We start from the raw sequence: 51119 nt of genomic DNA on the forward strand, positions 1-51119 counted from the left end.
AACCACTAGAGAACAGAACAGAAGCAGGGACTTAAATACAGAAACCAAAACTGGGTAATAAGACTAACACAGGACAGGTGAGACTAATTAACAGACCAGGACAACAGGGCACAGGTGAAACTAATAAACTCAAAGGAACAAAACAGGGAAACTAAGAACTAACCAAGGAAACAGGGAAACAGAAACCAATACTAGGGACTTTAAACAGGTAAAGACACAAGCAGGGGCACAAGGAACAAAACCAAAAACCATATACAAAATCACCAAATACAAATAACTAGACAAACTCAACTGAAACACTAGGGAGCAAAATAAAACAGGAGGTGGGATTCAAACACAGGACAGAAGGTACAAAGACAACCGGATGCTCAAGACATTGAGCCACATGACCAGACAGGTAACAGGGGAGAACAAAGACTAACATAAAGAACGGGATGACCAGCGATGCCTGCTGGCCAAACGGGGAAGGGACACGGTAGGACCACAGCAGGGGCTGACCCCGACAAGAAGTGGAGGGTCGTGTGTCTGGCAGCTCTTTCCGTGGAGGACATCGAAGATAGAAAACGGTGACAGCCGCTCATAGCCCCACTAGGCTGGCCGGGATGATTGACGGACTTGGCAGAGCTGTCGGCACTCAGACTTTGGCTCTAGATCGCAAATTGGATACCATCATTGTGACTATGGACCGCAGACTTGATAACATCACGGAGAAGCTTTCGGCTCTGCAAAGGATGAATGGCGGAGACCAGTGTGGACATTAGAGGAGCTACAAAATTTCAGCTTCTCACCCGAAAACCCAAACAACCTAACCTAGATAGCATCAACAAGGCATTTTCGCCCACAGGACTGCCGCATACTGGATGTTTTTCCCTTTGCACACCATTCTTTGTAAACCCTAGAAATGGTTGTGCGTGAAAATCCCAGTAACTGAGCAGATTGTGAAATACTCAGACCAGCCCGTCTGGCACCAACAACCATGCCACGCTCAAAATTGCTTAAAAATGCCTTGTTGATGCTAGAGGTCAGAGGAGAATGGGCCGACTGATTCAAGCTGATAGAAGAGCAACTTTGACTGAAATAACCACTCATTACAACCGAGGTATGCAGCAAAGCATTTGTGAAGCCACAACACGCACAACCTTGAGGCGGATGGGCTACAACAGCAGAAGACCCCACTGGGTACCACTCATCTCCACTACAAATAGGAAAAAGAGGCTACAATTTGCACGAGCTCACCAAAATTGGACAGTTGAAGACTGGAAAAATGTTGCCTGGTCTGATGAGTCTCTATTTCTGTTGAGACATTCAAATGGTAGAGTCAGAATTTGGCGTAAACAGAATGAGAACATGGATCCATCATGCCTTGTTACCACTGTGCAGGCTGGTGGTGGTGGTGTAATGGTGTGGGGGATGTTTTCTTGGCACACTTTTGGCCCCTTAGTGCCAATTGGGCATCGTTTAAATGCCACGGCCTACCTGAGCATTGTTTCTGACCATGTCCATCCCTTTATGACCACCATGTACAAATCCTCTGATGGCTACTTCCAGCAGGATAATGCACCATGTCACAAAGCTCGAATAATTTCAAATTGGTTTCTTGAACATGACAATGAGTTCACTGTACTAAAATGGCCCCCACAGTCACCAGATCTCAACCCAATAGAGCATCTTTGGGATGTGGTGGAACGGGAGCCTCGTGCCCTGGATGTGCATCCCATAAATCTCCATCAACAGCAAGATGCTATCCTATCAATATGGGCCAACATTTCTAAAGAATGCTTTCAGCACCTTGTTGAATCAATGCCACGTAGAATTAAGGCAGTTCTGAAGGCGAAAGGGGGTCAAACACCGTATTAGTATGGTGTTCCTAATAATCCTTTAGGTGAGTGTATATACAGTAAATCTGGTCTAAGTCACCGTCTTGTAACTCGTCAATGTGCACAAGTCGACGCTCAAGCAAAAGTCCCGATTTTTCCTAATGATGTTTCCTTTAAAATTCCTTGTGTAAGTCGCCGCTTGTAAGTCGTCAAATTCACTTAGTCGTCACCTAAATCCCGGTCCCGAACAACACAAATGAATGGATTTTCCTACCTGTAAGTCGACACCCCAATCGCTGCATTCCCGCCGCCTGCTTGTCACCATGGCAATGTAGAAACAATCCCCACCTATCGCACTAGTCGCTCCCTGGATGCCAAGGCCGTGATGTAGAGACCTGCACTCCCGAGTGTGGCGCGGGACAAGATTTGATCGGTGAATGCGGGTGCGAGTGGTAAGGTCCTCATGTATGTGCAGGTTGCGGGAGAATAGAATTAATTGCGGGACTCCCGCAAAATGTAATTATCTTAAAATTAATTTATTAAAAACAAATACTCATTTATCTACTGCACAAAAGCAACAAGAACGACTAAATTAAAATAATTTACAGGCGAATCGTGTACAGAAACTACAATTGCCGCGCTCTGTGTGCCGGGGGACATAACCGGACATCCCAAGAAGTAATCAGCATGGGGCTTGGACGGGATGGCATGTTCTGAAAAGCTCCTCGTTCGTGTCTGTTGGGTTGAAATTGTATATATATTATCACTCACGTGTATTCTGAAGAATGCATAACTTGTTTTATGAAACCACTGTGTAAGTGTTTACCAGTAATTTTCCATCACGTGCAGCAGATGAGCCCACCTCTGCTGTACGTTCTGTTGTTCCTGTTCCCACTCCCACTTTCCCATTGCATCCTATCCCATTCCAAATGTTGTTCACACCCACAATGTAATCTGATCAGTATGCTAACCTTATAGTATAAATAAACTCTGTCAGGGGCCACACCTTGGAAGCCATCACTGTAACTCACTGTAGAAGGTGTGGCTCCCCTTGTACAAGTAAAACAGCGCGTGTCTCATACTCTGTGGGCCAGCAGCCGGGGGGGGCTGATCACTCTCTCCGACATAAAAACTTGGTCCTTCGAGCCGGATCACAAACCAGTGATCCGTGCGGATCGGGGAATCCTGAGGACATCACCGGAGCGCCGAAAGGAGCGACACCGAAGTCTGTCGACAGCCGCTCGTCTAAGACGGGTCGAGAAAGTCCTGGAACGTGAGAATTCGTGACCAGGCTGGTGGTTAGGACTGCGCTCGACGCCTGGTGATGCCTGACGGACCCCGACCGTCGTGACTGACCCCAGAGGTGAGACGTTTGGTTATATTTCGCCGAAAGGAAATAGTTTGGTTATATTTCGCCGAAAGGAAATAGTCTAAATTTGGTTATATTTCGCCGAAAGGAAATAATCTAAATTGGTTATATTTCACTGAAAGGAAATAGTTGAATTAGAATTTAATTGACCTGTTAATTGACAAAGGCTAGAGTTGGCCGTAATCAACTGGGTATGAATGTTTGTGTGAATGTGGAGGACTAAGTGATTTATAGAATCCTAGGCTGATTCTACCAGTCCTGTTGTTTCTTTGCCTGAGAAGAAAGATGTACTGGTGATTGGGAGATCAAGGACGGGTTCCATCCCTGAAAACTGACACCGCTGCACAGATAGTGTGCAGTAGAAGGCCGTGTTAGTGTCCTCTCCCTAATCTCGTGCCAGAGAATTTCTGCTCAGGACCCTTGTAGTAATAACAATAGACAAGTAAAAGGATGGGAAAGGGGCAAAGTAAACAGCCATCCTTAGAGGGAGATGAAAAGTTTATGGAAGGATATGTAGAAGGAGCAGGGACTATAAGTAATCAAAGGTGGAGAAGAAAGCATGGGTTTGGAGGAAGCCTCCATACGACAGACCTTCTCAAGTTACAGAGCGATTTAAAACTAGAAATGTTGCGCACTAAAAATAGCGGAAAGTTGGACAGACGGAAGAAGGAGTACAAGCTGTCAGAAAAATGGTTGGAACAAAGTAAATTAAGAGAAGCAACTAGACAGGAAAAGAAAGGTAAAAGGAAAGAAAAACTTGCAGCCGTAGCACTAGTCACTCCTGATGAGGAAAGTGCAGCAAAGACCCCACGTAGATAGAAAACACCTACCGCTCCTCCGCTGTCGCAGCTGACATCGGAAGCAGCACTAAAAGACAAGCCGACAGCAGCGCCTAGAACGCTGACACCACATTCTGCTCCATTAGCGTCATTGGCACCAGAATCTCCTTTCCATCCAATGGTGACCCGAAGCAGGGATCCTTCACTGTATCCAGTGAAAGATTTAGAGTCATGCAAAACTAAATTCCACCCCAGTAGCGGAGATGGGGCATCAACCCCAGAGTTCCAATGCCCCATGGTGGAAGTCGCGAATCCTGATAGGGGGCAGGACGGAACAGGTCCCGAAACAATGTTAGTGTACAGACCCTGGACAGCAGAGGATAGGTCAGCAGCTTTAAAAGGGATACCCCCTGTTGAGGAAGGTGTAGGAGAATTTTGGGAAGCGGTGTTAGAACTTCAAAGCAGCTTCCACCTAAACGGGAGAGAAATGTTCCAATGCCTGAGGCAACTGTTTACTCACAAATGGGTCAGAGTTGCAGGAGATTTCACAGGGCATGCGTACGACGGAACACCCCTCCCGCATGATTCATCCGCCCTGAGACACAGCCTAAGGCAGCTAGAAGAAAGAGTCAGATAAAGATTTTCAAAGAGAGCAGATTACGGTAAAATCTCACTATGCAGACAGAAAGAAGGGGAAGAGCCAGAAGACTTCCTAGACAGATTGAGACCAGTTTTCAGAAGTAATTCAGGCATTCCCCCAGATAGTGATGAGGCCGGAGTATACCAACAACAATTAAAAAGGGCATTCCTTGCCGGCCTAAACCCTGAACTTAAACGGTATATAGATAAACATTGGGTCCATCAGAATACAGGCTCAGTGCAGCAAGCTATAGAGTACGCCCAGCACGCACAAGAACAAAAGGGAGAAGCGACCTTCGCAGCCTCTGGCGATACAATCGCAGTAGTCTATTCAGGCCCCCAGAGCAGGGGAAGTTACAGAGGCCGAGGAGGTAGAGGTCGAGGAAGAGGTGGTAGGCCAGAAAACTCGCCTCAGTATGATAACTGTGATGGCCAAACACCAGGCCACACTTAAGTAAAGTGGGTAAACACACACACACATCTTCATTCATCCTTTCATTTTAACACTTTGCAATAACTTTATTCATTGGTTTAAATACATTCGTTCTATTTGTAAGCGCGCACATTTAGTTTACTGATGTATTTGTATCAATTCATTTTTATCTTTTGTTGTGATTAGTGTGACTAACTCTTGTTTCTTTTACCGGTTTATTTACCTGCTGTGATCCCAGGGAGTGGCCTGGCAAAAGATGGTGGCCAGGGCTCAGAGCACTTAAATGCCTGAAGTTAATTGGACTGTACCACCAGTTCCTGTTGGAGAGGGGGAAATTTGTGTTTAGTTTAAACTAGTGTTTATTTCGCTAGATATTTGTAATTAAAGTTTCGTTATTTTGATTTCTTCTTTAATGTTTAGTTTATCAACAAACTGGACTGCGATGTTGTGTCTTATAGTTAGTGTTGTGTTGTGTTTAGGTACCCCTATTGTTTCTATTGGTCTGATCAGCCATTATATATATATATATATATACCTTTGTGTCATGTCCAGAGAGGTTAGTTATGTTTGTTGTGCAGCCAGGTGGTTTATTCACATTCCTGAGTTTAGTTTTGTTACTTTGATTTTTTTCCCGGGCTCAACATGTAATATTTGTTAAATTAAGTTTGGGTCAGAATAAAAAAAAACATATTTTTTCTAATTATTCCTGTGACTCCTCCTGCTTTTAGCGCTTGGTCCCTCACAATAACAAATGCTGGAATTGTGGAAAACCAGGTCATATAGCTAAACAGTGTAGAACTAAACGCGTAAATAACCCAAACTCGACAGAAAATGATCAGTGACGCCAAGCTGAGAAGTTGCAGGCACCACTTTCCCCACCCCCGCTAGGGCCCCCACTAGATAGGGAGGAGGAGGAGGTTGACCTTCAAGCGGTGTGCCAACTGATAGCGCTTAAACAGCCTGCAGAACTGCCTAGGCGGCGGTTTATTATAAATGGACAGACATATGATTGTTTATGTGACACGGGAGCCTGTAGAACAGTATTAACTACAACTCCGCCAAAAGCAACGTTCTCTACCTAAACAGTATATGTGAGAACGGCCGGAGGGCAATCTGAGACCCATCAATTAACTAATCCCATAACGGTAAAAGATGAAGAGACAGGGACAGAGTGTGAGGTCCAAGTTCTGCTGAGCCCGTCATGCCCAGTAAACTTACTAGGAAGAGACCTTATGGTCCGGATGGGCATAAGCATTGTTGCCACGACCACAGGCATGAAAGCAATAATAGACAGGCAAGCTCTAGTGGTCCATGGATCGTCAGTTCCGCAGTATTACTGGTCTCTGGACCTAGGCCAAACACCACAAGCTCGGGAGTTGCTAAGGAAAACTAGAGTAAAGCAGGGAGTAGATAAGGTCCAATTTATGCCCGACGATGGCCTTCATGTGCCCATGTGGTACAAACCCACACCTGGCCCCGACTACCGATATGATCGGCAGTTTCACGCTATGGGACCACCCCAGGTCACATTGCAGTATCTGTATGTTAATCCCACATAAGAACATAAGAACATAAGAAATTTACAAACGAGAGGAGGCCATTCGGCCCATCAAGCTCGTTTGGGGAGAACTTAGCTAATAGCTCAGAGTTGTTAAAATCTTATCTAGCTCTGATTTAAAGGAACCCATGGTTTTAGCTTCCACTACAATAGCAGGAAGACTATTCCATACTCTGACTACACGCTGTGTAAAGAAGTGCTTCCTCAAATTTGTTTTAAAATGTTCTCCCGCTAATTTCCACTTATGGCCACGAGTTCTAGTATTTAGACTAATATTGAAATAGTAATTTGGCTGAACAGCATCCAGACCCGGATGAATCTTATAGACCTGAATCATATCCCCCCTTAGTCTCCTTTGCTCAAGGCTGAACAGATTCAGTTCCACTAACCTCTCCTCGTAAGACATTCCTCTAAGACCAGGAATCATTCTCGTAGCTCTTCGTTGCACCTTTTCTAAGGCAGCAATGTCCTTCTTGAGGTATGGTGACCAAACCTGCACACAGTATTCTAGGTGGGGTCTTACCAAGGAATTATATAAGTGTAACATCACCTCCCTTGACTTAAACTCCACACATCTAGAGATATAACCCAACATTCTGTTCGCCTTTTTTATTGCTTCCCCACATTGGCGAGAGTGGGACATGGAAGCATCAACATACATACCGAGATCTTTCTCGTAATCAGCTACCTTTATTTCAGTGGAACCCATAAAATATCTGTACTGTATATTTCTGCTCCCTGCATGGATTACCTTACATTTATCTGTGTTAAATTTCATCTGCCAAGTATCAGCCCATTCGCTAATTAAATCCAGATCCCGTTGAAGTCTCTCTGCTGCTAGATTAGTATCTGCTACCCCGCCCACCTTGGTGTCGTCTGCAAATTTAACCAGTTTACTGTATGTATTCGTGTCAATATCATTAATGTAAATTAGGAACAATAGTGGTCCTAAAATTGAACCCTGCGGTACCCCACTATAAACGGAGGCCCACTGTGACATAGTGCCTCTAATAACTACTCGCTGCTTCCTATCAGTTAGCCAGTTTTTGATCCAAGCTGCCACAGTTCCTAAAATTCCTGCAGCTTTAAGCTTTAACAAGAGCCGTTTGTGGGGGACAACATCAAAGGCTTTCTGGAAATCTAAGTAAATCACATCATAGGCCTTTTTGTGATCAATTTCACTTGTAGCTTCCTCAAAGAACTCAAGCAGATTCGTTAAGCAGGATCTACCTCTCCTAAATCCATGTTGGCTATCCTTTATAATGTTATTTGCATCTAGGTAATCTACCATTTTCACTTGAATTATAGCTTCCATTATTTTTCCAGTAATGCTAGTTAAACTGATTGGCCTATAGTTTGCTGAATTACTTCTATCCCCTTTTTTGAATATGGGTGTTATATTAGCATGCTTCCAATCTGATGGTACCACACCCGCAGATAATGATTTCTGGAATATTAAAGTTAAAGGTTGGCTAATAATATCCCTCATCTCTTTAAGACTAAAGGTAAGATGCCATCAGGCCCCTGCAATTTATTTATTTTGAGTTTAGCTAGGCTTAGTATCACATCAACCTCAGTTATACATATATTGGTCATAGACGATGCTGTATTCGTATTAATTGGTGGTAAGTTACTTGTGTTCTCTATTGTGAATACCCTTGAAAAATAATCATTAAACTCGTTTACCATATCAATTTCGTTATCAATTATAAGGCCCTTACTATCCTGCAAATTAGTGATTTCAGCTTTTAGTGCTCTCTTGGAGTTAAAATATTGGAAGAAACCTTTACTGTCATGCTTAGCCTCCAATGCAATTTTTCTTTCTACATCCCTCTTTGATCGCCTAATGTCATTTTTTAACTTTGCCTGTAGACTCAGATACTCCTGCTTGATTTTGAAATCATTAGTTATTTTCCAGTTGTGGAACAGAGCCCTTTTCCTCCTGACTTTATTCTTAATTTCCTTAGTAAACCACCTTGGTTGTCGTTTCCTAGATTTAGTTTTGCTGGAAACAGGTATGAAGTCCTCTTGCACTTGCAACAATGTGCTTTTGAAAAATTCCCATGCCTCTTCAACTGTTTTGCTATTTAACTCTGTCCAGTTTACAGTTTCTAATTTCCGTCTCATACCATTAAAGTTAGCCTTCCTAACATTGTATACTTTTAATTTAGACTTTGCTCTTCGGACACTAAAATTAACCTCGAATTTAACCATGTTATGATCACTACCGTGTGTAGTGTATTAAAAAGGGTTTAACGGAGCGCTACAGCGCCCCCACGGAGGAATGGTTAGCGCGGTGAGCTAAAAAGAAACGGGAGACAAGAAGTGTTTCGTGTGCTGTTCAGTATGTTAATAAATATCGTATTCTTTGTATTACGAGTTTCTGCGAGTCCTTAAATTTCTCTCTTCCTCAATCCCGGATGATGATGCAGCCGCTCGAACACTACAATTTGGCGACGAGGATGGGATTTGAGAGAGGAAGTAGCTCAAAGTGAGTCGGACTAGAAGCTGGTATAATACAAGAAGATGGCGGTGTTTAGCTCAGATTCGGGCCTGTGTTTCATAGAGGCTAACGAGAGCTTCACAGACTATGAGGAGCGTTTTGCACAATTTGTGGAAGCCAACGGAATTGAAGAACGCAAGCAACGTGCTGTTTTTCTGTCTGTGGTAGGTGCAAAAACCTTTTCATTGCTTACGGATTTACTGGCACCGAAAAGACCGTCGGAGACACCACTAACCGATATTTTGAAAGCGCTCAGAGACTTCTATGTGCCCAAGAAAAACGTCTTGAGTGAAAGATACAGTTTCCGAGCACGGAAGCAGCTGAATGGGGAATCCCTAGCAGAATACGTGGCCGCGTTAAAGGGATTAGCCTCTACCTGTGAGTTCGGTCCTTCGTTGGAGGAACAGTTACGGGATCAGCTCGTGTACGGAATATGCAGTAAGGATTTACGAGCCCGGCTGCTGAGTGCAGCTTATGGTGAGCCTTTGACCTGGTCTAAAGTATTGGACATTGTGAACAATTTTGAATGTACTGTTTCAAGTTTGAAGGCTTTTCAGCATGCACCGATGAGGACCGACAGTGTGAATTACGCTAAGCCACAGAGAGCGCCCCCGAGAGCGGAGGAGAGAACGCCAGGGAAGGGCAGAAGTGATAAGAGCGAATTAATCCCCTGTTACCGTTGTCTGGGAAAGGGACATGCTGCGTCGAACTGCAAGTATAAGGATTTTCAATGTAGAGCCTGTGACAAAAAGGGACATTTAGAACGTGCCTGCCGAAATGCCACGTATAAAAAAACAACAGAAAAAAAATACGGCTTCACTAAATCACAAGCCGCAAATAAGCCAGTTTGGGAACGCGAGACGAAATACATCTCGTCGGAAGGGGGCGGCGAGGGAGAGATCGCGCCGCGGACAACAAACAGAGTGCTGGGCTGCCAACCAAAGGCAAATTGGAGTGCTGATCAGCTATTTCGATCAACCGACGCAGATGCAAGCGAGGATTTGAACCAGCCCGCTGTGGAAGATGAACTGCAGCCGGCAGAGACTAATAAGGACTATGGACTATTTGCGTTAAAGGGGGGCAGTGAGTATGTAAAACCCTATATGGTAATGATTAGATGTAATGGTGTCAAGGTAAAGATGGAGGTGGACACAGGTGCAGCCATGTCCATCATTTCAGAGACATTGTACAGAAAGAGGTTCAAAAGGTGTAAACTTCAGCCATGTGAAGTAACGTTGAGGACATACTCTTCAGAGCAAATTCCACTATTGGGTCAGTTTCCGGTTACGGTGAAATGCAGAGAACAGACAAAAACCCTGTTTTTGCTGGTGTCTAAGGGTAAGGGGCCTAGCCTCATGGGCAGAAACTGGATTCAGCACTTACATCTAGACTGGTCTAGAGTGAACTATGTATCTAACCCAGTAAGTGAGCTTACAGAGAAATACTCCAACGTGTTTAATTCAGAAAAAGGGATAATTTCAGGTGTACGGGCCAAATTGCAAGTCGCGAAAAATGCCGTTCCAAAGTTTTGCAAGAGTAGAACGGTACCATATGCCATGAGAGAAGCTGTTGATAAACAGTTACAACGGTTGGAGAGGCAGGGGGTAATTACACCTGTTGAGTACAGTGAATGGGCGGCACCAATCGTGTGTATACCAAAAACAAATGGAGAGGTCCGCATTTGTGGCGATTACAAGGTCACGATTAATCCCTGGTTAGCTGTTGACAAATATCCCTTGCCAAAACCTCAAGATCTGTTTGCCTCGTTGGCTGGCGGAAAACACTTTACCAAGCTAGATTTAACTCAGGCTTACCAGCAGGTAGAGTTAGACTCAGAATCTAAGCCTTATCTGACTATTAACACTCAAAAAGGATTATATCACATGAATAGGTTGCCCTATGGTGTGTCTAGCGCACCTGCAATCTTTCAACGTATAATGGATCAGACCTTACAAGGCCTGCCAAATGTAGTCTGTTATTTGGATGACATTCTGATCACTGGTAAAAACGAAGGGGAACATTGGAAAAATGTCGGACAGGTGTTTCGAAGGTTACAAGAAAGAGGGATTAGAGTGAATAGGGACAAATGTGCGTTCTGTCAACCTCAGGTAACCTATTTGGGGCACCGAATTGATCAGGAAGGTGTACACCCAGTACCAGAAAAAGTAGAGGCTGTTGAAAATGCTCCCGCACCAAAAAACGTGACTGAGCTTAGAGCTTTTTTAGCTTTACTCTCATACTATGGAAAATTCTTGGAAAACTTGTCGACTGTAATTAAACCGATGACGGAACTATTACACAAGGACCGGTCTTGGCAGTGGTCAGAGGCCTGTCAAGCATCGTTTGAAGAAGCTAAAAAGCTTTTGTCTTCTTCAAGGGTACTGACGCATTTTGACCCCCAGTTACCCATATTGCTAGCGTGCGACGCGTCTGCATATGGAGTAGGGGCAGTGATTTCTCATCAAATGTCTGATGGTTCAGAAAAACCCATTGCTTATGCTTCTCGCACTTTGAGCAAGTCGGAATTGAACTATTCCCAAATTGAAAAAGAAGCCTTGGGCATCATTTTTGGCGTGCAAAAGTTTAGAGACTATTTGTACGGCCGAAAATTCTTGCTCATAACGGATCATCAGCCTTTGGTTAAGATATTGGGACCAAAAACGGGAGTGCCAGCTTTAGCAGCTGCACGGTTACAAAGATGGGCATTGCTTTTGGCAGCATACCAATATGACATTAGATATAAATCTTCTGCAGAGCATGCAAATGCCGACGGGCTTTCGCGATTACCCGTACGAGGGACCAGACAAACGTGTAATACAGAATTTAAAGTCTCATTTATTGAGGCAATTCCAGTAGCTGAAAAAGACATTAAAATTGAAACTGAAAAAGATGAAGTTCTGAGGAGAGTGAAACTGTTCACATTGCAAGGTTGGCCAAAATTTATGGCGGATGAGAAATTGAAACCGTATTGGTATAGGCGTCAAGAGCTCACACTTGAGAATGGTTGTCTGTTATGGGGTTTACGGGTAATTCTACCAGACTCACTACGACCCCAACTCTTAAAAGAACTACATGAGTCACATCTAGGGATGGTCAAGAGTAAGGCAGTAGCTCGTAGTCATTTTTGGTGGCCTAAATTAGACGAAGACATCGAGAACATGATTAGCCAATGCAGAGTATGTGCATTAAACCAAAAGCAGCCTAATCTTGTGTCTGTGCATCCCTGGAAATGGCCGGAACATCCATGGGAGAGAGTTCATGTTGATTTTTGTGAAAAGGGAAAGCACCAATTTTTCTTAGCTATGGATGCCTATTCTCGTTGGCCGGAAATCAGACTGATGACTACTACCACTGCTAAAGCAACTGTTGAGGTTATGCGCAGTATGTTTGCTAGTTATGGATTGCCTAAAGTAATCGTTTCAGATAATGGACCTCAATTTGTGTCCAGGGACTTTGAAACCTTTTTGGGAAATAATGGAGTAAAACACGTCAAATCGGCAGCTTACCATCCAGCCTCGAATGGGTTGGTGGAAAGATTGGTTCAAACTTTTAAACAGTCCTTGGAAAAACAGAAGGATTTGGACATTACAATACAGTGTTGCATTGATAGATTTTTGTTCAGTTACAGAAATGCTCCTTTGACAGTGACGGACAAACCTCCGTCTGAATTGTTTCTAAAACGAAGGATTAGAACAAGGCTGTCTCAGATACAGCCTCGGTTCTCTTCTCAAATGCAGGAAAAGCAGCAAGTGCAGACAACAAGTTCTGCTCGTGTGCGGGCATTTTACCCACAGCAGATGGTGCTGGTGAAGCAATTCAGGGGAGGGGAAGAAAAGTGGAAGCTAGGAAAAATTGAGAGACCGTTAGGTCCGGTTACATACCTGGTCTGGGTTGAAGGACAAGCCTACAAAAAGCATGTAGATCAGTTGAGAGCAACACAATTGAAGGTGGCTGAGCAGGAGGTGGAAACACTGTCGGCTCAAAACTTGTGTGGTATTTCGGAAAAAGGGTTAAGTGTGACTGGAAATTCAGCAGGGATACCAGAAATATCTCAAGGTTCTGGTTATAATAGGCCTTTCCGGGTAAAAAGGGCTCCACAGAGATTGAACCTGTAAAACACTGTTCGATATGGTGTAAAGGTTGTTGATTTTGATTTCTTGTTTTTGGGTTTGAGAAGGGAACAGTGTCGTTTCCAAAATTGTAGGATCTTCTGTGATTTGGAGGAAGCGTTAATTTTCAGGGGAGGAAAGTGTAGTGTATTAAAAAGGGTTTAACGGAGCGCTACAGCGCCCCCACGGAGGAATGGTTAGCGCGGTGAGCTAAAAAGAAACGGGAGACAAGAAGTGTTTCGTGTGCTGTTCAGTATGTTAATAAATATCGTATTCTTTGTATTACGAGTTTCTGCGAGTCCTTAAATTTCTCTCTTCCTCAATCCCGGATGATGATGCAGCCGCTCGAACACTACACCGTACAATGGGTCTAAAACCTCTAATTTTCCAATCCTATCCTGGTTATTACAAAAAATGAGATCAAGAAGGGCTTCTCCCCTGGTAGGAGTATTAACAACCTGAGTAAAAAAACAATCCTGTACTAATTCCAGCATCTCAAGTTCATTTACAGAAGAGCCAGAGACTGTGTCCCACTGTATCCCAGGTAAATTAAAATCACCCATAACCACCACATCATTTTTATTACTCATAATCCTGATATCATCATATAATATTCTGCTTTCCTCTACAGCTACATTAGGTGCTCTATAACAAACCCCGACAATTAGGCCATTTGAATCTTTAGCATCAAGTTTTATCCATACAGCTTCTGAATTTTTATTTTTATCAGTGAGATCCCTTGCCTGCAAGTTTTCTTTTACGTATACTGCAACACCACCTCCCTTCTTGCCTATCCGGTCTCTACGGAACAACGTATAACCATCCATATTATATTTATCACCATCATTGTCACTCATCCATGTTTCAGTTATTCCTATAATGTCGTAATTGTCTGAAGAAATTAAAGCCTCTAAGTCATTAATTTTGTTTTTAATACTCCTAGCATTCAAATACAGACCACTAATGGTAGGCCTTTTACAGTGTCTACTTTTAATATTTATTTGGGCTTTCCGTCTCTCCCCACATAAATTCTTAACTGACCTCCCTGCCCCCCCAGTCCCTAGTTTAAACATTCCTCAACTATTCTGCACATACGCCTCCCCAATACACTGGTTCCCCTATGGTTCAGATGCAACCCGTCCGGCTTGAACAGGTCCCACCTGTTCCAGAAGGTCTTCCAGTGCCCCATACACCTGAACCCCTCTTTCCTACACCACCATTTTAGCCACGCATTTAATCCCCTTATCTCAGCTAATTTTGCCTGACTTGCACATGGCACGGGAAGTATTCCAGAGAATACCACCGTGGATGTTCTGCTTCTAAGCTTATCCGCGACTTCTATAAATTTATCTTGCAGAACAGCCCTTCTGCCCTTTCCTATGTCATTGGTGCCAACATGCACCACGACCACTGGATCCACCCCGGCTGGGGCCAAAAGCCTGTCCACTCGATCTGGAAGGTCCCCTACCTGGGCACCAGGCAGGCAAGACACCGTACGGGACCCTCTATCACGGGTGCACACATAACTATCTACACCTCTTATAATTGAATCCCCTACTACCACAACCTCCCTCCTACTGGGGTTAGGTGCTCCTTGGACTCACTATGTCCCCGTCCTTTACTCCCAGCCCAGTATATTAATAGAGAATATTTAAACTTTTAGTTGATCTAATTAACGTATAGTTAAAACAAAGTGCCGAGTACACTAAAACACTAAATTAACACTTGCGTTAAATCGGTACTTTATTATAAATTATCCGGCAGCGTCAGCGATAACAACCTTTAAATTTAACTTTTAAAATAACCAAATTTACAATTACTTACCCGAGATTAACTTCCTGCTGAACCACGTTTAGCTAAACTAAAGCGAAGTTGCTCTAGGGAGGCCAAAAAACCACAAAAACCCTCTCAAAACAGGCTACTGCCGAAGCGGGAAAAAAAGTGGAAAATGTCCTCCCGGCCCCGACCGGCGACCGAGCAAAGCTCCGGAGCAACTGACCTTTTAGAGTTAATGTTACCGATGTTCGATAATATTACCCGCGGGTGTTTGATGCGAAGGACGCAGACAGAAACGCCACTCGCGCCCGCAGCTGTCTGTAACACTCACAAGGACAGACAAGTACACACGTAAAAGTAAGAGTAAAAAATGAAACAACAACAACAACCACCCACGTAACCGTGCTGGCACACAAACACTCAAATATACTTTACAGATAATTCAAATCAAATCAACCGCTTCAACAGGCGCACAACACAACACAAGTGCACACAGCGACTACACCACTCCCGAACAGTACAGCAATCCCAGCAGCCTCTACAGCAATCCCAGCAGCCTCTACAGCAATCCCAGCAGCCTCTACCAAGCTGAGGTGGAAACCTGTGTTTACAGAAAATGTTTAGACAAGATGTGGATGGCGGATGTAAAATACACGGTTCATGATAAACAGGAGGGACTGTTGGGTTGAAATTGTATATATATTATCACTCACGTGTATTCTGAAAAATGCATAACTTGTTTCATGAAACCACTGTGTAAGTGTTTACCAGTAATTTTCCATCACGTGCAGCAGATGAGCCCACCTCTGCTGTACGTTCTGTTGTTCCTGTTCCCACTCCCACTTTCCCATTGCATCCTATCCCATTCCAAATGTTGTTCACACCCACAATGTAACCTGATCAGTATGTTTACCTTATAGTATAAATAAACTCTGTCAGGGGCCACACCTTGAAAGCCATCACTGTAACTCACTGTAGAAGGCGTGGCTCCCCTTGTACAAGTAAAACAGCGCGTGTCTCATACTCTGTGGGCCAGCAGCCGGGGGGGGCTGATCACTCTCTCCGACATAAAAACTTGATCCTTCGAGCCGGATCACAAACCAGTGATCCGTGCGGATCGGGGAATCCTGAGGACATCACCGGGGCGCCGAGAGGAGCGACACCGAAGTCTGTCGACAGCCGCTCGTCTAAGACGGGTCGAGAAAGTCCTGGAACGTGAGAATTCGTGACCAGGCCGGTGGTTAGGACTGCGCTCGATGCCTGGTGATGCCTGACGGACCCCGACCGTCGTGACTGACCCCAGAGGTGAGACGTTTGGTTATGTTCATCATGTTCATCATTCCATTTAATTAAACTAAAATAAAACGAAACATATTTGTTTATTTTCCGGGACAAAACTTGAATACTGCGGGTGGGAGCGGGAAATAATAATATATATTTTTTGCGGGAGTGGGACAGAATGTTGCGGGAGCGGGCAGGAGCGGGACTGAAAAATCTGTCCCGCGCAGGTCTCTACCGTGATGAGTAGAGGTATGGTGTTATATTTACTAGTCGGCAAAACGGCGAGATAGACACAAGTCGCTGAAGTGTCGACTTTATAAGTCGGCAAAACGGCGAGTTATATTTACTAGTCGACAAAACGACGAGATAGACTTAAGTCGCCAAAGTGTCGACTTAGGTGTATCTCGTCAATTCTCTAAGTCGTCACTTTTAAGCTGGTCCCACGAGTGTCGACTTAGACCGGTTTTACTGTATATGATGTTAATAGAACTGCTTGCGCAATTAAAAACAGAATTGACCACAGCAAGGCAGAAACTGCAAGTTACTCTCAATGTGACATTTAAGACATTAACAACTGGTGTAGAGCATATATACAGTATGTGTGTGTGTGTGTGTGTATAATGTGCACACCTGTGATGTGATTAATAGAACTGCTTGTGCAATTTCAGATAATCGCTGGCAATGTCACACTTGGAGCTGATAAATATCACAAACATAGGAAATAAACCATGAAATGAAAAATTAATCAGTACTTACCAATGAGTATGAGCCTGAAAAACATTTCGCCGGCGTAATGGATTTCTAAGTTTTACGAAGTTGTCTTCTTTCAAACATAAGACAAGAAAAAAAAATTGCAATAAGTTTGGGAAATACTCAGTGCAGCCTGATGTTCACTAATGACAATAGAAAATACTGATACAGAAGCCTGTTAGTTAAAAGTCTGAACTAAACGACGTCTCACACTTACAGCTCTGCTCTGATATAAACCAGACATTAAAGCAAGAGGCATTTACACTGAACTGCCTGCTGGTCCTTTAATGCTGGACTCTGTTCACCACAGAGATTCACACTAAATACAGAAATAAACAGCAGGTCATAGAGGAAGTGAGTGAACACAGCACAGCACTGACAGTTTAGCAACACACAAGAGCTGCTAACTTAGGCTCTCTGAACACAATCTCTGTGGGTCCAGTGGACTCTCTCGTACCAGTGTTTGTAGGGTTCTGGGGGCGGGCTGATCCAGAGGGCTGTGGATACAGGGAGGTTTGTGCCTGAGAAAGTTCCGGTCTGTTTAAATGAGATGAAACAGTATAATTCAGATTACAGCTCTGTTCATTCTACAGACAGTATAGTGTGGGGCTCATCTGCACGTTGGGTAAGATCCACACCTGCTACAGCCTCTGATGTAAAATCTCTGATAGAATCACAGGCTTCTCTAAATAAGGAAACCCCACCTCTGGCCCTCTGGAGCTGCTTAGAAACTAACCAGGGCCTTTTAAATCATCTGCTTACTGATTTAGGAGCAAACTGTGGCCTGTGTCTCTGGTGCACTGTCAGGTCTCTCAGAGACTGACGTTAATAACGGCTGACGGAAAGTATGTCACACGCAAGTGGTGTTTCAGCAGCTTTTCTCTGCAGTGTGTGGTTGTGGCTCTTGTTTCCATGGTGACGCTGGGGCCACAGGCCTCTTGGTCAAAGCTACACTAAAATATCTGCTCTCTCCTATGTAGTTGTAATAAAACAGACAAGTTCTTCAGATGAATCCCAGAGAGGAGCTGATTTCTACCAGCAGGACACCAGTAAAGCTGTTTGAGCAGGACCCAAGTTCTGAACTACAGGCCCCAGGATACAAATGAGATCTGATCCTCAAGTCAGTCTTTAAGTCAAATTTGTAGGTGAGCTGGAATAATACAGGCCAGAATAATACAGTAATAATAAATTCACCGACTTCCTCTGTGACCTGCTGTTTATTTCTGTATTTAGTGTGATTCTCTGTGGTGAACAGAGTCCAGCTGCCCCTGAAACCCGGAATCAGATAAACTGAGGAAAATGGATGGATGGATGGATAGATGGATGGACGGAAGGATGGATGTCTACTGTCCACCAATAAGGACATAGCAGGATTCCAGCACAGTGATAAGAATGGACAGAGTGCACACACTTACAATGTATGATCAATGTATGATTACAGAGCTGCCACCTATGCTGTATATTACAGGATCACTCCATATTCGAAAATAAAATGCTTTGTCTTATTTTGAACCATCATTGGGATACACCTCCCCGGCAATTTTTTTCCATCAGGGACCTGGGTGGGGAGGGTCGCATTGTCCCTCATTTCTTCAGATTGAAAGTGGCAATCCAATATTATTAGAATTCCAACTAACCAATCAGAAAAAAAGAGAGACACTGACCGATCAGACCATTTACATATATTTATATAGCAGAGACATTTATGTAAAGTGACACATATTGCAGAAATCAAGGTTAGTCTGGGGTTTAGGGTCTTACTCAGGCACCCATCAGTGAGATCACTCTGCTGACCATGAGACCTGAACTTTCTGATCTTGGTTCAGTTTGCTCACATTCTTGTTTGTGAATGTGGTCAGGGGCTCCCTAATCCCCCAGCAGGACATTTCCAGAGCACAGTTTGGAAAGCTCCATACAAACATCGAGAGACCCTGAGCTTCCATCAGAACCAGATCAGAATCATAATGTGATTCTCTGTAAGATCATTGTTTGGGGTGGAGGTCTCTTACTCTGTATCAGAGTGTTAAATCTGGCTCTTGAGGACCACAGAAGCCTGTTAATTGTCTTTCAGAGCCACTTCCTTCCATATTCTTCTGAAGAACCAAAAAGCAGCAGCCTAAGGCTAAAAATACCAGCCCACCCCCCCCACCGATCGTTCCTGACCAAGTGGGTGCAGTAGCCAGTATCTGCAGGCTGTTTGTTCCAGTGCACAGGAAGACAGGAAGTCAGGCTCCTTTTTAAGGCTCCAGGCCCAGATTCCCCCAGCACTCTGCATTGTGGGAGAAGCTGCATTTCTGATGCATCACTGAGGTCAGTGTTACCCCTGTGTCTGGCTTGAGAGGCTGCTGCTTTCACAGCTTTAAGAAATAAGCATGTGGTTTTCACACATCGTGATGAAGTAGAATTGTATAAAAAGGAACAAAGAAACATCATACATCAGCAGAAATGGTGCAGAAAGATGCTGGACATTCCAGCAATGTTTAATCTCATTGCCAGTCTCTGAGTTAAACATCAGCGAGTCTGTGTGCAAACTCAGCTCTCCCTAGCGAACATGTGCTTTGGGCTCCTATTTCACAATCAGGAGATGCAGGTTATTTACTTTATTTACTTAGCAGACACTTTAATTCAAAGAAAAGTGCATTTGCAGTTGGTGTTAAGGGCCTTGCTCAGGGCCCCATGGTGACATCACTCTGCTGAGGGACTTTCCGATGACAGGTGCAGCGTCCGAACCCACTGAGTCACCACAGGGCTCTTAAAAATTAGCCTAAAAATCACCTTAATAAAATAAAAACAGGGAGGAGCTGAGCCACCATGGGGGGGGGGGGGGGGGGCAGAGTCTGTCTTTAGCCTCCAGACCCCGCTGACTGAGCTCAGCCATGGGTCACATGGTCCAAGTTGCCACCACCTGCAGAGATGGTCCTGCATAGATACAGCAGCTTTTAGTGATGGATTGGCTCCAGGCTTCAGGCTCCCCATGATATGCCACAGGCTAAGCGGGTTTGGAAGATGGTCATGTGGAGAGAATTCGGTACCAAGAATTTTTAATTTTCAAAAATGACCCACAACCAGCATCTGCACCCAAAAAGCAGGAGAGGTGAGGCTTTCACACATCCGGGGTGCTGTGATGAACCAGCAGGAGGTGTGAAGGTGGGACCATATCACAACAGACATGGGGGGGGGGCATGAAATCATAAACAGCAATGACTCGAAAAAGAACAGAGAGGAAACTGCAATGATAGAGACTCTGAGAACTTTTTCAAAGTCAGACAGTTAATACAAGAAAGGCACATGTGATTCATCCTGGGTAACGAAGGGTGGAAGTACGTTGATCTGTCCACTAGGTGGTGCCGTCCAGGGAGGCCCCTCCCCGACCACAGAAATATGGCCTCCTTATGAAGTCATTTGGTTCCACAGTGAACTTGTTTGTGCTGACCTCATGTAAGCCGCCCCTCCACTCTGCAGAGGAGCAGCCGATGGGCGTGACTTTAAGAAGGAAGAGAGGACATGGAATGCTAGGGTTCAGCTCCCCCTTCTGGCTCCTGAGAGTAGCACATCCTAACAGCGGCGTAACTTTATGATTTTTACCGGAACAAAGTATAATGTATTAAAAATTGCATACAGTGTCAGAGCTGCCAAACTCCAATTTCTTCCCTTCTGCAGAGGTTCCATCAAGAAGCTCACAGCAGAAACTCACAGACTTAATCCTGTGAGTTTAACAGAGCTGACAGTGTGTGTCCATGTGTGTACATAAAGCTGCTGCACTCCTGTGTGTGTGGGAGTGTCTGGCTTTTTGGTCCACAGTCCTGCAGGGGGCGCTGTTGCATGTGGGCCATTCAGCTCAGCCATCCGTCACTTCCCTGGCCATCAGCTGCTTCCTCTGCTCCCGCCTACAGTCCCTCTGGATGGCCCTCCAGATCCGGCAGAGGACTCCCTGCTCCACCCAGACCCCCCATGGGCCACAGATGCAGGTTCATAACAGTCTGCACTGGAGATCAGGCTCCTGAGACACAGACACAGCACGGACCCACACGCAAACTCACTGTATCCGTGGAAACCGCAGGTCCTCCTTGGTGATGTCATTGAGGATGTCATTCAGAGTGTAGTCCTCCATCACAAACTGCAGCAGAGATCTGACAGGGCAGGCAGTCTGAGCTCTGCTCTTTTGGGATGGACGCAGAACAGCCAGAGAGAGAGGTGCAGGTCTCAGACCAAACAAGCAGCGGTCTACTTTTCCTGCCAAATAAACCCTTTTCTCCTGCTCTATACAGTCACACACTCCAGTGTTGCCAGGTTAAGCATGTAGCCCAGCCTTGTAGTAGCCGTCATGGATAGAGACCTGACCTTCTGAGCTGTGAACCTTATCCTTCTGACTGTAGATCCAGTGCACTAATCACTGCACCACCTGCTGCCCACTGGCCCACTGTGTGAGTAGCGCTCCAGGTCCTCCAGAAGGCTTCCCATGCTGCCTCACGCCCAGGCTGCATCCCAGCAGGTCGCTCTAGCATACTTGCCTTCTCTATGGTGTCTGTATCCACACCCAGCTCTTTCAGCTAATCAGTCAGCTCCTTGTTAGGCTCCACATTAGCTGGGATGTGAAATATGGAGGGTGGGTGCAAGACTGTGGTGGGGAGGAGAGGCTCATGTGCTAGAGGGTTTGGTTACATCAGTGTTGGTGTCAGTTTGGACGTTCTGGGAGGTTCTGGCTACATGGGTGTCTTGTGTGTCACGTTTCAGCCTGTGGGTCATGTTGCTCTGCCTATTTGTGTGGGTCTACCGAAGTGCCACCTCTTCTCTGGCATCAGTTCCAGGTCGTGCGCTCTCTGCTGGAGACTCTGCCTCACCACATGCTGGTACTCTTTCTCCTTCTGCACCAGGTCCTCCAACAACTTGCAAGACTTGAATTGAATTGAATTCCTTTATTGTCATTGTACACAATACATGAGATTCAATGTGCAACTCCTCCGCATAAGACACTTCCTATAAAATTACAAGAAAATATGAGTCCAGAGAGGCAGGGATTTTTTAATGTAAGACGGAATCAGCCTTTCAAATCACTTCATTATTATCAGTGTCAGAGCAATTGGACGATAGTCCTTCATGCTACTGATGTTTGTTTTATTTGGTACTGACACAATGATGACTGATTTAAGGCAGACAGGGACCATTTCCAACGTCAGGGAGTTATTAGAGGGTACCACTTTACAATAAGACTCCCTTTTGCCACGTATAAATGGTAGTAACTCATTAATAAGAACAAAACTGTGGTATAACTTGTTTATAATATTCTATTAATGAAGTGTAACAACCTAATTAATAACTTGCTTATAGACCATTCATAATCCCTTCATAAGGGTAGCCTTATTGTAAAGTGGTACCGATTAGAGATATTGTTAAACACCTCAGCTCAGCACAGTCCCTGTGGCACTCCGTCTGGTCCAGCAGCTTTGCGTGGATGTGGATGTGGATTTTTATAACTTTTTTCAAGTTTGACCTGACAACATTGTAGGCCAGGGTTCTTCAAATCTGGACCTCGATTCCAAATCCAGGCCTTTTTTTCAGTTCTCCCAGATAGTTAGTTTAATAATTACTGATTCTGATTGGTCAGAGGCTTCACACCTGGCTCACAGGTAAAGGAAGGCTGAAAAACCAGCAGTGCTTGGACCTCGAGGACCGTGATTTGAATAATAGGGCTGTAGGCTATGTGATCCACAGATTTAAATGCCCCGTTAAATGCTTTTAAAAGGTGTTTCACTTCTTTGTTCATCCATGGTTTCACATTTGGAAACATTTCTTATCTTCTTGTCCATAGTGACATCATCCACACAGCTATAGATGATATAGCTATAGAAAAAAGTATTTTCCTCCAGGTCCGTCTCTGTGCCCCATACAGCCAGCTGAGCAAAGAGTTTCCCTGTGTGCATTCAGAGCAGCCCTGGAGATGTGATACGGAGGCCTGCTCAGGCCATATTGTCACTGTCTTTGTGACGGCTTTGTTTCTGTGGATGAGAGGTCCATATGCAGGCATCAGAAATGATGAAGAATGGTCAGAGTGACCAAGGGGTGGCTGATGATTGAGGGCTTTGTAAGAATCTTTAATATATAATGTGACGGCTTTGATATACAATCTATCAAGGGTGTTTCACCCCCTGGTGGGGCACTGCACATGTTGGTAAAATTTCTGGAGCACAGTTTGATCTGCATGGTTAAAGTATCCCTGCAATAATGCGGCGGTGTCTGGCTGAGCATCCTGCTATTTACTGATAGCCTGTGTCTGAAAGTATTTCAAATCTGCGGAGCAGTAACAGTCATTACCTATATAGACGCAGAGCTCCCCGCTCTTGCTCTTATCGGAGTTCACTGTCCTGTAAGCTCAGCACACTGACTGGCTAGTTAGCTCCACAGCTCAACAACCTGGTTCCTGACAGAGCAGTGGAGCTAACTAGCCGGTCAGTGTTCCGAGCCGACAGGACACTGACTTCTGGTAAGAGCAAGGGTTGGGGGCACTTAAAGATGGGACGAGCCATCCCACAATCCCACTCACACCATATACATGCTGCAGATTTCATCACTGGCAGCTTCTTTGTTGAGAACAACCCTAAAAACATACAAGAACCCTTCAGTGTTCAGATGCTATGAGGTTCGATCAAGTTACATTTGCAAACAGTACAGCTTTTGCTTTACCCACAATTCTCATGGTGGAGAACAAAGATGTCAGTATATATTTGTCTCCTGGACTAAAAGCAGGTTTAGCTGAACCCCCTGTCCTCAAGCTGCCATAGCCCACAGTGTTCCTGTATGTAATGCTAATTCAAAGATGCAGCTTTCTGGCAGATTAGCAGCCCCTGCTGGTGTGGTGGAAAAACAGCCAAAGACTGGGTATGAAAGCAGAAAATTATTTGATGTACACAGGTGCCCACAGTTATTTTCTTGTGCAGCTCCTTTATGCTTCTGCTTAATGTTTATCATTTTACATGATAAGAAAGTAGGTTCTCAGTTACTGTCTCTGTGTGCAACTAAAGAGTTCCAGTCAGAACCAGCTCTCCAACTGTTGGTTTGACTTTCCTCCTGCTCAGCTGCTAAGTGCCCCCCGCCCTCCACACAGACAGACAGTATTTTGTAAAATAGATTTTGTACTTAGTAATCATAGCAAATATTTTCTAAGTAAGCATAAAATTTTCGACTACGTCTAAATGCACAATTTCCACTTCACCAGTCACTGTACACAGTGACCAAGGAGCCAGGGGCTCATGTCTCATTATAAAGCCTGTATGAGAGATGAAGGTGTATTCAGACCTCAAGCTCACAGGACCACCAGAACAGGTCATGTGACTCATTTCTGATATGTCCGAACCTGGCATGAATGCAGAATTAAGGAAATTACATTGATCTACGGCTATAATGCTTATAGAAGTGTTTTTTATTGACTGTTCCTTATTGTATATACACTCCCCTAAAGGATTATTAGGAACACCATACTAATACGGTGTTTGACCCCCTTTCGCCTTCAGAACTGCCTTAATTCTACGTGGCATTGATTCAACAAGGTGCTGAAAGCATTCTTTAGAAATGTTGGCCGATATTGATAGGATAGCATCTTGCAGTTGATGGAGATTTGTGGGTTGCACATCCAGGGCATGAAGCTCCCGTTCCACCACATCCCAAAGATGCTCTATTGGGCTGAGATCTGGTGACTGTGGGGGTCATTTTAGTACAGTGAACTCATTGTCATGTTCAAGAAACCAATTTAAAATGATTCGAGCTTTGTGACATGGTGCATTATCCTGCTGGAAGTAGCCATCAGAGGATGGGTACATGGTGGTCATAAAGGGATGGACATGGTCAGAAACAATGCTCAGGTAGGCCGTGGCATTTAAACGATGCCTAATTGGCACTAAAGGGCCTAAAGTGTGCCAAGAAAACATCCCCCACTCCATTACTCCACCACCACCAGCCTGCACAGTGGTAACAAGGCATGATGGATCCATGTTCTCATTCTGTTTACGCCAAATTCTGACTCTACCATTTGAATGTCTCAACAGAAATCGAGACTCATCAGACCAGGCAACATTTTTCCAGTCTTCAACTGTCCAATTTTGGTGAGCTCGTGCAAATTGTAGCCTCTTTTTCCTATTTGTAGTAGAGATGAGTGTTACCTGGTGGGGTCTTCTGCTGTTGTAGCCCATCCGCCTCAAGGTTGTGCGGTTTGTGGCTTCACAAATGCTTTGCTGCATACCTCGGTTGTAACGAGTGGTTATTTCAGTCAAAGTTGCTCTTCTATCAGCTTGAATCAGTCAGCCCATTCTCCTCTGACCTCTAGCATCAACAAGGCATTTTCGCCCACAGGACTGCCACATACTGGATGTTTTTCCCTTTGCACACCATTCTTTGTAAACCCTAGAAATGGTTGTGTGTGAAAATCCCAGTAACTGAGCAGATTGTGAAATACTCAGACCGGCCCGTCTGGCACCAACAACCATGCCACGCTCAAAATTGCTTAAATCACCTTTCTTTCCCATTCTGACATTGAGTTTGGAGTTCAGGAGATTGTCTTGACCAGGACCACACCCCTAAATGCATTGAAGCAACTGCCATGTGATTGGTTGATTAGATAATTGCATTAATGAGAAATTGAACAGGTGTTCCTAATAATCCTTTAGGTGAGTGTATGCTGTGTTGTATTAGATGACAGGTCCTGTGAGATGGTTTTTAGGCACATTACTCATGTGACATACGTTACATGCCATAACCTGGAGATTTCTGCCTGACATCTTCCCAGCAGTCAGAAAATCAGCACATAAGTGACCTGGTTCAGAAAAGCATTTCTGCTTCTTGATGGTCCCTGGTCACTGTCACCTGCCTGGGTTCCAGAACACAAGGCTGAAGTCGGCTATTTATATACAGGATCTGGCCACCTTAGATAAGAGATGCAGTTTGGACAGAGTCCTATAGAGGGAACTGTGTATGCTAAATTGAAGGGTTCAAGAATGTTTTCAGCCTCTCATTTTACTAAGATAATGGTAATAATTCAAATGCTCTTGGTCACATGGCCATTGGCTCTAAAATGAAACTGTTCATTTAGATAAAAATTGTTACATTTTGAGTCATATGCTGTTTGATATCTCAGCTATTATTATTATTATTATTAGAAAATATTTCACTGTGCATTTTTCAGTTTAATGTCCTGTGAAATTGATATTATTTCATGAAGTCCTACAGTACAAACACTGCATTTTCTGCCCAGGTTAAAAGCTTCTTATTTACAGTTTTCCGCAGTTGTTCGCAGTGGTGCATGCTGTGCAGTTAATAAAAAAGACATATTGAAAATACAAAATAATTTATGAACAAAACTAAGCTGTACCACCATTTATTTCTTCCATACATTTTACAAACCTCCTTGTAATAAAAATCCTGAAATTACCCAGGCTTGATATGGTGTTATTCATCTTGGCCAGACAAATACAAAATGCATCTTGCACAGCAGGTACTGTCACACCCCATTCGTGCTGATCCTCCTGTGCCATGCCCCCCTCGTTAACCTCATGTCGATTCTCAGTGTTTTACAGCTGTTTCCAATTTTCTGTATTAGTTTGACGTATTTAAGTCCACGTCAGAGTCTGTTTCCCTAGTTCTGTCATTGCATTGTTGTGTGTATTGTCGTGGAGTTCCGTGTTGTTTTACCCTTATGCCCTTGCGTTCCCCAATTAAATCTTTTTATTTAACCCCGTTCCTGCTTCCGTTCGCCTGTTTCCCTGGTCCGTGTTTTACACATCGTGACAGGTACAGTGAAAACAGCTAATCCAGTGAAAATGTACCATAAGTCTGGGTGCAGCCACCCTGGAAGAATTAGTATCCCCTGCAAATTGAGGCTAAGGATGGTATAAGGGAGACGATAGAAGGGTTACTGCAGGCAGGGGGTGCTGGTACTTACCACCAGTAACTGCAACACCCCTCTCCTGCCTGTGCTAAAGGCAGGAGGCAAAATGTGGAGGTTAGTTCATGATCTGCATACAGTGAATGAGGTAGTGGAGGCTCAGACAGTGGTACCTGATCCTCACACCCTACTGATAAAAGTGCCCCCCAGTGCAAAGTGGTTTACAGTAGTGGATTTAAGGTCAGCAGCCCCCGGGCATTGAGGGACGTAAGAGTCAATGTCATTGTCCGTATGGTGTATTGGCACCAGGCATAAAACACATACATACAAGACTACACTATACAATAATCACACTAACTAACTGGGGCACAGGCGCTAAAACCGACAAGCCAGACATAAAAGCGGGACGTAAAAACAGCCACCTACACAACCCACCCTGATGGGCGAGCGATGTCATGGTAAACACACAAGTTAAAAACACAACCATAAAAAACAATAACAATAATAAAAGGAACCATAAATAAAGCAATAAATACACTGTAACTAAAACACAGACACCCAGGGGACGGGGACACTCCGGGACGACAGCGGCTCTAGCGAGGGGACTAACACTAAGGGGACATAGTCAAAAACAGCGAAATACTTAGGGCAACGGAACCAGAAATACAACAATAACAGCACATTTACAATACTAACTATAGACATGAGATAAATAAACACAATGGGGGGGTCAGTCCGTGTCATCGCTGTCGTCATGACCCGGGCTCGCAGCATGAAGGGCCGCCAAGGCCGCCACCGCTGACTGCCGCCGCTCCTCCTGCCGCCGGAGGGAGTTGGTGAGACCAGGTAGGGGGGGCGGACGAACTGCCCCGGGCCGAGACCCCTTGATGTGCTTGATCTTGAACTTTGCCTTGCTCAGCTTGTTAACGGGAGCCTTGGAGGAGTCCTGCTGATTGCAAGGGGTGATGAAGGGGTCCTGGCCCGAGGCATCCAGCTGGCGGAGCGTGTCGCTCCCAAGGGGTAACAAGGACCAGGGCGATACCGATGACTTGAAGGGCTGCTCCTAGAGAGGGAGGGAGGGAGCGGGGGAAGGGGGAGGGGGGCCATCAACAGTCCTACCCCCGGCCAGATGGGACGCCGGGCACACTTGTCTCGCGGCCTGAGCTGTGGGGATGGACAAAGTCAGAGTCGGGGGGGGGGGGGGGGGGGAGTTCCAAAAAGAGAGTCTGGGAGACAGGCTGTTGCAGCTCTGGCAGCTCCCCGACACTTGCAGCTCGGGAGGGCAGCTCCAGTTCACCAGCACCAGCCGTCCCAGGAAGGCCCTGCACGACCGGGGGGTCTCCGGCCCCCCCATTAGAGTGCAGCGTCCACCCCCAGGATGGCTCCCCCACTCACCTCCCCCGATGAGTCGGTCACATCACCCCCTACCACGGTGGCCCCGGCGACAGAGGCGGCCTCGAGTCCGGAGATGAAGGTGGACGAGCTGAGATCCAGGCAGCCGGCGGCAGCAGCAACAAGGGCAGCAGGCACAGCGGGAACGACGGGCTCAGCACCGCAGGCCTGAGGGAGAGACAGTGTATTAGGATGAATTCGCGGACAATTACGTCACCCACGTGACATGGAATTAATCCTTTTACTATAATATTAAGTTATAATTATGGATTAATTCTGATCGCGTGTGGACTGATCGTCCTGAAATTCAGATCAATCGTCCATGATTCACCCCGAATGGTACTAAATTGCACGAACATGTTATTTACCAATCCCCTGTAAAACCTAATTTTGCCATAAATAACTTGGCCTCATATAAAGAAGCCAGGATGCTCATCTGGGCCATTAGATCGGCATGCAGGATGCTTATCTTGGTTTCGGGAGATGGGGGGGGGTCAGTATATAGCACCCTATATTGCCTGTAGGGTGGAACAGGGAGGCATTGCGCAAGGACGCTTATTGTAGTATGTTATCGCAAGCAGCATCACTCGGACAAAAGGGGCAATTGGAGCACCATATATTGCCTGGGGGAATGGGGTGAGCCTGGCCAGCTTACCCCCTGACCACACACAACTCTAAATTTAGTATAAAGGAAGGGGGAGATCCCAGTACTGACCAGAGTTCAGCCGTGGGATAGAGCGCGCATCGCCCGGCACTTTTTCGGAACTCACGTGTTGGTCTCCTGCCAGGACTGAAAGGGCTCCCCAGTCCATGTGTGAAGGTGGGTGATGATAGCACGTCCGAGTGTAAATAGCTTTGCAACTGCTTATGCTTTCCATTGATTGTTGCGAGTAAATTATCGCCGCTTGTGATAATAATTCGTAACTTATTCTGTTTCCTTGTTTCTTTTATGTATTATTGCTTCTTTTCTATATATATTCGTACCTTTGCACGTAATACTATTAGCTATAAGATATATATTATTTGATACCCATTGTAGTACGAGTTATTTTGCATTGCCTTCAATATGATAGCTTAGTATTGTTGTTAATGCGAGATCATTTTGTATTACTTATTAAAGTGTATTTGAGTGAACCTAAGCGTGCCTGTTTGTTCCTTCGAGAGCCCTATATCCCTCTCTCATCCATTTTAAGACAGACAGCGACACAGACATCCCGTCCCCCCTCCCAATGTGAGAGCCCAGGTCAGCCCCTCCCCCTGAGCAGAAGCCTCCCCCCATGACCAGGGGCGGCAGAGCAGGCACAGAGAGCGGCAGCTTTCTTGCAGCCGGCACAGCGGGCGGCGACACAGTCCCGGGCGTAGTGCCCCTGCTACCCGCAGACACGGCAGACATACTGCGGGCAGTCAGCCAGGTTGTGGCCCGGCTGCATGCACATCCTGCATAGGCGCACCTGATTATCATGGGCCACCCGGATGTAGCGGGGCCCTTCTGCCGTGTCAAAACGGGTGCTGTAGGGCAGGGACACCATGCCGGCTGGGAAGCGCACCCTGACGCAGCGGGTGCCGTTAGTGATCCGGGTGCCGGGAAGGAGCCGACGGCGCACCGGGAGGATGGGCTCCACTCCCCAGGCCGAGAGGCGATCGATTATGGCCTGGTCGGGCACATAAGCGGGCAGGTGCAAGAACGAGACCTCTCGCTCTGCCTGGCAGAGGCGCCGCACGGGGCACAGCTTTCCCTGCACCAGGAGGCCGCCCACCAGGAGTTCAATATATTCCTGCGCGGAGAATGTGAGCTCCACCGCCACGTTCGGGGCCGGGCACACCGCCAGCAGGGAGTCCTGGGGGACCAATACTTGTACCGCCTTAGCGACCTCCATGAGGGGCACACTATCAAACGCACCAAGGTCCACCGAGACTGTGGCCTCCTTTGTATACGGCCCCCTCGGGGCTGGCCCCGTATCCCAGGCTCCCTGCATGACAGAGCCCTGCCGCAGGACACCAGCACGGACACCCGTGCCCACTCTCACTCCCACACCAGCCCGCTGCGCCAGACCAGCCTGAGCCACCCTCCCGGCATAGCTGTCTGGTGGAGAGACGGCGACGCCGCCCCGCCCACCGACAACGGCACCCGCCCCGCCGCTCACATTCACGGGCGCAGCTCCTGAAGCAGCCGCCGCCACTCTCTTTATTGACATGACCTGCACCCAGTCCGCCTGCCCCTGGTCACCCTCCTCCGCTCGTTCTTGAATAAGGTCCACTTCCATGTCTGCTCTGTCTAAATCAGCGGTTCCCAAACTAGGGTACGCGTACCCCCTGGGGTACGCAAGAGGCTGTAGGGGGTACGCGAGGGAGCGGGGGGAATCACGAATTTGAACAACGAGACAGTCAGTAATTCTCACAACAGCGGAGTCGGTGACCTCCAAAAAAGCCGTAAAACACAAAATACAGTCGTGTTTACAGTATGTCATATGTTTTTGTGCTTATTAAATTTAAGTGTTTCCAAAGATTAATCCCACAACAGTAATAAAATAAATGTCTTTAATATAAATACTAAAAGAATAGATCGCTTTAATCGCTATTACAGTTGGGTATGGGCACGCGGTCTTATTTAGAAAACATACAAAAAGAGAAGCATATAATGTTTAATCATTCGTTAATTTGTATTTGTCCAGTCCAGGAGGTTAATTTTGGGTGATAGATCACCTATCTTGATTAAGCCTGATTCGGTTCGTTATATATATTATTAAAAAGTAAATATTAAGTAAGAATGAGAATATGAACAACCATGGGAATTATTTTTACAGTGAAAACAATTGGTATTAATTATATTGTATGTTTTTGAGTAATCAATAAAATCAGTATATGCAAGAGCAGCAAGACATCAATCTGTAATAGTGGAAAATATGTCCAGTTGATATGTCCAGTATGATCTAGGTCTGTGTGGTCAGACACTGTGTGATAAACAGAATTTTTAGGAACATGGCAAATGTTCACATTGCAGCATGGAAGTAGGTTCACTGTCACAACGCTGACCGGGGAAGCAGAGGCGAGGAGACATAGGATCGGGGAAATGCGGGGTTTAATGAGCAAAAGGAACACACACTAGCGGTAAAGCAGAATTACAATACAATGACAGGACTGGAGAAACAAACGGAAACACGGACTAAATACAATGGACTAATGATAAGTTTGACAACAATCAGGAACAGCTGGTAAACACGGGGAATCCACACAGGGTTAACGAGGGCCCAGCAAACATTTGGACGTTTGATGACCGTTGAAATGACGTCCCTCCGACACGTCCTGTCATGGTTGAAAAATAGTTCCGAAATGAAAGTTGAACGGACGTCTTTGACGTCAACTTGCCGTGTATTCGACGTCTTTTGTGGACGTCTAATGTGTCGTCGTCTGGATGTTTTTAAGATGTGTTTCTGCGTTATGTCAGTGTACTTATTAGCCTGAATATAAACGTCCTTATTGTGAAACGCACATCAGAATATAAATGGTTCAAAAAACGTCCAAAATCAGTCCAGTCAGACCTCAACGTCTATACAACGTTTAATCGACGTTTACATTACAAAACATTTCTTATTTGTATTAAATAAGAAAAAAATACATATTTATATAACATATACATACATATAAATACAAATAAATATATATAATACATTTAAATATTTGTGTGCATTATATATAAACACATACATACACACATACAAATATAAAAGTATACAACATTTTTAAACAAAGGCTAAATATATAGTAGAACTGTAAATAGTAACAATTAAACATTAGTTAAACAAGAACGAAAAGAACAAGAACATGAACACACACATGAATTATTTCTGTCAACGGGCTCATTTCCTATATCCCCCACCCCCAGCTCTTCCTGGAGCATGCTTTAGGTGTTCTGCCATTGCTGCCTCAATCTCGGAGTCTGTTGCATTTGCGCTCCATCTTTTTACTGCATCTGAGGGAATTGAATATATATATATATAAAAAAAGGACAAAATTGTCTTTATGATCCTACAACAACATTAAAAATACATCTTGGAACAACATTATCAGTTTCATTAACGAAACATTAGAAAAAAGTAATCAACATACATTACACGACATTTTTCTGTTGAATAATCTTTGGTTAATAAAAGATGTGTGCTAGGTGAATGAAAAAATAGCATGTCCCCATCCCCTTCAAAACCACTGTGGTTGAGCAAGTTCCATAATTAGGTGTGTAACTGTGTGAAAGTAAACAGGACATTTCTGTGGTCTTTAAGACAATATTCCTTCAATAGATAAAAGGTACCAATAAAAAAAAAAAAAAAAAGCAGAGCGGGAAATTTATGTGGATGTGCTGACAAATTCAAATTAGTTAAGTAAACTCCGCTATATCAAAACCGTATCTAACACAGTAAATAATTAATAATAAACAAAGTAGATTTAACATATACAAAAGTAATATTTAAAAATTTTACGTTATCCTTTCCAAGCTCCTTCCGATGACGATGTCATGCGCGCTTTCCCGTCCACTGAGCAAGAGATCGGTCGTGAGGCGGAGCACGGCCGTCGCTTAGTCGTTAGGTAATCTCAGTTCAACTGACCGAAAGCCTAAAATTTGCGTGTATATATATTATACAGTAAAGCAAATGTTTTATTTATTATGAACATTGTTAAATACACACTGAATAACTTACGTTTCAGACAGAATTTCACTGGCTTCCCTCTAAAGACGGCGCAAAACTCCGTCAATTCTCGCTGATGTCCCTGGATGTTGACGTGACGTGTGTGCTCTCTTTCACGTCTGCGTTCTCAACCCAGCACTGCTGGGTTACAGATCAAGACCGATTTTCAACCCAAATTGGGTTAAATCAACCCAACTTTGTTACCCAGCAGTCTCAACCCAGCATTTGGGTTGAAAAAACAACCCAGCGTTTTTTAGAGTGTATGCTGATGAAAGAAAGGGTTTAACACAACCCACTGTAATCCCCTAACTGTAAGTCATTTACACGTTGATTCACTTGACTCCAAATAATTTATTATTCTTAAAAAAAAGAGCTTTAGCATAATTGCATTTTTGTGCTTTTTAACCGACCAGCTTACAACTTTACCAAAGCATACATAAATTATATACATATATCATTTACTAATGGTTTGATCATCATTTTTTCATAATTGACACCTTTACTGTGTATACAATGTTGACATTTCAATGATTTATAAGTGATTAATAGCATATTAAATAGCACCTAAATAAGAATTTGCTTAGGATTTGTTTGATCATTTCGTAATATGCTATTGTTTTAAAGATAAATAACGACATGTTTGTAAATCATTAGCATATTACTTAATAATCTTTGTGAACATATAGTCATGATTTGTAAATTATTATTTTATCATTATCTTATCACTTGTAAATGATTTATAACTTAGTCTACAAACCATACACAAAAATATTAACATTTATCATTCCTTTTTGAATGCAGTCATGTTTTGTAAATGGTAGGTTCATCACTAACTAATCACTTGTAAATGACTTGTAAATGTATTAACAAAACATACACAAACTGTTAGCATATCACTTATTAATCATTTATGAATGTTTTGTAAATAATTAGTTCATCATTAACTAATCATTTATAAATGCCTTACAAAGGAACGTTATTATAAAGTGTTACCAGTACGGGTAATACATAAAAACATGTTATAAAAAATGTATTATAAAATTTATCGAAGTGATCAAAGTATTATATACCGAAGGATCATAATTTTCATACAGACAGGAGTGACTTAGATTCATTATGCAAAATGCACCACCATAAAGCATTACTTACTTCTTGTGTTGGAAGCTGAGGCCATAGGGGAGAACTCCGGTAGTCTCCTTCCTGATCCTTGTCTGTGATCAGTGTGCCTTACCTCACCTGCACAAAAATAGTTAAGGTTATGGTAGTGTAAATTAATACAGTAAATCACTGGAAAATTTTAGGATTTGTAGGCATTAAGAAAAACTAAAAATTATTTAGCATCAGAAGCACATACGTCTCATAGTGTCGCTGGTTAACCTTGGGTATGGATTACCACTAGAGCCCGACCGATAAAGGATTTTGAAGGCCGATACCGATACAAATATTTGTTGGTTTTAAAATCCGATATTCCGATATATCGGCCGATATATATATATATATATATATATATATATATATATTTTTTTTTTTTCTTCAGAAACTCGCAACAAAACATTAACAGATTTCCCTAACATTAGTTATTTGTAGTTATTCATGAGTTTTAACTAACATAATATGATAATGCATTTCAAAAATGAAACTTGTTTCTTTTATTGTCACAACAGAACAGAGGAACATCAAAATATATTAAAGTTCTGATAAATAAAATGTATAAAAAAATGTATAAAAATACAAACTTAAGATATGAAACGTAAAGTCCTTTGAACAAAAACACAATAACAACAACAACCAAATCAAAGTTACCAGTATTAAAAGACTTGGTCTTTAAAAGACTTGGTAAGCTTCATAAATATAACTCTGAACTATACTACTTATAAATTGCTAACAGTATATGAGGTATGAGAATAAGTCAATCCTCAATAGCTCCAGTCCAGCAGAGGCAGGTTGTAGTACAAGAAGCAAAGTTTCTCTGCATTCTCTCCTTTCAAAGAGCTTCGCCTATCCTCATAAATATTCCCTATGGTGCTGAACACTCTTTCGCTCGCCACAGAGGAGGGTGGACAGGAGAGGTACTGCCTTGCCAAAGCTGACGGTCTGGTGAAACGGTTGGTGTTGTGTTTCCACCAATCATATGGATTCCCACTCTTTCTGTCAATGACAGGCTCTCTGAAGTACCGTTCTAGCTCTTCGATGATCCCCTCTGGTTCCACTGCCTCACTGGTGGATGGAAGGAGCACAGTGTCATACAGCGAGTATAAGAGACTGGGTACTTGGTCCTCTGTTCTCGGCCTTTTGGGATTGGTCTCCTCAGATGGAGTTTCCGTGGCAGAATCTGGTGGACTGGTCTCCATAGCCTCTTTTAGCCAGGTTTTCACTTTTACCAGAATTTCTGGTACCAAAGGGCGCTCTTTGTAGCGTGGGTCCAGGACACAGGCAAGCACCACCTCTTTAGCGTCTTTAACTTTTGCAAATCTTTTTTGCAAACTGTCTAGCATGAATTTTCTTGTGGTTTGAATACCCCTGGTGGTTGGTCCCTCTGACTCCAGTAAACGTTGTAACACTGCTAAACACGGTAGAATGCAGGATGTGGATGAGTCCTTTCTGCTGAATTCCAGTGTCACCTCCTCCAGTGGTCCAAGGGTCTCTGCCAGGTTCGACGCAATGGACCATTCCTCTGCTGACAGACATGAGAAATGTCCATGGTCGCTAGCATACGCAGTGATGGCTCTTTTCTGTTCAATCATCCTCACCAACATGTGCAGTGTCGAGTTCCACCTTGTCTGTACTGCCTGTATGATCGAATGCTGTGGGACACCTAGCTCCTCCTGAATTTTAGATAGGCGTTGCTGTGCCGTAACAGAGTGGTTGAAGTGAGTTGCAATTTTCTTCAGCTTTGCCAGAATGTCCACCACCACTCTCTGGGAACTGAGGCCATCATTGATAACTAGGTGCAGTATGTGAGCACTGCAGCTCAGGTCTGGCATCTCAACAAGGCGCATGCCTTTCACCATATTTGCCCCACTGTCCCTGAGTACAAGCATGACCCGCTCCTCATCAATTTCCCATTCTTCAAGCATGGACAGAAATGTCTCTCCAATGTACTGTCCTGTGTGGGACTGTGACAAGGATTTCACGTTCAAGACAAGTTGGACCTTTTTCCAATTCTTGTCAATGAAATGAGCAGTCAGGCTCATGAGTGCCTCATTTGACCCTGACCAACAGTCAGTGGTAAAAGAAATGCTGTTTCCTGCATTTTCAACTGACAGCAGTTTCTTTATTTTGTTTACAACTCCTGTGTAAATCTCATCCATCTTCTTTGTACGGAAAAATTTCTCTGTCTTTAATGGGTATCTGGGCACTGCCTTGGCCATAACCATTTTAAACCCTGCACCCTCAGCAACTGCAAAAGGCAGGATGTCAGTGGCTATCATCTCCATCAGGAGTTTGTCCATTTCTTCAATTCTTGGATCATTTAGAGTCCATTTTGTGGTTTTCTCTAGCACTTGTTTTAGGGTTGGCTGTGTCAATGATGTGGTTGGGAATTGAGGCTGTTCTTCTTTTTGCATCTTCTCGTAGATCTCTTTCTCTGTTTTGATTTAAGGTGTGCCCACAAGTTGGATGTATTTTTAAATTTGAGGCTGCCAGATCCCTGGCTCACAGAGCCTGTACAGATGTTGCATGTGACTGTACCCGATGGGCCTTTTGTGAAATGCTCCCATACTTGACTTCGTCCACCACTTGCCATCTGTCAAAATATAAAGTAAACAAGCCAGGTGAGATATACAAAAAACAACATAACATAAAACGTAACATAAACATACAAATAAAATGATTGCTGCTACAGCCACAACTATTACTACCAGCATTATTATTATTATTAGGCTATTATTATTATTATTATTATTGACAGTAATAATTACAAAAAATAATGATGACATTATTACTATCATCATCATTTATATTATCATTAAACAAGATAAAGGTCACTCCTAAATGTTTGTGCGTGTGTAATAATTAGTCCCTACATTGCCTTCCCCACTAACACAGAACGTTTACGGAACGTTCTCCTAAAGTTCCCTAAAGGTTGCAACTTTTAGGGAACATTAGGGGAACGTTTGGTGTAACCAAAAACTAACGTTCCCAGAACGTTAAGCAAACTTTCCATGGGAACCAAAACCTAACCAAAAACTAACCTTCGGGGAACGTTCAGGAACCAAAAACTAACGTTCCCGTAACCAAAAACTAACGTTCCCAGAACGTTCGGGGAACCATAAATTGTTAGCTGGGTTATAAGCTACCTTATAATTACAATGTCAGCTTGCTTATCCCTTTACCTGCACTTTTTAAATTCTTTCCACCAAGCTACATCAAACCATTTTCAATCATCAGTTGCTGAACGACAGTCTGCAAATGCTGCGGCTGAACGACAGTCTGCAACGCACACTTGGCGTCATTGGATTTCACACACACATGTAAAAGAAAAGCTAACTTTTATGCACAAGCTACGTTTGATACTTTTTCTCTATGTCTAAATGTTCACTCCTTGCAAATGTCTAACTTACATTTTACAATGCAGGGACTGTAACTAGAGACATGCTAGTTATAAATACAGTAATCATTACTTTATTTAGGCAGAATAAGTTCGTTGTGGTTTCCAAGCTCATTAATGTTAACGTTAGCGGTCTTCCACTGATAGTGGCATTAGCTAGCTTTGTGGTTAGCTAATTCCGCTTCACTCTCGGCTTATTTAACAGCAGCAAAACTGGACATGATAGTCACGAATTTTGTCATGCTTATTTGAGTTAAGAGAACTGATGGGGATGTTCTTTTAATTGTTATTCAAGCAATGTATGTCTCGTGACCAACTCACCATGAACACCCTTCGCCGGTGATCTCACTCGCGATAACCGGTTCTCTGCCCGACTCTGGCTGGATCAGCAGGTTGCAGGATGTGTGGCGCGTTATACACGAGTGTTGCCAACAGGGATGGTGTAGAGTGCCCTCTGGTGGACAAACTATACAACTCTAACACTCATGACATGGTTGAAGGGTGTTTCGTCCGTTTTTATTTTATTTTTGAAATATTCATTTATCGGTCATTATAAATGCCGATACCGATAGTTTGGAAAATGCCTAATATCGGCCGATAATATCGGCCTGCCGATAAATCGGTCGGGCTCTAATTACCACCTTGATAATGAACACGATCATGAAGCCTGTTATCACCTGTGTAGAAAATACAACAAAACAAAGTTTATATACATTTTACTTTTCAATCTCAAAATATCTAAAAGGTTTTAAAATTGTCCCTACACTTGCACCATCAAACCCTGCAACAATCAGACCTTATTCTAGAACGTAGATTATTTTCATGAGACTCTTGAGGTGAATTCTAAATTAAATATTAACATTTTTGCTTATTGGATTTGTGTTAAACCCGAAAAATATAGAAATACGACCACCGGGTGTCCTCCTGTTTGTATTGCCATGTGTTTACTGCTTCCTCTACAATGACAAGGGGAATGATCATCTGAAAGCTTCAAGTTCTCATGTACTACTTACAATGACGATGGATTCATGACCCAAATCTAACCTTGCAGCACCAATAAAATGTCAGTAACAATGTAAACTATTGATAACTACAACAATGTTTTAAAAGGGTCACCTAGACATTCAAAATCAGAACTTATACTTCACGTATTTATAGATGCTGGAGCTGCCATTTCAGGGCAACATGGAGTTCTTCTAATAATTTTTTCTGTACTTCACAAGACAGGGCAAAAAAGAAAAAAAAAATTCTGTAGTTGTACATGAGTACAGTAGATCTAAAATAAAGCACCTACGGTTTAATATCTGTGAAGATTCAGGGCTTCTGTATTGATCATGTCGACCTCGACTGGTGTTATGTTGTGAATACCCTGTTGGAAAAATTAAAAGAAGTAATTGAAAAAGGACCATTTTATCTAAGGAATATTGAATATGTTTATAAAAAGCTTTGCAACAACTTCCCTTAAATATACAGAAGTACACTATAAAAATTTAAAGACACAGGGACATACTTCTGGGGGTGACCAGCAACGTGCTATGAGTTGTGGGCCTTTGCCTCCGTCTTATTTGGAGATCCAGCGGGCTCTGAGCAGGCTGTCCTTCATGGAAATATTACGTAGTACGTGTTAGTTTTGGAGCATTTCACTGTCCAATTGTACTGTAACATGCTATGATTTTTTTTTTCTTTGGTTGTTAGTCTTTCTATCTGAAATCAAAGCAAACAAACTATCTTGCATCAAATCTTGAATGCCTGCTAAATGAAGTGTTAAAAATACTGAAATTTGTCAAAAGAAAGGTGACATTTCCTCCATAATGACTCAAAAAAAAAAAAAAGAGTTGTAATACATTTACAGTTATTTTTGATGGCTAATCTGTTCTTTCCTCCGGGAAGTGTAACAGCCTAGCTGTTGATTAAAACATTCAAGAAAAAGTGATGCTTTTTGACTGTTATAGTGATGTGTTAAATTAGCAAATAACTTTTAGATATCACGTACTTTGTACTGGAGAAGGCATTAATGGTGGCAGGTTTCTCCTTGTAGGTGTGATATGAACATCCACTGGGAATACACAGAGAAACAATAATTACGGTTCAATAAGGATTTTTGAAAGCATGACTCCTTTTTGTATATATTACAAAAAGCATCTAAAACTTACAACTTAATCTAGTGTTGAACAGGTCAGGGGTCGAGCACGTTTCATCCAAGTGTCTTGTGCACAAATCTGGACCTTTAGCACAAAGAAGGACAAATGACAAATTAGAACATGAACAAATCTGTAGACAGTTTAAAGTATATCTCTACATAAGTCATGGCACTTTACCTTTTGTTTTACTCTGGGAAGAATGTGCAAAGCCTCCATATGATGTGTGTTGCCTCACAACTGTAAATAAAATAAAATTGTAATTAATGATATTCTTCTCCCCTCTCCAAAATAAAAACTCCAATTTGTTCAATCAGATAAGCATATTTTCAAACTGAGCCCATTACCTTGCTGGGTTTTCTGATATTTTGGAGGAGGATCTGGATAGGACACAGTCCTTCTAACAGCTTTTTTATTTTTATTCCGGTCAGGTTCTGCTTTTCCTTTGTACAAAAACAAAGTACATTAATCCAAAATTTATGCTGAGCTTTTAATACTGAACAGTATTTGAAAAGTAACATTAACTATTAAACTGAACTCTTACGCAACTTTTACAGTGAAGCTCTAAAGCAATTCTAATCAATTTCTCATAATCCCTAATTTAACATATGTGCAATGATTCCCCCCCCCCCATGTAAACCTACAAAACAGAGTCTTAGGGCGAAGTGGTTAAGTCAAAGGAATTATTTAAAAATAAGGCCACAGACTTACAGTAGCATAATTAATCAAATTAGGCAACTCATTTTTTTGGGCTGGCAGGAGACTGACTGAGCTCTGTCAACTCAATATCAGTCACGTCATTTTCAAGGTCTGCCTCTACATCAAATAAAAGAGAAATAAATTAGTGAAACAGTTTGAGGTTCATATATGACAGACATTGCATGACTTTATAAGGCAATTATAATCTGAAGCTGCTTTGAAGCATGAAATAATAATGTACCATTAACAAAGTCATCAAAGATTTTCCTCTTTCTGGTCCTTTTTACCTCTCTGTGATGGTCCATTACCTAAAAAAAAAAAAAAAAACACAACTGGAGAGTTTAACTTTCAGGACACTAAATTCTGTCTAAATATTTCAAAATCTGAAAAGCAACTGGGCATTAATTTGCATCATACAGTGTAGTAGATGGAGTATGTGGTTATAGATGTCCTGTAGGGGGCAATAGAGGGTTGTTAATTAGCCTGTGGTTGGTTAGGCAGGTGGCGGTAGAAAAACGTGGTGTTGTTGGAAGACATATGGTGTGTAGTAAAGAAGACTAATTCTACAGGAATGCCTGGGTGTCCTTATTGAGAAATTACCACATTGGCGACGAGGAAACTGGCGAGCACATAAGACGTTGCTTAAAAGTACGCCTGACGGCGCAGATCTTCCGGCTACCCTTCCCAGACAAAGAAGCCAGCACGAGCTGCGTCATGGCGGCATCGATGGTAGGGACGCTCACTCCGTTTGATAGTCAGGAACAGACTTGGGAGGAGTATTGTGAAGTGTTGGATCACTTTTTCGAGGCAAATGGGATTGCAGAAGCGGGAAGGAAACGCGCAATATTGTTGAGCTCTGTGGGCAGCCGGACATATAGCCTAATGAGAAACTTGCTGAGCCCAGAAAAGCCGGGTGACAAAACTTATGGCGAGTTGACGGAGCTGCTGCAAGCACACTACAACCCTACACCCAGCGAAATAGTCCAGCGATTTAAGTTTAATTCGAGGACAAGAGAGGACAGTGAGAGTGTAATGCAGTATGTAGCAGCGCTACGGGAGCTCGCGCAGCATTGTAATTACGGGGAAAGATTGAAAGAAATGCTACGTGATAGGCTGGTGTGCGGTATATCGGATGATCGTATGCAGCGGAGGTTACTGGCGGAGCCCGAGCTGACGTTCGAAAAAGCATTGAAAATCGCACAAGCTATTGAAACGGCTAATAAGGATGTGCGTGACCTGCAGGGACAAACGACAATGCAGAACAGCCCAATGCCGAAGACCGTATCGCAACTTGCAGTGCATAACGTGAGTTCAAGACACTATGGGCGCAGCAAAACGGTAGGGGGCACGTGTTACAGATGTGGCGGTGACCACATGGCACGGGACTGCCGTTTCATATCGGTGTCGTGCCATAGTTGCGGGAAAAAGGGACATATAAAAAAAATGTGCAGGTCTGCTCCTCCGGGAGCACAGTTACAGCTTCAAGAGGGAGGGAAGCAGAAGCAGTATCAAAAAGATAAAAAGCTTTCGGCACATCATATAAATGAAGTCCCGGAGAAGCACTCGAGTGATGAAGAAGTGTTTGCAATGTATAAGCTAAAGGTGGCAAAAATGCCACGAGTGGACCCCATTACCACACAACTAAATATAAATGGCAGCATGGTGGATTTTGAGGTGGATACCGGCTGCAGTGTGACAATTTTGACAAAGACAGCATATACCAAGCTACGGGTAGCAGGGAGCGCTCAAGAGCTGCACGACTGCCCATGGACTTTGAAAACATACACAGGAGAACAACTAGCAACAGTGGGGGCTGCGGACGTCACAGTTACATACCAAGACATAGTCAAGCAGCTACCAGTAGTAGTGGTAGCAGGCACAGGGCCAAACCTGTTAGGCAGAGGGTGGCTCAAGGAGTTGGAGTTACACACTGTGATTGCTATTAACAAGGTGCAGTCAGACCTGACGTTGCAGGATGTTTTGAAACAACATGAAGGGGTTTTCAAAGAGGAGTTGGGAACTTGGAAGGGCCCACCAGCTAAAATATATGTAAATGAAGGAGTTGCCCCAAAGTTTTATAAACCGAGACCAGTTCCATTTGCAATGAGAAAGAAAGTGGAGGTGGAGTTGGAAAGACTCACGAAGCAGGGCATAATTGAACCTATTAAGTTTTCTGATTGGGCAACACCTATTGTGCCCATTCTGAAGCCGGACCATTCCGTACGTATCTGTGGGGATTACAAACTCACTGTAAATTTAGTCTCCAAGTTGGAGCAATATCCAATTCCAAAGCTGGAAGACTTATTTGAAAAATTAGCAGGGGGACAAAAGTTTAGCAAACTGGACTTAAGTCACGCATATCAGCAAGTGACCTTGGATGAAGCGTCCAAGCAGTATGTCACGTTAAACACATTGAAAGGGTTGTTCAAAGTAAATCGTCTTCCTTTCGGTGTTTCTTCTAGTCCTGCCATTTTTCAGCGTTTGATGGAGAGTCTGGTGGCAGGGATGACAAACGTGGCGGTTTACCTGGATGACATCCTGGTGACAGAACGGAGCGATCAGGAGCACCTGGCAACTCTGAAGGAGGTCCTGACACGTCTACAGGAAGGGGGTCTTCGGCTGAAGCGCAGCAAATGTGCTTTTATGGAGCCTGAAGTGGAGTTTTTAGGACATAGAGTGGATGCCTCAGGGCTTCATCCACTGCCACACAAGGTGGAGGCAATACAGAAGGCACCGGCACCCGCTAATGTTACAGAGCTGAGGGCATACCTGGGATTACTGAACTATTATAACAGGTTCCTGCCATGCCTATCATCATTATTAGCCCCCTTGCACAAACTGTTACGAAAAGATGCTCGGTGGAAATGGGAACGCGAGCAAGCAATGGCTTTTGAGGAGTCTAAACAACTCTTGCATTCCTCCAAAGTATTGGTGCATTACGACAGCCAGAAGGATTTAATCTTGTCCTGTGATGCTTCACCATACGGTGTTGGTGCGGTGTTGTCACATCGCATGCCGGACGGGCAAGAGAGACCTATAAGTTTCATGTCTCGTACTCTGACACCTGCTGAGAGCAACTACTCACAACTGGACAAAGAGGGTTTGGCTGTGATGTTTGGGATACAACGCTTCCATAAATATTTGTATGGAAGACGGTTTGTTATTTGCACCGATCACAAACCTCTCTTGTCTCTCTTCAGTGCGCTGAAGGCAGTGCCTCACATGGCATCTCCACGGATTCAGCGATGGGCGTTAACACTCCGAGCCTATGAATATGAGATCCAGTACAAGCCAGGTAAATTCCATGACAACGCAGATGCCATGAGTAGACTCCCATTGCCTCAGCAGCCAACGGAGGCAGAGCAAGAGGATCGAGTACTGATGATGGAGGACATATCTTTGGTGTCGGCAGGCGAAGTAAGAAGTTGGACTGGTAAAGACCCTGTGTTGTCTCGGGTTAGACAGTTTGTCCAACATGGTTGGCCACAACACGTGGACCCAGCGTTTCAGCCTTACACGGTGAGAAATACTGAGTTAAGTGTGCAGGATGGGTGTGTATTGTGGGGATCGCGTGTAATTGTTCCTCAGCCGGGGCACAAGGCATCGCTACAGCAATTGCATTACGGGCACACAGGCATTTCTAGGATGAAAGCCTTAGCGCGGAGCTATTTTTGGTGGCCAAAGTTAGACTCTGACAATGGGGTCGCTAGGGAAAGGATGCCATACATGCCAAGAACATCGGAATGTACCAGCACCAGCTCCACTCCACCCCTGGGAGTGGCCGAGTAAACCTTGGCAGAGACTGCACATGGACTATGCGGGACCATTTATGGGACACATGTTTTTGATCCTGATCGATGCCTATTCTAAATGGATGGATGTTTATCCAGTAAAGTCTGCCACGTCAGCTACCACTATTGATTGCTTGAGGCAGAGCTTTTGCAGCCAAGGGTTGCCTGAGATGTTGGTTTCAGACAATGGCTCATGTTTTGTCAGTGCGGAGTTCAAGGAGTTCACAAAAAAAAACAGTATTAGGCATATTACCTCGGCTCCATACCATGCTTCTTCCAACGGCTGCGCCGAGCGAGCAGTCCAGACTTTTAAGTCAATGATGAAGAAGGTGGGTGAAGGGAGGCTCTCAACTAAGGTGTCAAGAGTGCTGTTTAACTACCGCATTACCCCACAATCGACCACGGGGTTGTCTCCAGCGGAAATGCTGCTGGGTAGAAGGTTACGATCAACCTTAGACCAGGTGCACCCAGATCTGAGGGCAAGGGTAGAACGGAAGCAGGACGCCCAGAAGGAACTTCATGACAAACAGGTGCGGGGGCGAAGTTTCCAGGTGGGAGACATGGTGATCACGAGGAACTTTAGTTACGGGTCTAAGTGGATCCCTGGTTTTATTGTCACAGGACCGGTCTCATACAAGGTCATGTTAGGGGATGGTAATGTCGTACGTAGACATGTAGATCAGATTCTGGTGAGATCAGTGGAGGAGAACTCAGTAGGTCCTGGGACCACGGTGCCACCGAGGGCATGTATGGATCCCTCTGAGGCTTGGGTAATGCCTGAGAAGGTTGCAGGCAGGCAGGGAGGTGTTTCGGAGGGTGAAACACAAGAAGGCGTGAGACCATCAGAGGCGGATGAGGAGGCTACCAAGGAGTTGCGGGAGTATGTGTCACCTGTGAGGCGCTCGCAACGCATGGTGTCTACACCAAGTTATCTTAAGGATTTTGTATACTAATTCTAAAAAAAAAAAAAAAAAAAAAGGAAATGTGTGAGACATATGTCATGGTTCTATCAGGTGGCAAATGTTAAACTGGGTGTTCTTGTATTTTTATTTTTATTATTATTATTGTTGATGGCTTTTATTATTATTGTTGATTGATTTTTCTTGTTTCAGTGAGTACAACAGAACCTAAGGGGGGAGGAATGTAGTACATGGAGTATGTGGTTATAGATGTCCTGTAGGGGGCAATAGAGGGTTGTTAATTAGCCTGTGGTTGGTTAGGCAGGTGGCGGTAGAAAAACGTGGTGTTGTTGGAAGACATATGGTGTGTAGTAAAGAAGACTAATTCTACAGGAATGCCTGGGTGTCCTTATTGAGAAATTACCACATACAGGCTAGTAATTGTTTATACAAAAGTATATTAATTATTTTATTAAATGTGTGTGTGATACACAAGTCAGATAATTCTGACCACTATTAAACCACCAGGTGGATTTACATAGTCACTAATTGCTTTTTGAGGTGCCTTTCCAAACCCAACTGAAGCACCAGTGAAAGAATTATTAAAAGGTTAGTTAAGAAATCAAAAGTAATCATTACCAAATGTAGTTATTCTGGTTTGTGCAGCTGAGGGAATATAGCATAACCCTGTTTGTAAGGGAGACACACAGCTTTTTTGTAGACACTTGCTCTGTTTGTCAGCATTCGCTTTGCTGTTGTCAAGTCACTGCTGACAAACATGATGTTGAAGAGCTTTGAGTTGCATGGCTTTTCAAAGATACTGTCACAGTCGGTTTCCCCGATCACATCCATCCTTAGTGTTCCATCACTTCTTTTCTCTCAAATAAATCCCACTGCATTATCCATCAGGAGCACACAGTTGTCAGGAATCTTTGATGTTATTTTAGTTGTACTTTGGTATCGTCTAGCATTTGTTTCAGTACATTGTCTTTCAGCAAGTCTTTTAGTGACTTGGACCAATGGTTGTTTCCCGCTTCTCACCATTTTTTTGATAACCTGTAAGTGGTTCTCAAATGGAAAACATGATATATGGTTCAAAGAGCAGTGAAAGTTCACAGCATCATCTGACAAGTGTTTAATGGAATGAATGTTGTATGTTGGAAAAGTGGGTCCATAAAAATCCACTGAGTGATCCACAAAGTGCTCCAGAATGCTGTGTGCGTAACCTAGATAAGACTCTCTCTTCCCTTTTGCTTCATCCAAAAGAATGTTCATACCAACACTCAGACAAAGAAAGTGATGGTACTGGTCATCGGGAAGCACATCCTTTAAGATTAATGGTCCTGTGTAGAGCATGAAGTGACGTAGCTCAGTAGCTTTCCACCTGTCCAAGTCTTCCATGCTTCTTGGTTGCCTTGAAAACTCTGCGGGCAAAGCTCCCTTCAACGGACCTATGTTAAGTTCTACTTGCTCTCTCTGAGCCTTACTTAGTCGACAGATATTTGGACCACGCCACAAGTATGTCAGCAGCCTTTTCATGGCTCCAAGACATACTAGGTGCATGTAGTCAAGGGGGAATTGTTTCACACACAAAATACCAGCTTTAACAAGAGCTTTTTTCAGCAGGCCCCTTAGTCAAGTAAACTACCCTCCCCTCGATCTTTTGTGCTACTGCAACACATCGCTCACATCCATGCAGACTATTGTGACCTTTAATACATTTCAGAAATGACCTGGCTTGTGCATCACAAATGATCGCTTTAATGTAATTGTGTGAACCGAATTATGGAATGAAATGCCATTTTGAATGAGTTGTTGCAATTCCTCCAAGAAATCTTGTAAAAAATCCTCAACAGAGTCAGGTTTGCTGGACCCATGATACAGTGCCACAATAAATGGCTGACAGTTCTGAATTTGACCAAGAATAGGCCAGAAACACATTTTACTGGATTTAAATAATGGTACGCCATCCACATTAAAGCACAGTTCAACTTTCCCTGGCAGTGTCTCTTTTGAAAAGTGTTCAAGAACATAACGCTCAATACCATAATAAATATACTGTCCATTGCATTTGTTTTGAACTGGCACTCCTTGTGGAGTTTCAAGAAGAGTTCTAGCGTCTTTGGGAAGTCTATAGCCATGACGTCTGAGCACATCCAGAAGCTCATTTAATGCCTTGTGGGTCTGGTTTGTAGCAGTAGCCCAACTAGCCAAGTCCTTGTGAAGAGATGGTGTTTCAACAATTGAACGTGAAGCCTCATCCAACTGCTCAGACTCAGTTTCAGTAGAATCAGTATCATAATTGTATTCTTCTTCATGTCTAATTGACACCACTGCTGTGTTAACAGAAGAACTACAGGCCACCATAGGATGTATTTCGTCGTGTGTTGATCCCTCCGTGAGGGGACTGCCCTCTCCCGCCAAGGCTGGCTCCACTGACCCCTCAGAATCAGAGCTGCTATCATATTCCACTAAGGAATCAACCTTTGCCCTTCGTCGTCTCCACTTCCTCTGGTACTCAGAGGATATGTTTAGCAAATCTAAAATTATAAAATTATTTTAAAGTAGTTACTGAAAACATCCATGTTAAAATTCATTTACAGACGCCAGCCCATGTTATTCTTGAGCTCTTCCTACATTTTGCTCAACATTTCACAGTCTCTTTCAGGTAATTTACTTTTTGAAAAATCTCAAAAGGCTACATTGAACAGTAAAACTTACTGGATAATTAAAACATACTGGTATGCTATTATCGACTGCATTTCATAGCTACTACAATATTTACCATTTGCTTGGGTTTTAACAATTTTTTTTTTTTTACTTTATTTAAAAGATCTTTCACTAAACATCTCGCTTTAAAGTCAATTTAAGCACTTACAACAGCACTTCTTGCCCTACCAAACGCATTACTGATTTGCCCTCCCCCACTCCAATCTTATCTGAAATGATATCTTCCAGCTTCTGATTGACTGAACACACCTGATCCAGGTAACCAGCAGTGGGTAGGGCAGGGATAATTAGAAAACAATTAGGCCAGGTGTCCTTGAGGACCAGGGTTGGGAACCCCATATCTATTACACCATGTTCCTGCAGTAGCATGAAACTGCTCTGCTCATTTGTAATTATTTTTTAAGGCAGTGAAAATCCAATGACAAAATCCAGCAAACTTAACATTTTGGGGACTTGGTCATTTTGCTATCAGTTTTCCACCAAGAAGTTTGCTCAACTGCACAAAATAGCTCAACTTAAGTGTAGAGACCGCATGGGGGTTTATACCTGCGAACTCATGCTAACAGAGTTTGTTTATAGGAGCAGCCTAACGTTAACACTACTAACTTTTAGCCTGCTAGTGAATTTTAGCCAAACTCAAACTACATTTTAGTTCCTTCGTGTCAAACGTAAAATTTATAAAACAATACAAAATGGACTTACCCAACAGTAGTTTTTTTATACAGATATAACTTTCACCCTCCTCTCTTCTTGTCAGTAAATAAGACTCGTGAAAATGCGTTAACTTTTCCTCTCTCTCTCTCTCAAGATAATCTGGAATATCGCGGTATATCGCGAGACTGCCAACTAGTGGTGGCACTGTTTCCAAATTCAAATTAAAAAACTTTATGTATCCACATGGGGAAATAAAACGCGCGCAGAGTAAAGCGAGTAAACTTTTTTTTTTTATTTGATAATCCACAACCAATTCGGACTTTAAATGGTAACCAGATATATACCTGTTCATATGTCCGTCCATCCATCCATCCATCCATCATCTGCCCCTTGTCCGGGGTTCGGGTCGCGGCGGTAGCAGCTTCAGTAGAGGCACCCAGACCTCCCTCTCCCCAGCTAACCCCACCAGCTCCTCGGGGGGGACACCGAGGCGTTCCCAGGCCAGCCGAGAGATATAATCCCTCCAGCGAGTCCTGGGCCTGCCTCGGGGCCTCCTCCCTGTAGGACAGGCACGAAAAACCTCTCCGGGTAGCCGCCCAGGAGGCATCCGCACCAGATGTCCAAACCACCTCAACTGGCTCCTTTCGACGTGAAGAAGCAGCGGTTCTACTCTGAGGCCCTCCCGGATATCCGAACTTCTCACCCTATCCCTAAGGGAGAGCCCAGACACCCTGCGGAGAAACCTCATTTCGGCCGCTTGTATTCGCGATCTCGTTCTTTCGGTCATTACCCATAGCTCATGACCATAGGTGAGGGTAGGGACAAAGATGGACTAATAGATCGAGAGCTTGGCTTTTTAGCTCAGTTCTTTCTTAGCCACGACGGACCGGTTAAGCGCCTGCAGAACTGCAGACGCCGCTCCGATCCATCTATCCAGCTCCCGATCTCGCCTACCCTCACTCGTGAACAAAACCCCGAGATACTTAAACTCCTCCACTTGAGGCAGTACATCTTCCCCAACCCGAAGAGGGCAAACCACCCGTTTCCGGCTGAGAACCATGGTCTCGGACTTGGAGGTGCTAATCCTCATCCCTGCCGCTTCGCACTCGGCTGCGAACCACCCCAGTGCCTGCTGGAGATCCCCAGCAGATGGATCCAACAGGACGACATCGTCCGCAAAAAGCAGCGAGGCAATCCTGAGGTCACCAAACTGGACACCCTCGACGCCTTGGCTGCGCCTAGAAATCCTGTCCATAAATATGATAAACAGGACCGATGACAAAGGGCAGCCCTGGCGGCGCCCAACACGCACCTGGAACACGTCCGACTTATTGCCGGTAATGCGGACCAAGCTTCTGCTCCGTTCGTAGAGGGACCGGATCGCCCACAACAGTGGACCCCGGACCCCATACTCTCGAAGCACCCCCCACAGAGCACCTCGGGGAACCCGGTCGTAAGCCTTTTCCAAATCCACAAAACACATGTAGACTGGATAGGCAAACTCCCAGACCCCCTCCAGTACCCCTGCAAGGGTATAAAGCTGGTCCAGTGTTCCACGACCAGGACAAAAACCGCATTGTTCCTCCTGAATCCGAGATTCGACTATCGATCTCACCCTCCTCTCCAGTACCCTGGAATAGACCTTCCCAGGGAGGCTGAGAAGTGTGATCCCCCTGTAGTTGGAACACACCCTCCGGTCCCCCTTCTTAAATAAGGGGACCACCACCCCGGTCTGCCAATCCAGCGGCACTGTCCCTGACCTCCACGCACTGTTGAGAAGGCGTGTCAGCCACGACAGCCCCACAACATCTAGAGCCTTCAGGTACTCCGGGCGGATCTCGTCCACCCCCGGTGCCCGGCCACCACGGAGTTGTTTAACCGCCGCGGCCACCTCAGCCTCAGTGATGGGCAAGCCCCCCCCAGCACCCTCGGGCTCTGTGCCCTCAGATGTCTCAAAGGCAGTATGCGTAGATGTATCTGAGGCAGGGTTGAGGAGGTCCTCAAAGTATTCCTTCCACCTCCGGATGATGTCCCCAGGTGAGGTCAACAGCCCCCCCCCCCCCACTATAAATAGTAGGAACCAGGAGCTGCTTCCCCCTCCTGATACTCCGTATGGTTTGCCAGAACCTTTTTGAGGCCGACCGAAAGTCACTTTCCATGGCCTCACCGAACTCCTCCCACGCCCGGGTTTTTGCTTCTGCGACGGCCCGAGCCGCGTTCCGCCTGGCCCGCCGGTACCCGTCAGCTGCCTCCGGAGACCCCCGGGCTAATAATTCCCGGTAAGCCTCCTTCTTCAGCTTCACGGCCCCCCTCACCTCTGGTGTCCACCATCGGGTACGGGGGTTACTGCCACGACAGGCACCGACCACCCTGTAGCCACAGCTCCGTACGGCTGCTTCCACAATGGAGGTCCGGAACAGTGTCCATTCGGACTCAATGTCCCCTACCTCCCCCGGCATGCAGTCATAATTCTGCAGGAGGCACGAGTTAAAGCTCCAGCGAACAGGAGCCTCTGCCAGACGTTCCCAGCAGACCCTCACTATGCGCTTGGGCCTACCAGGTCTGACCGGCTTCCTCCCCCGCCACCTGAGCCAACTCATCACCAGGTGGTGATCAGTTGACAGCTCTGCCCCTCTCTTTACCCGAGTGTCCAAGACGGAGGGCCGCAGATCAGTTGATACGATTATAAAATCAATCATC

The 51119-nt window shown here is 44.3% G+C and overlaps 2 long non-coding RNA genes and 1 pseudogene across 2 annotated transcripts; 1 reads left to right on the forward strand and 2 right to left on the reverse strand.

The window, feature by feature from the left end:
* Positions 1-44: 44 nt before the first annotated feature.
* LOC140587394 (uncharacterized) lies at positions 45-17388 on the reverse strand. Its single transcript, XR_011989106.1, has 6 exons — positions 17232-17388; positions 17021-17087; positions 5261-5354; positions 4486-4581; positions 1237-1293; positions 45-722 (listed from the first exon to the last, which is right to left on the reverse strand). It is a non-coding gene; the product is annotated as an uncharacterized lncRNA (long non-coding RNA).
* LOC111834699 (uncharacterized) lies at positions 15725-18532 on the forward strand. The gene is made up of 3 exons (XR_002836060.2): positions 15725-16288; positions 17995-18159; positions 18248-18532. It is a non-coding gene; the product is annotated as an uncharacterized lncRNA (long non-coding RNA).
* A 16343-nt stretch (positions 18533-34875) lies between these two features.
* On the reverse strand, positions 34876-36704 carry LOC140587395 (zinc finger BED domain-containing protein 4-like; annotated as a pseudogene).
* Between the last annotated feature and the right edge of the window lie 14415 nt (positions 36705-51119).

This window comes from Paramormyrops kingsleyae, unplaced genomic scaffold (assembly GCF_048594095.1).
Source record: "Paramormyrops kingsleyae isolate MSU_618 unplaced genomic scaffold, PKINGS_0.4 ups208, whole genome shotgun sequence".
NCBI lineage: Eukaryota > Metazoa > Chordata > Actinopteri > Osteoglossiformes > Mormyridae > Paramormyrops > Paramormyrops kingsleyae.